Genomic DNA, 64,215 nt, shown 5'->3' with positions numbered 1-64,215 from the left:
ACTATATTTGTCATATACTATTTTTTCGTTGTGATGGTCAGAACTAAAACAAACTAAACTGAACGGAACAAAAATGCGTAGCCTAACGATTGAGTCACTTCGGGTTAGAATTGAGTTTTAAAAAAAATCACCTTTTGGTTGAATCAAACTCATATCTTTGAAAGTACGAGCCAGACAAAGATCGCATGCGCCACTGATTCAATTGGCAAAAGCGGTTGAATTTAGAAGTTATATACGGCACGCGTTTTTTTTCCAGCAACAGCGCGCAAGCAAGATGAATTTAGAAGTTATATATGCACTTTTTTTCATTTGTTCTTTCGAGAAAGAATAAAAGTACGCACCAGCGCACATGCGCAGTAAAAGCAACGTAAAGATTAAAAAAAGGCATGGAACAGCTGTATTTACGGCGCCGTAAATATCTAAAGTTAGCAAGAGGGTTAGGGTTAGATGGCGGTCTGATGGCGTTTAGACCTGTATCAGTTGTGGACTACCTCTGGTGTCTTCGGGGTTTGATTTTTTAACAGTGTTGCCAGATAGTGAATTTAAAAACCATGACCTTTCTTGCATATTATAGTATTAAAGTAGTGTACACACGTTTTTGTTGCCTAAGAAAGGATAAGAGTATGTCTAACAGTCTGTACAATAATAAAATTCTTGACTTCCATCAAACCCAGGAAGATCGAATTCTCACAGCATTGGCTAATTTTCGTCAAGATATCATGCAAGAAATGATGTCACTAAAACAAATGATGACAGAAGCATTAGAGAAATCGATTATTTTCTCACAATCCAAAGATTATATGCATTGTGCCAAAGGGACCTTTTCACCACAAGCCAACAATCTTAAATCTTCACAAGAGATGTCTCAGGAGGAAGTTGAGGGAAATGTTAATACAGCATCAGTGGAACAATCTTGTGTGCAAACTCATTCTTATGCAATGTCTGATGCTACTGATTCTTCAAATAAATTCCTTGAAGAGATAATCAACCTTGAAAGACAATCAGACCATGCAAGGTCATCATTTGTTTCATCATTAAGTTCTATGTCTCGCAAACAACTTGGTATAACTACTGAAATTGAATACAATAAAAACGATCATACACCCAACTTTCAAAGCAATGGCCTTGAAGATGAAATTGATGTTTCACCGATTTTTTTTCAAAATGACAATGAAGATTCCCTTCGTACTTTCCATTCCAAAAAACAAAAATTATCAGAAAATGCTTCTACTCTTGGAGCTTATATAGAAAGTGTCAAAGAATTTCGAAAAGAGTCTAAATTATCTGACAGCGACACAATTCCTGCTTGCATAATTGGACCCAGCATGAATGAAAATCAATTGACGTTTGAAAGACATGGAGCCATTCCACAGCATACCGGCTTTACAAAAAAAGAATATAGATGTAAATTTTGTGACAAATTATTTTTCAAATCTGTCGGTTTGAACAACCATATAAAGACCCACACGGGTATTAAGCCATTCATATGCACTGTGTGCAACAAAGCGTTCCTTAGGCAAGGACAACTAAAGTGCCATTTTCGAACCCACACTGGAGAGAAACCATATGCTTGCCAAGTGTGTGGAAAGCAATTCTCTTATTGGTCAAATTACAATGTTCATAAAAGAACTCATACAGGGGAGAAACCCTACAAATGTGAGCTTTGTCAAAAGTGTTTTACACAATTGAATAGCTTGAAACGCCATAAGCAAGGTGCTCATGCTAGCAACAAGATGTGATGATTTTTGTTGTCCCTGTTGTGTCTCGGTGATTTGTTTGTGACCACCTATGCATTGATTGCACATTTCCTTACGATTCACTTTACATTATCTTTCTCGTTGTAGTTTGCACAAGTTTGCTTGTTCCTTTTGGCATCCAGGCAAAATCTGTTAGTCGGATATCCATGAAACACATAAACTATTCTGCATAAGATATATAACCTGACCTCTACAGTCTACAATAAGCGATCCCAAATAGTTAATTTGCCCTAGTAAAGCTTATTTTGAAATACATAACCCATTTGGGATAACATTGTTTCAGTTTAGACATTCTCGAATATCCTTTGGCGGCTTCTCTTTATTTTGTGATTTTCCTCAAGATGTGCAGAGTTTTTGCTTGTGACTGTGACAGCAAACTGCATCATAATTAAGTGCTGTACCACGGAATGCAATTGTATGACTCAAACAACAATAATCCACATAGATGGAAATCTCACATGGTCAGCATAAGCTTCCGTGCATATGGTCGGAATGGCCCGTGTCGGTGAGTCCGATTCGGTGAGTCCGATCCCTTAACGGGAGATTTTTTCAATTTTTTTTTAATTATCGGGTACCGTAGCCTAATTATATCATTGCCGTTTTAGGGTTAGGGGTTTAGGGTTAGGAGTTAGAGGATAGAAACTCACCGAATCGGACTCACCGAATAGTAGCAGACCTGCATATGGTGCATGGGTCTGCTACTATTCGGTGAGTCCGATTCATTGAGTTATGCTTTGTGTTTTGTCATATGGAATATGGTGCAGTAGAATTCGCCTATTATAGTGACACCTGAAGAGACCTTTGAAAAAATGTCAATAGCTGAATTCTACTGTTTACCTATTACTCGAGAACTGTAATTTAAACGCGGAATGACCCGTTTCGGTAAGTCCGATCCCTTATTGGGGAATTTTTTCAATTTTTTTTTTAAATTATAGGGTTACAAATTGCTACAAATTAACAGTAGAGCTGCATAAGAAGACTGCATACATGATATTTTGTACCAATCAAAGCACACAAAGTTATTCATAACAATGTAATCCAAGGTTAAACAAACACTACAACTTTAAGTAGGTTTCTGAATATTTGCTTTTTCTGGCACTCATTGTTTAGCTTTTTAGAAAGTCCGAAAATAGACAAAGATTTCAAGTAAAACAATAAAAGTTTTTGAACTCAGCAGCGTCGGCTGCATAGCCGAGTGGTGACAGCCCTGGAACGGCAATCGAAAGGTCGCCGGTTCGACACCGCTCAAGAGTATGCGGCTGTGTCTTTGGCAGGACACTTAAAGGCATGCCTGAAGGTGGACACGAAGATTGGCTTCCTTGCCTTCCCGTCCACTTAATCTAAATCTTCAACCACCCGGTGTAAGCCTGGATACCACAAACAAAACAAAAAAAACTCAGCAGCGCGATTAGCTAATCGTTAAGCAAATTTATATTGCACACTGAACCTAAAAACAAATGAAGACCTGAATTAAAGAACTGGCTACATTAAAGTTTTTGAAAAAAAGAAAATTGAAGTTTTGAAAAACATTGCAAACTTGTTTCAATCTCATGTTCAATTTTTTCAGTCTTATCCTAATTCCTAAGGTAGGCTTAGGCTACACCTGAAACTCATGCATTCTAGTCTGCTGACTTAGTTCTTAACTCAACTGTTTCATCACAGATCATTGATTTGTGCCGTAACCGATTGGCAAGACAACTGGTGCTTGAATGTTGTTTAAAAAGCGGGGACGACTGGTCGACTGTATTTGCTTTCTAGGCTAGCCTTTGTAATTATGGTTCTCATAGCAATCAATCAGCTGTTTTGTCTTTTGTGCTGTGATTGGACAAAATAAGTCATGTGAACTTGGTAGTTATATACTGTAGTTGTAGTTAAAGCTTCTACTGGGGTGAAAATGTGACTTACTAAGGAGTTCTTAATCTCAGGTCTTCAAATTATTAACATCATCAGGTGATAAAAAATAGTTTAAGGCAGATTAGAAGTTATGGAAAGAATATCCTTATACTTAATCTAATGTACCCCTTGAAAAGTCGAAATGTACCCCTGGGGGTACATGTACCCCAGTTTGGGAACCCTTGAGTTAGAGGTTAGGAACTCACCGAATCGGACTCACCGAATAGTAGCAGACCCATTTAAACGCTACTAGTAATTATGCTAATGAATTAGATGTCAGATGAAACAACATGTTTACAACAAAAATATATCCAAATAAATACTTGTTATATCACTCTTAGTTTTATGGTATATCATAGTCGTCTTATTTAAACCGTAAAAACAAAGCTTAAACTCTGTGTATTTATTTGCTTTTGGTGTACGGTACTGTCTCTACTATTGACAGATGAGTAAACAGTATTATCTCTATTTATTTAATGGGTCAATTTTTGTTATGAAGCTTGCTCAATGCAGTCTTTTTGTTAGAGTTCTTAGATTCAAAATTGAATATGTTTTTGGCTAATTAAGTTAATTTTTTAAATTATATAGGAGCCTAATAATATCAAGTAATACTGCCATTGGTACTTTAATACTTCTTTCATATAATAATGCTGATTCTTCTTTAATATCATAATAATGCTTCTTCAATACCGGTACTGATAAAAAATCTGGAAGTTCCCTCTGTTTTGTTTTATTGCTCAGTTTTTGCAGTGATATTATAATTATATAGTACATATAATCAAAATTCAAAAGCAATGATCTATGTCCATGTTGCAATCGAATAATGTTTTCATACTTTAATAGTTTTTCCATGAAGAAACGCTGCTGACAGAGTTATTTCATGAGTTAAATTTTTGCTTAACTAAATGCTTTCTGTGATTTCTATAAATGAACAAAAGGCACTGCGAGATTTTCAAGCAATGAGGTGTCACTGTGAAAGGTGGTTCTTCATCACTTACCAAATTTACACTTTCAAAAAGTGAATTCTATTTTGATCATGAAATGTTGATTGTCAACATTGTAATAATTGATTGCTAGTGGGAACCTTTATTCTCAGAGTGAGAAAGCTTTGGGAGCTTAATTCAGTTTTGCTTACTTGTAGAGGCTTTGAATCACTGATGCAGGATGGTCACTAAGCTTGACATTGAAGTTTCCGATTGTTAAAATATTGTGTGTCTGTATAAGCTATTCCATTTACTAGATGACTTGAAAATGAATTGTTAGAATGGAAAACGCTTCTTTAAAGCATTCTTACAGTTTCTCTAAATATCAGAAAATCATGATTTCATTTTCGTGACTTACTTTTTGTAATTATATTCGACTACACGAATTGCCTTTAAATCTTCGACGTCTTTGTATTGAAGCAGCATTGTTGTGAGCATCAACTGAAGTTGTTTTGGTTGCGCATTACACTAGCTAGATTGAACGGTTGAATTTGCTTTCAATACTCACTACTGCCTCCCATGTGCATACCACATACAGGTATTGGAATTAGATATCCCTCAATATGGATGATTTACTGCTGTATTTTATATCATGTTTTATGCTATTTTTTTGCAATTTCTTTACATTTTGTTGTGCTGTTCATTCGTTTTTTTTTATTGCATTGTATGATTTTTTCATGTTATTTTTATTATATATTTATTATATTATTACCACTTACCAGTCAAACTGAAGTGCCCAGTAAATTCTTCATATGTTTGCATAAATTGGAGTTTGTTCACCTCAAACAATATTTGTTAGTGTCCTTTTTGTTGAAAGGGATTTGTTATCAATAAATATTTGATGACCTTCCTGGATAGTTTTAAGATTTTTTTTTGACAGTAGTCGCAATATTTTCAGTGACTGAGTTATTTATCTCATAATATGATTAGTTTTTGGGTGTGAGCGCCTCACGGCAAGTATTATTGCAATTTTATTGCAGACAAAACTTTGTCAATTGTAGTAACTATATAAAATCGACAAAACAACCAAACCAGACAGTATGATCAATTAATGATTAAGATAAAGAGCTTGCTGATAATATTTGAAGTAGCCTGATTCGTAAAAACAGTCAGAATTCATCAAAGACGTTATCAAACTGTTGCCGGAGCTATTGTAGTAACCATTTTTATGTTGTTTTCTTTCAGGTTCCTGTTAGGTTTATATTTAAGAAAATTTTCTTCATAGTAAACTGCAAAAGGCATTTAAAATTATTTAAGTTTTCTTGTGAGATTTTAAGTTCATGGAACAGATGAAAAACTTTTGTAGAGCTATGTAGGACTTTTTTTTGGCACACGAGTGGTGCAAGAATGATCAGCCATAGACACATATTTTATCCATGAGGCTGTGCTCATCATTATTGTAGGACTAATTTTAATGTCACAGACTCTTTTCTGCTGTCGTTGCCTGTCAATTGAGTTCTCTAGTTTACTCTGATCAAGCTTTGTGCTGACTACCGGGTAGGTTGGGGTCCACGTTTTTTAGGCGCAGACAGTTGGGCACCGGTCAAATAGGCGCGCACACTGTGGCGTCAGGATATTTAGGTGCGGAGCACTGTGGCGCACGTTCATTTAGGTGCTATTCCTAGAAGAGTCTGCAGATAGTATCAGCTCAGCTTTGGCAAAACCTAGTCGAGGTTTTGACGGAAAACTAAGTAACTTTTTACTCAAGCCTACCACCCGCTTCAATATAAGCTATGGTATATTTTTTACTGATGTTTAGTGTACATAGATATTATTTGACTTAGCTAAAAGTGAACTCAGTTATGTTCGAAAAGTTGAATAATTTATTGGTAAAGCTGTCGCCGATGCAAACCTAGACTAACAGCAAATGAATGCTGAACACGCGCATTTATAAAACAATAAATTTTCTGTTCAACATAACATTTTGTGTGAAAAGCATTGCCGGTTTAAGCAGCTTCACCCACGGAAGCCATGACATATTTTTCTGTTCAATACAACATTTTGTATGAAAAGCATTGCCGGGTAAAGCAACTTCACTGACTAAATGCACGCGCAGTAGGGTGTACGGTTTCTAAACTTTTTTTCAAATTTTCCAACGAAACCAATTTTTTTGTCGGGAAATAAGTAGTTATGACCACATGTGAAATATTTTTTCTCAACTCCATGGTTTCGAGGTCCCAACTGCCACTTTTCTACATTTAAACAAACCTTATCTACAGTGTGTCATAAAAAAATAAACGCATCTCTTGATTTTCATTAACTGATATATTTTTTTGCTTCAGCTTCAAAAGCACCAAACCCAATATGTTAGCAAGTGCAACAATAACTTCTGTCCATTTTTTATTATTACAAGGACATGAGTACTGAGCACACAAAAAAGTAGATACATTTTTGGTACACACTGTATGAAACCATCAACACTACTACAATGTCCAATGTACTCCTTTGATGCTTGTCTACACCAAAATTTTGAAATATCAGTCAGAAAACAAACATTTTAAGCCATCAAACATTCATGCAATAGCTCGGGAGCTGCAAATTTTTAAAAAATTGCTCCAGCGCCGGCTCCATTAAGTATGTTTATTGTTTCTGGCATTTACCACAGTAGGACACAACGGTTTAGTAACCCATTCAAATAGCTTTATTTCATGAACCAATCAACATAGTTACAAAAACTAAACTGAAATGGAAAGCTGAGATGTTAACAATTCTGAAAAACAACATGCCTACAATGTAATACTACATCCACAATAGTAATACAGCAGTTCATAAAACAGGCTCCAGATGGCCACCGTTGCGCTGGAGGCATATTTGAGCACGGCGAGCAAAGTTGTCAATGACCCGAACACAATCTTCCTTTGGGATGGCCCTGATCTTTTGGGTGATGGCTTGTTTTAGTTCAGGGATGGTCTGAGGATTATCCTGGTACACATTGTCCTTCAGATAGCCCCACAGATAGAAGTCAGGGGGGTTGAGGTCCGGGGAATGGGGGACCACTCAGGGTCTCTGCGGCGGCTGATTAGGCGGTCTGGGAACTTCTCATCCAACCACGCCAGGGTGACATTAGCAGTGTGGGGGGTGGCACCATCTTGCTGGGGGGTGGCAACCATTGCTCTGCTCTTAGGAACGGGCTTCTTCCTCTGGCTCTGTTTCTACGCCCCAGAGCGGTCCAGAACTGCTGGAGGACCACAAGGTAACGCTCCTTGTTGACGGTGACTGCGTTCTCATTTTCATCTTCGAACCAGATTGGGCCAATGATGCCATGTTTTGAAATTGCAACCCAGGCAGTGCATCTGACTGAGTGCAGGGGCCTCTGTAGCACTTCATCAGGAGGAGAGGTGCCCCAGAACACATTGTTTTTACTGTTGACATACCCATACAGGGTCAAATGAGCCTCGTCAGAGAACCAGAGGTTGTCAAGGTAGTCAGGGTCCTCTCCGACGATGTCCATGAACCACTGGCACATGGTAACTCGCTTAGCCTTGTCTGCATCAGTAAGTTTATGCTTTATCTGAATCCTGTATGGATAGAGTTTCAAATCTTCCTCCAGAATCCTCTGTACAGAGGACCGTGTCAGACCAAGCATTTGGGCCCGTTTACGGATCGATTTCTTTGGACTTCTCCCAACGGAGACCCTAACTGCAGCAATGTTCTCTGGAGTCCTAGCTGTCTTTTTTCTCCCATTTTTTGGTGTTGTAGGCATTGTCTGGTTGTTGTGAAGTGATCCAGTAGCTTGAAACTTTTTGACCCAATAAAAAACGAGTGGTTTTGATGGAAATTTGTTGAAGTCATACTTTTGCCTGAATTTTGACTGCACTTTTTTGTACGATTTTGACTCCAAATACAAAGTCACACAGAAAATTTTCTCTTCCTTGGTGTACTTCATCCTTGCAGATTAAGTATGTTTTCTGACTGATATTTCAAAATTTTGGTGTAGACAAGCATCAAAGGAGTACATTGGACATTGTAGTAGTGTTGATGGTTTCATACAGTGTGTACCAAAAATGTATCTACCTTTTTGTGTGCTCAGTACTCATGTCCTTGTAATAATAAAAAATGGACAGAAGTTATTGTTGCACTTGCTAACATATTGGGTTTGGTGCCTTTGAAGCTGAAGCAAAAAAATATATCAGTTAATGAAAATCAAGAGATGCGTTTATTTTTTTGTAACACACTGTAGATAAGGTTTGTTTAAATATAGAAAAGTGGCAGTTGGGACCTCGAAACCATGGAGTTGAGAAAAAATATTTCACATGTGGTCATAACTACTTATTTCCCGACAAAAAACAATGGTTTCACTATAGGTTGTAAAAAACCGTACACCCTAACGCGCAGTCGCGCATTAACGAAACAACAACATGTTTTACTGTTCAATATAACATTTTGTGTGAAAAGCATTGCCCTACCTGCCAAGCTGATACAATCTGCAGACTTTACTAGGAATAGCACCTAAATGAACGGGCGCCACAGTGCTCCGCACCTAAATATCCTGACGCCACAGTGTGCGCGCCTATTTGACCGGCGCCTAACTGTCTGCGCCTAAAAGGCTTGCTCCCGTAGGTTGCTCCTTCCACATAACGCCAGAAGGACTTCAAGTAATGAAACCAGTATAAGCCAAGTGTTAATTGAATTATTATTTGAATAATTATTATTTGAAAGTTGGCATTATTTAGTGGGGAATATTTACCAGGGTTGATTTCTACCAGAAAGATATTTAATTGTTTAATTGGAGTATTAATTTTTCTTGGTACAATTCATCACTTTCAATTGTTAATTGCTGGGTAGTTGTTAATCAATAAATAATTACTTTGGTAACTTCTTGACTCCTACACAGCATCGAGGTCAATAATATTTGCAACCACTGTCATATTCTGTGTTTGTCAAGAGAATAGTTTGCTGTTAGTTGTCAACAACACAAATCAATCAGCCAACCTAGAACACTTTGGGGTACTGCATGGCATAAAACGGGACGCTGGAAAAAATTACAAACTGAGCATCTAGTTTATCAAAGGCCGCATAGGCTTTGATACTGTACTAGTAGTAGTTTGCTATGTAGCTGTTTGTGAGAATGCTGCTTTGTAAACAATTGAAAAATAATTGTTTTTCCAAAATATCGTTTTAACAACCAGTTGTTTCTGCTTTAACAGTTCCACGCAGTTGTAGACTTCTCAATTAAGAAGCTAACCACGTTCTTGTTTGTCATTGATTTCCAGTATATTCGTGTTTCTTTAGAGCTGATCATTAGTTTGTTCTTGATAATCTTGCAGCATGGCTGACAATATGCGTTGTGGCAAGATACTTGCCCTTAACGAGACACAAGAAGATCGAATACTTGAGGCGTTGGCCAAATTTCGTCAAGATATTATGGAGGAAATGAAGTCTCTCAGACAAATGATGAAAGAAACATTCGATAAGTCACTTATTTCATTACAATCTAAAGATTCTGTACCGAGTGATGAAACAGACCCAAGACCGTTGTGTAAAGATGAGGAGGAAGATGTAGTGCCAAGCTTGCAAGAGACTTTCAACAACATCACAGGAATTCTTGCTTCGTGCGATCGTTCCTCATGGAGTTTGTCTTCAAAGCAGGAAGAACTATTTTTTGGTGGAAACACGTCTACATCACTCTCCACCAGCAGTGATTGCGTCAGAGAGGATATTTCGCATTGTTCAGATGATCATGTGAGCGATGACGTCATCGGTAAAGTTTCTAAAGATGTTTCTTTAAAGGGTGCAAGGTCCCGTGTGTTCACATCACCACTCAATGATCCTATTCCAAACATCTGGTCTCCTCTTCCTAACAGAGCCACCAACATTTCGTTAAATGATCGATCTAAACTCTATGCATATCAGCAAACTTGCCCAAGAAAGGTCGGTTTAGTTTCACTGACTCCTTCCATGATGAGCGAGCCAGGCAATGATCCACAAAGTTTGGATAACTTGAAATCAACATCTCGAAAAATAATGAATTACAAATGCAAGACTTGTGGAAAGTCGTTCACACGAAGGTCAAACCTGAATGACCACATCCGAACTCACACAGGATACAAACCGTTCAAATGCACGGTGTGCGACAAATCCTTTATCACGCATACCTCATTAAAGAACCATACACGAACGCACACCGGTGAAAAGCCGTACAGTTGCCTGGATTGTGGAAAGACTTTTGCTGTGTGGTCAAACTTTCGGGTGCATGTGAGAATCCACACTGGAGAGAGGCCGTATACGTGCGAGTTGTGTAATAAGTCGTTCACATATTTGAATTCCTACAAACGACACATGCGTCGATTGCATACCGAACTCGTAGCAACGTAGCTCAATTGGATAGTCTTCATAGCTCGATGTATTGCTACTCAACACTCTCGCTGCATCAGGGTGAAATGTGTTTCCAATTCAATCAAGATATAAGTCGTCGTAGTTCAATGTACCGTATTTCTGTTGTAATTTTATATAAATATTGTGAAGATGGCTTGTTTAAGGTTATTTTACTATATGTCGTGTTTAAGTTTATCTAATTGAATGACGAAGATGACCAGTCATTGCATGACACGACTTGTTGCTAGCATGATGAAGCGTTGACGTTCTACTTTCAATCACTGTGGTTGTGTATGTGTGGTAGTTAAATTGCCTATCGTCCCGTGTATTAGATGTGTTGTGTATATGTTTGATATTGTTAGATGTCTATTGTTGTCGATTCTTGCTACACTCGGTTGCCGAGCTGCATCATCTTGTGTTTCAACTGAATGAAGAAAATACGTTTTTATGTTGCTGTTAATGATTTGCACAACCTTCAAGGACATGGAACACGGCTAGAATTTCCATTGGACTTCAGACCTGGTCTGTAACAGATGTAGTGTTGTACTTCGTTAGTCCTTTTGAAATGTTTTTATTGATCATATTTTCACTTCACTAATGCGTCGTATCTTCGATTCCGCTCTTACAGCAATCAGTTACAAGCAGTTGGTTGGCCGATTAGTGAAAGCACTGGTACGGAACTCAAAAATTTTCTGTAAGTCTTCATCAAGTTTTCGTGAGATGACTCTTTCCTCTAAGTTCTTAAAGTTTTTGTGAAAACATTTTGATTTAATTTCATATGTTGTTGATTTCTTGACAATTGCATTATCCATGCTGCGTCGTCTGCCAATTGTAAGTTGTTGTAATCCATATGTAGAATTTGACCAATCAAAAACGCTCGAAATTGTCAAGGTATTATACGCAAAGAAGTTTTTTCTGAATACTGAAAGTTTTTTCTGTTGTGCGCTAACTGCAGTAAATCATTCGTTCGTTTTTGAATACAAGTTCTAAAAAGCACTTGCTGACTGAACCAAAACAGCATTGTTTCGTTTCGGCAAGTAGGCCTATTTGTTTTTTGTTGCTCACATCACTTGTGTTGCCCTGCGGTTTACAATTTACATTTGTGGTAATACGCGGCCTGCAGTGCTTTACTAATTTTTTTTTCTTTTTCTTTATTTCATTTTTTTTAAAGGGGAAGCACTGTTCGGTTCCACTCAGCTAAAGTTTGTTTGTTTTATCTTTATCCTGCATTGCGGGAAAGTGGACTTGAGCGCTTTGCATCGATGTACGCCTTCCGACGTACACCTGACCCACGCTGCAGCCGACGGCAATGTCTGTTTCCGGTTGTCGACTCTACTTATGACTTAAATTTGTCACTACCCAATACCCATTACTCGAAATCGATCACTGGGTAGAAGCAATTGTCGTAAAGTTTCTTGCCCAGAGAAACAACAGCAAGTGCGGGTGGCTGGAGTCGAACATGCTGGCTCTCGACTGCGAGCCTAACGCGCTAACCACTAGGCCACTAGTGCTTTACTATTCTCCTACCGGTGCGAGACTGCTCCAACAGTGCCATTTGGCGGTTTAAACTTTAGTAGCGCAGAACGCTTATACCCTCCTCAAAACAGCAGGGGGAGTGGGTTTAGGTACTTCCCCGATATCGTTCGCAACCGGCAATCACTTGGTGTCGGGAAGTAAACCCGCCACCATGTGGCTGAGCGAATTATGTCCGGACAACGAAGATGAATCGTTTAAATACCCGGCAGTTGATCGCGAGTCAAGACGCTGTCGACGTGAGTTTTGGGAAGGAGGCGAAATTGCTCAAAAAACAAACAGCTGCGGTAGCTTGGTTTAAATCTTAATCTTTGGAATGAGAAAACCTCTGATAGGTTATTCCTGGCTGTTTCGCTTGCTTGTAGAGGCTTTGAACCACTGACGCAGATTCGGATACCAGAGATTGACAGTGAATTTCCGGTTGTTGAACTGTTTGTGGATTATTCTATCCACTAGGAGCCGCTAGTAGTCCTTGAAATGCGCTGCTTGAGCACACACCCCGAGTCGAACCAGTGCCGCGTGCTGTTGAAGCCGGTAGGCACTTTAACAAGCAGATTTCTAATAATCCACGCGCGTATCCAATCCAACCACGAACCAATGAGATGCTACGTTACCTGTACGTTATCTGCTATTGTGACCATTCCTGCATTCAGCCAGAGAATTAATAATTACTTTGAACTTTGTTTGGTAATTACAGAAGAAAAAAGAGCTATAGCAGAGGTGGGAATCAAACCCACGTCAATGTAATGACTACTATCGCCCTAACCCAATGCGCCAAGCCAACCGATGGCAAAGCGATGATTTAATTTAGCTAGAATTTGCGTTTTTCCTTTATTCTTCCCAAACGCAATCTTGATGACGTTATGAAAAGCGTAGCTTCTGATTGGTTCGTGCTGGATTGGATATCTGCATGTTAAAGTGCCTACCGTTGAAGCCAGGTGCTTGACCAACTGAGCCATCGAGGCGCACTCTCCTCTAAGGAACTGCTGGAAGAAGACATCCCAAAGTAGGCTAAATAGTTGAGCATCGTTTATTTTCGCTTTTCAATCAAATTATAAAAGTGCAGTACAAATGGTGGCCACTTAAACAGAACAATTCCAAGTAAGACACCGCCAACCAATCAGAACATGTTTAAGGGGCTACCGTCCAATTATGACCCTTCCAGCATTCAGCCAATTATTATTTTAATAATTTATTACAGTTAATAATTATTTTAAACTTTGTTTGGTAATTACAAAAGAAAAAAGAGTTATGGTTTGGGTGGGAATCGAACACACGTCATCGAAATGCTTGCCACCTCCGTCTTTCTAGCTGCGTGTGAAAGACTCACCGTCACATGATTAGCATTAGATGGGACATCATCATGGCCGTTGAGAGGATAATATGTACTTAGTACCAATAAGATTTTCGATCCCCATATCAAGACTCTTAGAAAGACGCACTACGTAGGCTATATCCAAACAATACGCTGTGGCTTTTTCTAGTTTTCGGGCCCCTTGAAAAGGTCACTGGCCCCCAAAATCATCCCTGGTCCAAAAGTAGGCTACCCACTGGAGTGGACCCCCTGTCAACGGTCCGAGATATCGTGTCCGAATAGCCTATTTTCGTATTCACTTACGGTACCTCGATCATTTGATTTGTCGCCTACCTGGGTAGTTTATGATCGAGTGTCTTGTTCCCTCTTCGACCAGCTTCATTTCTGTAAATGGGCCATGAAATGTTTTTCTTTCAACCTCATGCTTTTGGTGACGCACTCGTCGTACCCTGATGGACTCTTATGGATTGTTGTGGACATTGTTGCATTCCGTTTGATATTCCAGGTCTATGATTCTTTAAGCATTAACATGCAACCATCGACCATCCATGCAACCATCGACCATCTATATGCAACCATTCAGCCTGGTGATGCAGCAAGGTCCCCTGGTTAACAACTTTTGCCATGCCCCTAAATAAAAGATAGCCTACATAAAGTAATAACCCACTTTCAAAATAGATGTTGATGAACCCGAATTATCTCGATGTTTTGCGTGACTGGTGTTTTGATAGACTGCGTTTCATGACGCCATTGGGCTTCAATTGCCCATCGTTGGACACTAATTTTTATTTTTAGTCTCATTTTGCTGCCGGCGACAAAATCCCTCTTGCGCATCAAGTTTCCATTGCCCGAGCTTTGTGCAGACCAAGCCTCGGGGCAGGTGGTGGCGACTAAACCTCAATTTAAGTCGCACCTGCAAAGTGGCAAGGCAGTTTGGTGGCTGACAGGTTAGCGATTATATGTTCTAGTAGGTTTAGGTTCGATTCCTGGTCGGATCATATCAAAGATTTAACAAACTGCATAGACTGTGTTTTTCTAGGGTGAGTCAAGACAATAGTCTTTTGTTTGTTTGTTTGTTTGTTTATTGGCCGCTGCGAAAAATATGTACAATAAATCAAAACACAATGTACAGTAAAACTGTTGAAAAGTTTACAATAAAAAAACGAGTAAAAAATGATGATAGCATCACAGCAGCGGGAGGCTGCGAAGTGACCGTTCAAGGTCTTCAAGTCAAGCAGCCACCCTTAACTCATCAATGATAATTATAATTGAATAATTGAGACAAAGAGATAATAATACATAAATAACGGTGAAGCTGTCCAAGAAGATAAGAAATCAAAAAACTGATTAGTAGGTTAATTTAGCATTTGTTTAATATGAGTCAATAATTTTCTTTTTGTGCATTCTTTTAGTCGGAGTTGACTTGTAAATTAAATGCAACAAACCAGTAGAAACTTCGACGCATGTTTAGTTGAACCACCGACTTTGTATCTAAAAACACAAAATGAAAAAGTGAGTCGGCCGACTTTCCTGGTCGCTTTTCGATAAAGACTCGCAAAGAACAGCTCTCCATTCAGCAGCATCTAGTGGATGGTGTAATTCACAGACGACCACACTTCTAAAAATTGGAAACTTTACTCTGTTTTACAATGTGGGTGGGGAAGTAACTGTTTTGAACCATAAACATACATACCTAACCCAGCAACAACACTGCATTTAACATTAGGCTACTGTATAAAAACAATAAGACAACGTTTTCGGGTAGCCATACAGCCCTTTTTAAGCCTATAAGAATCTTTTTTTATTAAATAGCCTACAAAAGAATCATACAGTATCACAGCAAAAATATGGTCAAATCTAGACATTTGAGAAACTGCTTAACTAGCTCACACAAACTGATAACTGAAAATTACGCAGCACAACGGGTCAAGTATTTGAGAGGTTAAATTAATTAATTGTTCAGAAAAGGACTCAAGCAGATTACGCAAGATGGATAGAAGCACAGCCCGAGATAGTGGCAGAAACAAAGCAAAAATACAAGAAGCACAACACGTGACAATTCTAGCAAGAACTGAGATAGGCTCCGCCAGCAAATAATTGCTTGTTGAGCCCTGGGTTGAAAGATTTGACGATTCGACCCAGGGCTCAAACTGTAAAATATGAAGTTGAATCAAGGTTATCTCTCGTTGATTAGAATGAACGTTAGGAGGGCTTTCCCCAGAACTCAACGACCTTATACCCCGCGAGCAAAATACGTTCTTTTACATTGATTCAACGCCTCCAGATGTATCATTGTAAAAGGAACGGATAGTGCCAGGGGTTGGTCACGTGTACAGAATATAACGTCATATTTACGATGCGGAACGTTGAAACAACACAAAGTAGCCTATCATCTTTTGGTTGCTGTATTTAAAAATACCCGAAACTTTTGGAAAGTATCCAAAAGGAAGAAGTAATGAAGTGATTAATCAAACACAAGTCAAATTGTATTCGCATCTTTTCGGATTAAATCGAGATATACGTTACAATTTCGTCAAACTAGTGATAAAAAGTGATTAGTGATAAAGAGTGATAGCGATTTAAAGAACTGAAACTGGAAAATATTCTCAATTATTGATAACAACGTTTTCATCAAAATTTTCCGAAATCTTTTTAGCAAAATTAGAAACAGATTTTCACCGTTTCTGATCTTAATTGTTGTTTGCAATGACGTCACAAATCGAATTATTATGTCGCTGGCGGTCATCAATCATTGTGTTTGACAGATTGACAGGCAGAAGTTGCAGCGCTGAGAAAAATCATGAAATAACATTTTTTCTGCCGCTCAGAAATGACCAATATATTTGGCCGAATATATTCATGAATGTCCAGATATTCTTTGCAGCTTCGTGCAATGGCGAGGTATTTGCGAGCAAGGGCTTGTATAAGTTTAATAGAACGGAATACTGGAGCGTTTGGGTATATATGAAGATTATTATCGTTTCTAGCAGTACCAGTAGTCGCAACGTTCATCTGGTAAATGCGACACGATGCGAGAAACATTAGTGATGCAATCAACTGAATAAAGCAACCTCTAACTTATCATTACTAACTATTGCAAGAGAAATTCAATAGAACATATGATTGTCAAGATGTAAAGCGCTCTCCATCGCAACAAGAATCGGCTCACTTCCCGATTGTTATGTGAGATAATAAAGTTTTCTACTGATCGATTTTTGGATTAAAAATAACTCAGTCACAAAATAATTTGGAAAGTATTTATACTTTTGCGATGCTACCAACTCACTAAATAACCAGCTGATGTTTGTCACCACCACCAATGGACACGGGTTCGATTCTAGGTTGGGTCAAACTGCAACGTTTACATATTGTTGCACGTCTTACTGAAAATGTAAATTTTCCATCCTGACGATTCTCAATATGTTGCTATTGAAGTGAGAAATATAGTGCTGACCGGATAATTCGGAATTTCTTGGGGGGATAAGCAACTAATAAACACTTTATCAATTTTTTTTTCAATATCTCAAGTAGGCCTAGTTGCAAATTTATGTTTAAATCCGAGTTCGCCTTTTGTGACAATTTATTTTTTTATCGGCTGCTTGAGTCCAACCGTCTACAATTTTTTACAATTATTGAACCATAGGCATACGAAGCCGAGTAACGTGATCAAGTTGAACATCTTCAAGTTTATTACATATAGAAACACAACACTACGCAACAAATTAAGTATCGAACGTTTTCGACATCACAAGATGTCCTCTTCAGGAATAATATACATACAACCTAGCTACATCTGAATAAAATACAATGGTTAACTAAATCTATATAAACAGGAAAAAACAAAAACTGCACAGTACTTCTGACTAGCTCAAACTCAACGATATATGCTCTGCGAGAATCAAAGGTAACTGCATCAAAAGGTGTTAAACAGATCACATGATATGGTAGAAAGGCAAGGTGCGAAAAAACTAATTTTTACAATTAGATTTACAATTTTTTATTGAATTGTTTCATTATCCAGGAAAAGCTGTTCCATCATGGAAAAGACAATTTTTATTTTTCTACTTTCTTGTTTCTTACAACCGGTAGTCCAAGGTCACGTGGGCTTGACGTTTCCACCCGCTCGAACCTTCGCAATAGACTATCTGACGTCATATGACGAAGCACCATGTGGAATGCCACGAACTGAAGGTGAAATCAGTTTCAATTTCTTATCAAGTGATTTTACAAATCTTTATCGCCGAACTGAGAAAGCTTCTTGCAGAACTTAATCCTGGCAGTTTTGCATACTTGTAGAGGCTTTGAGCCACCGACCCCGGCCTAATCGCCGAGTTTGACAGAGTGGAGTTTCCGATTGTGGAAGGGTCGCTGTCTGTAAATTATTTCATCAACTCGTCACCAACGCACCTTCACTACCACTGAGCCATGTTCATGAACAAACTTGACCTTTATGGAATGAAGTGTTTTTCAATAGCCTAAATATTTTCACAGTGAAGTTGTAAGGTAATACCGACAGAAGTGTCGCAATTGATCATTTTAGCCAATTTTCCCAGTTCTTTTGAATTGTTTTCGGTTTGTCGAGAATCAGTAACGTGAGCAGAAAATTGTCATAAATAGTTGATTCACTTTTTAAACCAGGCTTCTTTATTGTAACAATAGCGAACAGACTTTACACAACAGGAAAGATAATAGGCTGATAAATGATAGGTCACAAAATGTTGACCAATTATTAATTGCACTGATGATTAATCGTGGCTATAGCACTGCCAAGGAAATCCAACGAGTATTTTTTTTAAAGTTTATAATGTTGTTGGTTGGTGAGCATACATGCAATGTAGCCTAAGTTTCAAATGCAATGAAAATGTAGTATAAGCGGAGCTTTATTTTATCCGCGCAGTGCGAACAACGTATAATATTTAACAACGTACTGTATATACAACAAATATTATTTTATGACGATTTCAATGTTGCAAAGTTCAGAGGTTAAGCATTTTATATTTGTTTCGAGCGCATAACGACCCCGAATTGTTAAGATTTCGAAAGGAAAGACCAAATGATTTTGAGTTGAAATGAAATCTCACAAGCAGCTTTAAAAGTTAAATTCTCATCGTCACTATACCAAGTTGGTCTGGTTACAATTAAAGCGAGGGGCCCAATACACGATGCAACTTGTAGGGTAGTTACTGAAAACTAAGTTTAGTAATTTCATAAATTAATTGAACGTCCACCGGTGGTTAGTTAGCATCGACAGTTGCTCAGTCTTACCTCAAACAAATCTAATAAACAACAAACTCATAGATCAAAAGGGAAAATACGTAGAAATATTGATGCCAGTCAGGGCAAGCTACGTCATCGTTTCACATTCAGATAAACAAGTTTTCGGCCAAAAACACGCCTCCTTCATATTACTTCACACAACAATAATAAAACGTTTTGAAAAGTTCAATGCGTCAACTATCAAGCCCAATGGGAGTTTTGGGCCCAAAACTTTGCCCTTGCTTTCGCCGCCATAGAGAATTGCTGTGTGCAAACCAATGTCTACAAACCTCCTCTTTGGGATAATTCTCAACAGGGTCTTCTGTATTTCCGCTTCGCGTTGATTAATTACTATCACATCCTTCAATTATGACGTTTGCGTCTGTGTTCGCCATCATTAGCTCTAACGTCCTTGCTTGCCACCAAGTCTGGCCAAGACGTGAAAGTTAAAATGTCTTTGCTTCTAATCTGAACTACATGCAAAGAAACACTGAGAAACTGCTTCAGAACTCCCCTAAGCAACTTAATACATGTTTGTCTAGGGAATTATCTACTGTTACGATCATGCATGGTAATTGGCCAGTTTTCTTAAAGCAAAAGCAACCCAACCGTCCCTGTTCGCATCCCCACTGACAGTAAGCAGCGTATGGGCTCTACCGAAAAAGTGAAAGCGAAATCTCACCTGTTATGACGGAATAGTTCTATATTGGATACATTCAAGCTACATGGGCAAACAATAACGTAACTGGCTACGTTTCAACACAAAAAATTTAGAACATCCCACCTAAAGAGAGGCTTAGTGGCCCAGGCCGCTTAACACTAATAGCTGTTTATTGAACCAAAAGTTCTTCATGAAAAATTTGATTTGAGACAAAAAATAAAACATGAAAAATAAAATATTTCGAAATGCTATTGCTTCAAAAAGGATAGTTCATGCTCTGAGAATGATTTTTGCTGAAATCTTAACCATTGACTTGATTGACAGGAGCCCCAGCGACCACTTTTATAGAAGGGACGTCATTCACCGCCACGTGGCAACTGTCATATCCACATGCGGTGAGTCGATTGGCATAGCAACTATGATTGGTTATGTGTTTTTTTGTATCCAGGCTTACGCCCTGTGGTTAAAAATTTATATTGTGGACAGGAAGGCAAGGAAGCCAATGTTTGTGCCCACTTTCAGGAATGCCTTGAAGATCGTTCATCGATCGTTCATTTCTCACATTTCGTTCGATCTCCAATAACTTTCTTGTCTCTAGTGGTGAAACATTTGTAGGTTTTTCCATGCTGCAGTATTTTTCCATGCTGCTGTATTTTTCCGTGCTTGGACATCCTTTCGTCGTGCTCATGTCATGAAAATCTAGAAGACACCTTGAGCCAGGACATGCAAACCATCTCAGCTTATCTCCAGAACTGGCGACTGAAACTCAGCGAAACCAAAACTGTGGCGGCAGCTTTCCACCTACACAATCGGGAAGCTGATCGTGAGCTACATGTCCACAACAACGGAAAACCTCTGTCCTTCTGTCCCGAGCCAAGGTACCTTGGGGTGACACTAGACAGATCGCTCACATACCGCCACCATTTGGTGTCACTGCGCAAGAAACTGACATCTCGCGCTGCATTACTGAAGCGCCTGGCAGGCTCTAGCTGGGGGGCGAGGGCTGACACTTTGCGAATAGCAGCCTTAGCCTTTGTCTACTCTTCAGCAGAGTACTGTGCACCTGTCTGGTGCCGCAGTGCTCACCGCCACAACATCGACACTGCCATAAACAGCGCCCTGCGCACAGTGACCGGATGCCTGCGTCCCACACCATTGGACAATCTCCCCATTCTCGCTGGCATCCAACCTGCTGAGCTTTGTCGCGAAGAAGCCACTCTGTCCCTCGGTCGACGGGCACTGGAGCCTAATCATCTTCTCCACCACAAGGTCTCTGCCTTCCCAAACGGGCACCCCCGCCGACTGAAATCAAGACACCCATTCGTGCCAGCCGCTCGGCTTCTGATCAACGAAGCTGATGAACAAGACATCTCTGCGGCTACTTGGGCGGACCATAAATGGAATTCTGAATGGAGGTCAAGCACCACCAGACTCCATTCATTCATCCCCGACGCCGACACACGCCCAATCGGCCTGACACTACAGAGACAGGCGTGGGTGCGCCTCAACCGTCTCCGTACGGGCGTCGGCCTTTTCCGCTCAACCATGCACCAATGGGGAATGGCTTCTTCCTCCTCCTGTGAATGTGGTGCCGAGGAACAGACCGCAGACCACATCATCAATGACTGTACCATCTTCAAGCCACCTAACGGAGTGGAAGGTCTGCGCGTCATGGATGATGAAACTAAAGACTGGCTGCTCTCTAGCAGCCTTCCAGTGTAGTCCGGGAACATCGTGAATCTGGGGTGGTAAAAGGATAGACCCTCGGCCAGTGGCGTAGCCAGGAAAAAAATTTGGGGGGGGGGCCAAATATTTGATGAATTGAAGAGAACGACAAAGTGTTGGATTTAAGACATCGCCACCTGATGTGCAGTGGCGTATCCTGGGGGCTTGAGCAAGGGGAAGCAATGAAACTGGTGGGGGTTAGAGCGTGCCGAAGGCACGCGTATTCTAGGGGGTCCGGGGGCATGCTCCCCCGGAAAATTTTTTGCAAAATTACACTTAAATAATGGATTATAGCGCTTTCTGGAAACACTTTTAGGGTAATATTTGTATGAAATTTATTAGCAGATAAACAGCTATTAACTTATTAAAGGTAGCTCTTACACACGAACGGGCAAAATCTGCGGCTAAAATTAGAGAACACCAAAAACTCAGCTACACAAAAACCCAACAGAGTAAGCCATTCTGAAATTGCTTCCACAAATTAGTTAAAAGAAACGTAAATCGAGTAAATTTTGCGCGATTTAGGATTTGCAAAATTTATTGGTGTCTTGCTGTGTGTCTAAAACAAGCCCGTGGGGTGTTAATAGCCAGACGTCTTGGAAAACGTTATAAATTTCTACAAATTTTATTATATTTTCAACAAAGGGCTCAACTTCGGAATCCAAACTTTGAAAATTTGGGGGGGGGCCATGGCCCCGTTCGCCCCCCCCTGGCTACGCCTATGCCCTCGGCCCCAGAAGCTCAGACGACGACGATGTCTTTCTTTCTTGCTCTTCAAGTTCGGTTGTTTTCATTTCTAACCATCACAGCAAAGCACTGTCCTACATGTCAACATATCAATTGACTAGCATAGAAACAAGCGTAGTAGGCTACGCCTGCTTAATATTACTGATTTCTCTTTTGTGTGTTTATCAGCACCCTCTGGCGATCACGCAAAGGGTGAAGCATGCTGTAATGTTATTTTGTTAGTAGTGAATCAATCTACTTGAATTAGCTCTGCTTTGCATTGCGCTTGCCACTGAGCACTCTTGTGGTGTTAGTATCATGTATTGTAGCCTACTATCAAATGACTATTTAAATTAGAAGAAGGGGGAAGTGATATAACGAGAACTTTCAGACTTGCTTGAGACCGCAATGAATTGTTACGTTAAATAAGTTTGGCAAGGTGGTAACATCTTCATCATAATTTAGGATAAGAAGCAAACAAAAAAAAGTTATTAAAAAATTTAGGCTATCGGATATTTTTAAGATTTGAATGAATAGACACTTGCTATGAAGATCGGCCATGGTGCGTTATCAAGAGTGCTGATGGTCGTGAGGGGAACACGGGTTGATGCGTTTAACTCATCGCAAAGCAAAAGCGGCTGTATTAAACTCATCGAGTCCAGACCACTCAACATGGCAAAGTCTATCAAGTATTCTTAGCCTACATAGTTTGTTTTACTCAAACATTTGAGTTTGAGATTTACCTTTCAGTTTCTTCTCTTTTAAAATTTCAAGGTGCTGCTCTATCTCGAGCACGCTTTAACGTCCCTGTTATGCTTTTATCTACACTCCTACTATGTTACAGAACATCTTCTTCTTCTTCGTCGTGTGTCACATGTTTGTAGCCCTGAGCCTCATGCAAACTCTTGCTCTATCGTTGAACTTGCTTAAATCCTGTGCAGAGCATCTTGCTTTTAGGGCAGAACATTTGAAGAGATGCGTAGTTTGCTCCTGTCCACATTTACTACTTTTGCTTCCCAAGGAACAAACCCAGTGTCGCCCAGTGAATACAGCAAATTTTTCGCATTGATAGTTGGAACCAAAAATGAAACTGAACTGAAGTTTACCAATTGTAGTTTGTTTTTCGGATTGTAGTTTTGCTTGAATCATCTCTTGTAGAGACTACATGAGCCTAGCATCAATTACTAAATGAAATTTGAAGTTTTAAATTAAGTTATAATTGAAGTATTGTGACCACAATTATTGCAATAACCAAAATCAAGTCAAGCTGCCACCGATGTTTGCTTCCCGGTCTCACACGGAGAAGTTCTGCCACATTTTCCCAGTCTTGTTTTTCGATACTGATAGCATTCCTCAAGATGACTCTCAGTTACAATTGATTCCAGGGAGGAAGTAAATTAGAACTTCTCAAAGAAGATGGCCGTGGAAACTACCGGACCTTTGCTGTCCTTAGCACAGGAGGAATGTACAAGTTCCGAAATGACACGACGTAAGTTTATTATTGATGCATCGGTTGAAAATCTTGATCCGATTAAGCTGAGAGTTCTGCTTTCAATTTGAATCATTTTGGAATGCAGCTCTTATAGAAGTAGCAGCTTTACCTTGTTTTTATGTAAGACCCGGTCAACCCGTTTTACTTTTTCGTTGTTGCATCACAGTTCCTTTACAAACACAACATAAACTATGCAAGCAACATTGAAACTTTAATGTCCATTATCTAAAAGAAACAGGGTTTATCCACAAGGGGCCTGCAAATAATTGCGCTCCCAAATTTAACTTGCTCTGCCCTAAAAATAACACTTGTTTATCATGAAGTAAAAACTGCTCCAATTTTTTTTGGCCTGATAAAATAAATCAGACAAATAGCTTGGAGCAATTTTTTCTGTCAAAGAACATTTTTTCTGTTTTCCTAAGATTTCCTTTTCAAAGTAGACTCTGTATGAAGTCATAATAAAAACGCTTGCTGAACCTCTGTCATGATTTTGTTTCTATAATTATTTACATTAATTTGATGAAAACTTACGATTGCTTTTATCGACCCAGGATCCAAGAAATGGTTGTGACGTTACCAAAAGGCGTCGTTTGTGACGAATGCACATTTCGCTTGCTCCGCGAAGGAGCGGAATACGGAAGCAGCTACTTCTTCCTCAGTTGCGCTGACATCACAATTGTGGAGCGGCCGGACGGGAGCACTGAACTTGTTACAACCCCTGCACCAACCCCTGCACCAACCCAAACAACAGGAGGCTCTCCTCGTTTTCAGTGGATCAGGGATTGGATTGCAGACATCCAGGACGATCCCACCATGCAGGATACTTTGCAATCCCTGATAGATTACTTGAGAGATGTGGACCCCTTGCCAATTACTGCAGTGGCAGCCCCTGAGCAGAGACCTTATCCTTACATGTTCGGCCACACTCAGGGGACGACAGATGAGTATGAGGCATGCTTTGAAGGAAAGTGCCTGAACGGGGGCACTTGTGAAGAAACAGGAGGTTGTCAGTGCCATCGTCTCTTCACTGGAAACAGATGCCAGTACAAAGGTAAGAAATGTTTTTTCTACCTAAATCTCCCCGTCCATAAGAAGTACTTGTTGATTGTTTGCTAATTTATCTTTGACAATTTTTTGTCTGTCATAAAGTTGTAATAATAATAATGATAATAGTTCAAAAATTCACATAGAAAACAAACCTTTGGGGAAATAGTTGGTGTAACGTAACACGTTGGCCTATCGCGGTTGGTGATAACTCTCTCGACTGGGGCACCTTAACAGCGAAAAATGAAACGTATTCGTGAGCGAGGTTAACAATTTTGTGTTTATTGCTTCACAATCTCAGATGAATGCTGGACGAGTGAGGATTGTTCTTTCAACGGGGAATGCATCGACACCAGGAGCACGAGCTTTCCAAAACTTCAGTGTTACTGTCGACCCGGCTGGTTCGGTGTGGAATGTGAAAAAGGTGAGGCCAACTCTGGTCTCATTAGTAGGCTACATCTGCAGGTACAGAACCACCAAGTTCATTTGATGGACGTTTTCATGTGATATTCTACACACAGAGGTCGCGATTTCACCCAACTGACCCGTATGTCACCCAATTGTCCCTCTCCATCCAACCGACCCCTACTCCACCTTACTCTACCTAACCGTACCTTACTTCTCCTATCCGTCTCCAACTCCATCCAACTGTCTCCTACTCCACCTAAACGTCCTTTACCCCAACTAACCGTCCCCTATTCCTCAACTGTCTTCTGATCCTACTCCACGCAAACGTTTCCTGCTACACTCAATCATCTTCTACACCCAAATGCCTTTCAACCAAGATCACTAATCTACACAACGGCGCCTTACTTTGCTTTCCTAATTTCTTCACAAAAACATTTCTCAGTGTATCAAGATTAATGATGAATGTTTTGGTTGATTTCCAGAGTCGGTGCTTACAGAGGTTTTGGATGATTTTGCCAGCAATCAAAATTACGCCAGTGAAGTTATCTACCCTGGAATCGCCTTTCTTTATTGGAGGTACCTGGATGGAATGAGTGAGGTAGAAATGGCGATCCGAGTCAAAACCAGGAGCTGGGTAGGGGTCGGATGGAGACCAGTAGACACAAGAACCAGTTGCAAAAATTATGATCCTGTCCTCTCAGTGGAAGCAAAGCTCTCCGCTATGCAAGAGGAGCTTATCAGGAGACAGGCCAACTACACAACCACAGAAGTGAGTTGGAAACAATTGAGCCAATAGAATCAGCTGTCCCAATTAGATAGAGTGGTTGTTTGAGAAAACAATCTTTGATGCTAAAAATGAGCAGAATACTCTCTCTAACCTTCTTAATATTTTGGTGTATTAAACTTATTCTTTATCATCCTCTTGGATGGATGCTGTGATAGGGATGCGGTGATAGGATGCTCCTTTGGAATCGTTTTGTTATAATTATGTTATTTAACCTACGCTTTGTAGTCTTTCACCCCAATCTAATCACAAAAATTTGACTTCATTCTCTCCTCAGCCCAACCCGAGCGTAGATCCCGAAGCAGCGATAGAGGAGGAACTTGGAAGCAACATTGAGAGGAGCTGCCAGAACCGGCGGAGGCAGAAAAGACAAACAGGTCCTCGTGTCTACCGCGCGATGGACTGCGCTGACATGGTTGTTGGAGCAGTTAAAGGTCAGTAGGCTAAAGGGTCAAAGGTAAAGTGTTTACATTGGAAACAGTGGGCGGGATGGTTCTATGATTCAAATAAGAACTAATCATGAACAATTGTTCGATTTTTCATATTCTAGTGGTTTTTATTCAGGCAACCTCCACAGAATGAGGGACATGTTTACTCCGGACTGCAGCAGACCAGAAGCGGATCAATTCTTTGGCGGAACAGACGGACTCACTGCTGCTGTTGGGAAGCAAGAGGGCGAATACACGACTTTATTCTTCCGGAAGAAGGCGACCAGTGAGTCACAATGGATTTTGTTGAGTTACTCAAAAAAATCTGAAATAAAATACAAAAGATTTCAATTGAAAGTAAAAAGCCAGTCTCAAAAATTAATTGTGCCACATTTAATAAAGTTATCAATGTTGAACAAATGATAAGTGTGCATTGTTGCTTACATGGTTCGATGTACCAACTAAAAAGTTGGTGAACATCCTTGAGACGGTGAATGGTAGCCAAAGACTGAAACTCACTCAGCCTTGGTTAGCAGTGACGATCGGTGAGGGAAAGCAAGGGAAGCAGTGCTTACCTGAGCGAAAACTATGCAAAATTTAATGACTGAATTCTAGGTTTAACTTCTTATTATTTTTATCATGTCTATTTTAACTTGAAAATTACTGTATTCGTGACTAAAATTACTCGTAACGCTTGTGAGTAGTCTAAGTCCTCACCAAACCGCATGTCTTGCCTATAAATGCCAATTAACGCAAATGCTCCTGTCAGAAACAACCCCTGAGGCTTCAGGGAAGCAACTATCAAAGTTGCTTTCCCCAGGTTCAAAAATGTCAAAAACCGCCTTCGTTTTATCCAATCTTCACCTGTTTTGCAAAACGTCACGAGCTGCTTAGCCAATCAGATGTGTTATGGTTAGAGTTGCTTTCCCAGTGACGTCAATGCGTACATTCGCTAGACTAACTCGTCAGAATGGTCTCTCGTCACGGTACACAGCACAGCATCATAATGCCGAAAAGATTGTTGCTGTTTTTTGATGTCTCCTCGCCATGTACTTTAGCCTACTAGCTTTCATAGTCATGCCTTTTCCCTTTTTACAGAGTTGATATAACGTTACTTCGCCAATGAACGTTCAGGTGCGGATGCAATATTTTGTTCGTTAAGCTTCTATACGCAGGAGGCAAACTTATCCGGCTTTTTGTACAAATTGCTTGCGGTTGTAATAGTTAGGCCTAAGTGTTAGTTTTTGTAGTGTAGGCCTAACTGAATATCTGAAAATGAACATTCATGACGAATTAAATATTTAGACAACTATTATTCCATGTCTAACACAGGATTTTGGTCCTGCAACGTTAAAATTAAGATTGTTCATGACTTCTAAACATTAAATGGATGTATGATCACGACATAGGGGAAGCAAAATTTGACAGATTTTTATTTTTGATTTGTTTTGGAAATGCTTTCAGAGCGCACCAAATTGGAAGTGTTTTTCAAAAATTTCTGGGGGAGGCCTCCCAGACCCCCCGCTGGGAGTGTTGCTTTCGGCAACACGCCTTCGGGCTTCGCCCGACGGTTACGCCCTTCGTGCCTACTACCTTGCTGCAGCATTTTTCCAAGTTGCTTTCCCAACGGTTTAAGCCACCGAACGTCACTGTTGGCTAGTGGAAGATCCAGAAGGGGTGAGCCCTCTCCTCTAAAACACAACAAACTAGCTTTTGTTTCTAGGCAACCACTACACTGACCACACGGTGGAGCCAAACGTGCAGATGTTGGCTATGTTCGCTAGAGGGCAGGAGATTCACCGCAACACCCGAAGTGCTTGGGCTAGAAATTGCAAGACAGGCAACCCAAGGTGGGTTCACATGGAATAGAAACAAGCTTGCAAGATGACTTCATCTAGAACCCAACCAGTTCAATGATATAATAATGGAAAGATTGTTACGTGAATCAATCTATACTTTCTTCACAAGGTAGATTTAAACGATCTGTCTTAGCCTGATGCTGCGAGTTTGCTGTGGCAATAGTAAGTTGCGCAAGCTTTTGGAACACAGTTCCCTAGTCATGTGCTATCATCATAGCACATGACTAGAGAACTGTGTTCCAAAAGCTTGCGCAACTTACTATTGCCACAGCAAACTCGCAGCATCAGGCTAAGACAGATCGTTTTAATCTACCTTGTGAAGTAAGCTACGATCATGCTGCTAAAAGCGAAACTCAATCAATTGCACAATCTATACTTTGCTTAGAAACAGCCGGAATACACAACAACAAACTGTACGTCACAACAAACTGCACACATTTTTGAAGTTATGTTAGGAAACATTAAGACTAAATTATAACGTGCTGAAGAAGACTATGACAAACGCATCCTCCATTCATCCTGAACCTGCGGAGGAAACCAGGAGCTATTCTGAAATTGTCAATGCCGGAATTGAGCTCATGGATAGGCATTATCTCAATTAACGTGAGAAAGATTCACTTCTTAGATCCTGTGGTTGTTTTTCCTCTTTAAATGGAGATGTCATTTTGTCTTCTGAATATCTCCTAAATATATAGCTTGCATCATTCGTTGCTACCAAAGGTGTGCACGGTAGTGACATGAACGCTAGCATGTGATGTCACAATCGGTGACGCTTTGAATTGTTTTAGGTTCTTTCGACACGACGAGCTCAAGTACCACGGATACAGCCGCGGGAACAAAGGATCTAAGTCAATGAGGTTCAGAAGTAAGTTGGATCAGATTTTTGAATGAACTTTACAAAATATCAAATGTTTCCCAACTTATCTTCCTCCATAACGAGCAGCTGCACTCTTCGACAATGCATTGTGAAGTGACAGTGACCCATTCAATCAGTCGGAATAAAATCCGACCCCGATTCAAGAAGATATTGTGCACCCCCACCCGATTGTGCACCCCCAGGAATTATATTTTACACTTTTAAAAACAATTTTAGGTACTTCTTCTGAAAACCTGTATTTACGCGCAAAGTTTGCATCAAATGGTTTGTGATGTGTAGGCATCTGCGCTATAGACGCGATACTATGCAACGTCACAAAACACTTCTGTGTCCAACGACATGATCATTGTGGCCTGATATTACGTCACATCCGATTTACATATTGTCAATTGCTGAAGTGCAATAAAAATACTGGGAACACCTACCGCAAGGTTTTATAAAAATTTCAAATTTTAAGGGCGAAATTATTTTTCTTTAGATTCAGGTCCTGTTACCACGACCACCGCTGCCCCAACCCAATGTACAACCACTGCAGGAGAGTTACAAACGTCAGATGGGAAAGCAACAGTTTCTTGGACCCTAGAAAATGATTTCATCACGTTTCTGATACAGGTGAATTTTTATACAACAATGTTGCTAATTTGCTCGACAAAGTTTAACTTGATAATTTGATTAGAAAATTAATAGATTTTAGAAACTTCCGAAAGATTAACTTTCAACACAAGTATATCTTGACACTACGGGATGCGAAACTCGAAATCTGCCCGTCCAACTGAAGAGCTAACCATGCTGTCTACATTGTATTGCACAATGCCGTGTTATTGCATGAGAATGTGTTTTGCACTGGATGTTTTCACTTGATCGTTTCATTAAAGTCGTATTTGTTATGTTTTTTTTTACAAAAGTATTAATATTTCATTATTATATATATATTAGTATTAATATTGCTTATTACATAATAAAGTTACATGGAGAACGGACATAATAAGAAAAACAACGACTATTGCCATATTGCGCATTAACTTGGCTGGCATGTACACAAAACAAAAATAATGCACATCAATATCATTGGACGATTAGATATTATAACTACAAACTGTAACCACAATCAAGTGATGACATAAATTCAAATATTCGCAATCTTGCGTGAACCACCACTCGTAAGCTTGTGAACTGTTCGAGCCATCTTCGCGGGTTCCTCGCGCCTGGTAGTGTTCAAACGTTTATTCTATAAAAATGTTCACCTTCTTGTCGCTTCTACCTTTTTCTCGACTTTTGCTATGTTGACGTGTATTGTTTTTGATATGATGGTCAGAAATGAAAAAAACAACTGAACTGAACCTTACCGAACCCATGCTCTGCTTTTGTTCCAGCAGAGACGTCATTAGTATTGCAGGCTGATGAAGCTTGTCCCATAGGCCACTATAACTTTGAATTGATTGTCAAAACTTCGTGTTGTTTTGCCAAAAATGAACTAAAACGTTTGAACACTACCAGGCGCGAGGAACTTGCCAAGATGGCTCGAACAGTTCACAAGCTTACGAGTGGTGGTTCACGCAAGATTGCGAATATTTGAATTTATGTCATCACTTGATTGTGGTTACAGTTTGTATTTATAATATCTAATTGTCCAATGTACTGATATGCATTATTTTTGTTTTGTGTATATGTTAGCTAAGATAATGCACAATACGGCAATGGCCGTTGTTTTTCTTATTTTGTCAGTTCTCCATGTAACTTTATTATGTAATAGGCAATGAACTTATGAAATATAATATTAATACTTTTGTCAAAAACATAACAAATACCACTTTAATGAAACGATCAAGTGAAAACATCCAGTGCAAAACACATTCTCATGCAGTCACACGGCATTGTGCAATACAATGTAGACAGCATGGTTAGCCCTTCAGTTGGACGGGCAGATTTCGAGTTTCGCATTCCGTAATGTCAAGATATCCCTGTTTCAACATTTCTCGGGTATGAATCATATATTCCGCGTTCCACACTTTAAACTCTGTGGTGAGTCTCCTTAACCTTACATGGACAAAGCATAATGAACTACAATTAAATCCAGGTTTTTAACGAAGTTGAGTATTTATTGTTTAATCAACGTTGCTGAATGTTCAATTGATGTCATTGTTCGGTCCATGTTGATGCCGAAGGTTTCCGGTTCGAATCTTGACTTGGCTGGTGACTGTTGAATCGTAACTGATTCTATGGTTTCTAGAACAAATGGTAACAGTCATGGAAGTGCGTTAAAGGCGTGTAAACTAAAGATGTTTACGTGACATTCTTAAAACTTTCAAAACGAATTGCATCAAATGGCCACCAGCGGCGATACAGCGGCTATTGCAGACTTCACAATTGGGCGTATTGCGTCATAGCTCAACTTCATTGTTTAGGCGACACAAAACGCTGGGGAGTACGTTTCACTGGGAATCAGCACAAACCAGTTGATGCCCATGACGGACATCTACGTCATCTTCTTCGATAGCAACGGAGTGCTCCAAGTGACGGACAGGTGACGGCTTTTTAAGGAAGAATCTAAAAGAATATGAGGAATTTGTTTGAGCCGTGACAATCTCTGATAGGGATGTTTTTTCTTCCCCATTATAAGCTCATCAATCGAGGGTCAAAGAAAGGGGGAATTAGCTTGTTTTGTCGGTTGTGCAGGCAAAAGTAATGTAGGGTGAGTAGGGAAGAGTGGGGTAGGATGATTATTGATTACCTCATAGGCCTACTATTTTTTGTTTAAAAAATAATTTAGCCAACTAAGCTTACTACTGCCGCTTAGCGATTGCCTAACGCGTGCTGCTTTAAATGTGAAGTTTTAGCTGAATACGATATGTGAACATAAAATTATACTAAAAAAAAATGAATTTGCACCCCAAACAAAAAATAAAAAGTGTAAAATTTTAGGTTTAATTTCTTATTAAAAGTGCAAAGAAATGAAAAGGGCTACAACAAATAAAGAAATGGCACCTTTATTTTTGTTTTAAGCCTATTAATTTTTAGTTTTGAATTGAGGATGCGTTAATGGAAAACAAACGTGTAGGTGGGTCTAAATAATCCACATGATCATCTTCCTCCATCAATGTTCAGGGCATCAGTTCGTTGTTAGAAAGTTGAAAGGTGCGCAAGCCACTATGCGTTTGCATTTTTCGTAAACACTGACTCAATGTGCTGCTTATGACTAATATCCACTATCCAGTTGCAATTATTGAACTAAGCCTCCACTTGAGTTTTCCAATGAAAACCATGTTGATAGCCTACTCCAAGCAAAGATGGAAAAAGTAAAAACGAAATTTAAGTGGAAGTTTTTCCACAAAGATGTCAATGGCAGGGAAAGTTTTATTCACCCGCTAATTTGTCGCATTCGCTATCATTGAATGGACTGTAGGACCTACAGTGTAGGTCTCACCCATGCTTAAAAGTAGGCAGGAAACAAAATATAAACCAAACACTAGAAATAATAATTTTTTTAACTATAAGCAAATCTTATTTTAATCAAATATCAAACCGAGGGAAACTCACAAATTGCACAAAGACAAGGTCAAGATTAATATTGAAAAAAACTTCCAAGAATAACACCGATGCATATAAATGGGTCGCCGCTCGAGCCGTTCGATAAACTTATTATCATTTCAGTGGATTGTCGACAATTGCCCGAGAAGTTACCAAAGGCTTTTATGCTTTAGTAGGCTACTAGAGAGTAGCTAAATTTATTCTAAGATATGCAAGTTTTATACTTTATTTCGTGGGCAAAGATGGTTTCCCCACTGATGTGATGGTTTGTTCCTCACTTGCAGAAAAAAGAAAATAGTACTCTCATTTGTGAGTGAATAAAATAGCAGAACGTGGTGAGAGTTAAAACGCACCCATCGTTGTTTCACCAGGGGTAGCCTATGAAATCAGGGGTAGCCCTATGAAATGGGTGGTGGGGCCGGTAGTGAAGCAGCTGGGCCTACTTGTCTTTGGTTTTTATTTTGTTTTCCATTTACAATTTACGCTTTACGATTACGATTTACGCTTTTCCATTTACGATTTACGATTTTGTTTTCCATTTACGCTTCATTAATTTTCTTCATTTGTCAGTTTCACTAACTACAAATATTTTTATGTGTTTTACCTTCTTCATACCATCCATCAAATAACTAATTTGAAAGTTTTCTCAATAGTTTCCCAACGCAGTCCTTGCATTGTAATTTGCAACAACGGACTTACTCTTGCAATTAAGTCATGCTTTGTTTTATTGTTGCATGCGTCTATGCAACGAAAAGTCAATTGGTGATTTCCTCGTCACGATGCTCAACCTGTGAACTCGCGAGCAAGACAATGAGTCACATACGTCACAATGGAGTCGCTAGGTTCCTTGGAAGACTGTGACTAAGTTTCTGCTTGTGTCGCTTCCTCAGGTATTCTTCTGCAAGAGTGCGCCCAGAAGAGGATGCAATGCAGGACATTGGAAATGTTTCCGGGAGTTACAGAGATGGAATGCTTTTTGCACAGGTCAGTTCCCAAACTTCTATAGAAAATCGTCAAGACAGATATTTTGGAATTTATGATGATTTGCAGTTCTTTAGAAATTAATAAGAAGATAATAAATAATACAATCACAGAATAAACACAAAAGCAAGTAGCACAATCACCTTGATCTGTTCTTATTATTCCAAATGGTTTCTACAATTAGACCATTTTGTTAAGTAGCCTAGTAAATGCTCAACACTGAACACCGAATCCAAAATCACTAAAAAATTACCCAAAGCTTTTCTTTTTGCAAACTCTTTCAAATTGACATGGGGGTCCTAATCGGTCCTCGAACTCAGTTTGGGAATCGCTTGGTTGGTGGAATGGAGAGTTTGTTGGGGTTCAACTTTTACCAAACATGCCTATTCTACAAATATCGTTAAGGTTAAAAACGTGATAAAACACTTTCTACAGCACCACTGGTGCGGTTAAGCAAAGAAGGCTAAGTCGGTTATATTTGGAATATTCATTGCATGTAAACTAATTTTTAAGATTGCCGAAACATAATCTTGTTCGATGAAGTCAACCGTGGCTCGGATGCTATGTTGACGATGACCTGGTTGACGTCGAATCCTGCATTGTTAAGCAGCTTTATCGATATTTGCAGTTCACCAGACCTAGATTGTCACAAAACAATGATGATATCGGCTTTGATAGCTGTCGCTATCTACTCTTCGCCAGTGGAAGGGTTGTTGAGGATCAAATTACTTATCACGATTTCCGACAAGTTCTTGGAGAGGTGAGATGTGCAGAAAATTCTATGATCACTTAGAATTTTCTGTCACCAGCCCGCTCATCTTTATCATCATCTTCCTCATCATCACCATTATGGTCATCAGTATCATTATGCTCATGCCCATCATCATCACCATCATGCTCATCATCATCATCATTACCGCTCATTATTCTCATCATCACTTACATTCTTATCATTACTATAATACTCATCATCATCTTCATGCGCAACACAATCATGTTCATCATCACCACGTCTACGTGTATGCAATTACTACCTAAAAATTACCTTTAAATGTCGAAATGTAAATGCGAACTTTGTTTCTTTAGGCCTGCATTTCCTCTTGCTCCAGCAGCTGAGGGTGTCATGCGAAGAAGCAGAATGGACGTTCAAGATCTTTTACTCCCTATGGACTCAATGGAAAAATCGTTTTGTGAATAGTTTCAATAAATTACGCATCGTAATGAGATAACTGAAATATAACTGACTGCATTAATACTTATGGAACACTTCAAATGGTAGGCGAGGTCCAAACATTCTTCATTAACTAGTGATGGTCCTTGGCACGAGAGCGTATTTTTAATCTGTAAGTCGCTGCAGCAGATGGAGTGTTTTGACCAGTAGACACTGTGAACATGAGACAATTTTCTCTATGAACCAGCTGATTGCAGCATTGTGTTTGATAAATGCAGAAGAAAAAATAATAGTAATGGCAGGAGTGGGAATCGAACCCACGCCATCGAAATGCCTACTTCCCTAGCCGTAACCCTCTAGGCCACTCTGGCTACAGTACAACAAAACGTTTATTTAATTTACTTTCTAAAGTGCAAGAGTTACATGACTGCGACCAGCTGATTTAAATTATGCCTTCCGGCTAGTTAAGAAACCTCATCTGCTGTAGCGATCTGCACATTACAAATACGCATACGGGTATAGTTATCAAGATTTCGTGACCTTACAATTGATAAGCTATTCACAAATCAGATGCCATGGCGACCAACGTATGTATCGTTCTCCTTTCCTTTTGATCAAATCAGTGATACGAAGATTCCTTTCTTCGTGGAGGCTGGTGGCTGCGACGATTCCTTTCTTCCTGCTTGCATCACCTCTCAATCCAAAAATTTGGAGAAGAGTGTTAATCGCTACGATCCCTTGGCCTCACCAGCCACCAGAGGACCCACGGAGCTATCGTTCGATATCTCTCCTATGTGTTTTTTTTAAATCCTCTAAAATCTGATCTATGCCGCGTCAATCCAATCATCGAGCCACTCCTCTCAAAAGAGCGAGCTGGCGGAAAATCCATTGTAGATTCTCACACTCTTGACCAAAGACATCGAGGACTGCTTTGAGGTAAAAAACAAGACCGCGCTGTCTGTAGATCTCACAGCTGCCTCTGACACCGTATGGCACCGCGGCCTTACGTTAAGCTATTTTCGCCTGCTTTTAGACCGACGCATGGTCCATATGATCACGAAATTTGTCAGAAATCGAAGCTTCACCCTCACCTCCGGCAACTCACGGCGAAGCAGACTGAGACGCCTGAAAAATGGTATTCCACAGGGATAAGTCCTGGCTTCACTTCACCTGCCAACCACGGTCTCCGCTAAATACGTTTACGCGGACGACCAGGCAATTCTCCACTCCACAAAGTCGTGGGAAAGCCTAGAAGACACCCTAAGCCAAGACATAAAAGCCCCCTCAGCTTAGCTCCAAAAATGGCGACTGAAATAGACAAAACTGTGGCAGGAGCTTTCTATCTACATAACCGGGAAGCTGATCATGAGCTGAATGTCTTGAACAACAGAAAATCACTGTCCTTTTGTCCCAAACCAAAATAGGCTACCTCCGGGTGACATTAAACAGATCGCTCACGTACCGCCACTATTTGGTGTCACTGCGTAAGAAACTCTCATCGCGCGCTGCGCTTCTTAAGCGCTTGGCAGGCTCTATAGCATGGGAGCGAGGACTGACACTTTGCGTAAAGCAGCTCTCGCCCTTATCTACTCCTCAGCAGAGTACTGTGCACCTGTTTGGTGCCGCAGTGCTCATTGCCACAACATCGACACCGATGCCATCAACATCGTTCTGGGCACAGCGACCGAGTGCCTACGTCCCACACCATAGGGCAATCCCGCTGACCCCTGTCTCTCGGATAGCAGGCATTGAAGTCCAACCATCTCCGCTTCAAGATCTCTGCTCCCCCAAAAGAGCACCCCGGTCAATTGAAATTAAGACACTCATTTGTATCATCCGCTCAACACATGATCAAGGAAACTGATGGACTAAACATCGCGGCTAATTGAGCGGACCATAAATGGAATTCTCAATGGAAGTCAAACACCATCAGACGCTATTCGTTCATCTCCGATGCCGACACCCGTCCCACCGGCCTGACACTACAAAGACAGGCATGGGTGCGCCTCAAACGTCTCCGTACGGACGTCGGGTTTTTCCGCTGAACCATGCACAAATGGAGAATGGCCTCTTCCTGTGAATGTGGTGCCGAGGAACAGACCGCACCATCAACGATTGCACCATCTTCAAGCCACCTAACGGAGTGGAAGGTCTGCGCGTCATGGATGATGGAACCAAAGACTGGCTGCTCTCTAGTAGCCTTCCAGTGTAGTCCGGGAACATCATGAATCTGAGGTGGCAAAAGAATAGACTCTCGGCGCAGAGGCTCACACGATGACGGGTGATACGAAACCGCTTGTTTAGAGAATACAGTGTTGCCAAATGTTTATTAAGTCGACAGACTATATCTTAGTTGATTATTTGGTCAATGGCGCAGTTCGGTTGCGCAAAAAATATCAACAGGATCTCAACTGGCGAAGTTTAATTCGATTAATCACGTAAAAGAGCGGTAATTCTAATACAAAGACACAAACCAGGAAATTGCTCTTTGCTGAAACAAGCGTTCACATAGCAGGCTTAAAGGTGAGCTCAAAGATTGGCTTTCTTGCCTTTTCATCCACTTAACTTATATATTCAACAACCAGGCATCGTAAGCCCTGGATGCGACTCAAAGATCATTTTCAATTCAGATTTACATCAAAGTGAAATGGAACTTAAATTAGCCAATGGAAGAATATACAAAGAATTTGGGAAGGTTACAAGAAGGAGGAACAGATTCGTGTTGGATTTGATGGTTGGGGAAGTAAAAGGATAAAGATGCTTCGAATCAAAATTATTAAACTTTAACTTCTCTAGTCGATTAAAATCTCTCTAGTGAATTGGAATATTGCGACCATATCTCTACTGTTGGTTCAGCGTCGCTAGTTTCAGCAATTCGAACAAGAAAGACTTTTTAAACTCATTATTGTAATAGTGTTTATAAATTTATTTACATGGAAACTTCGTCCAACAAAGCGAAAGAATGCAAGTTTGCTAAATATTCAAAACATTTGAGAGAAGTGTAATGGCTGGCCTCAAAGTGTTGCCAGATACAGTATATAAAACCTCATGGGTTTTTTTGAGATTGTACTGTAAGTTTCATAATATGATTACTATAGCTTAATTTGGTTACCACTAAGTACTATTGTATTAATTAGTTCTTAAGTAGTCGCTAGCAATTGATTTTGTCTGGTTTTCGAAAAAAATGGGTTGATTTTACAGGCAAGCATTGATAGCTATACTGTTTAGTTTGAAGCAATATTTGGTCGATAAATCTCATCACTATCTGGCAACACTTTAACCCTGTATCCATCCCAGATATGCATGCATTGGTCTCAGCGATTTACAAAACAGGCATTGTCAGCACAGGCGAGTATATTATTACCATGAAACGCTCCTGAAACATCTCCTATGCTGAGTGACAACCAGGAATGGGATTCAAAACCACTTTTTATAAGAGCCCTTGTTGTGACGTACCAGTACTTACTTGTACCGATCCTAAACTCCAAGCAATGGAGCAGCTGTGCTGTCATAGGTAAAAACGTTTCAGAGAGCATTTATTGTGCTTATTGATTGTCACACAAAAGGCCGCGGGGATTGTTTAATCTTATTTAGCGCGCTTCGAAAGTTTGTTTGTCGAGGACAACCTTGCAGGAACATGAAGTTTTACTGCTCGGGCGAGCGAAAGAAGCAACAGAAAGATGTTACAATTCTTGAAATTCTTTGCAAAGTTTAAGACACCACTCGACGTCTAATTCAATACATGACACTAGTCCGGTAATAGTCGCGACAAAACAACACGATTTCGCTCGTGTTTGATGCTTGTAGTTCAAGCAATCGATTCCGGTGTGAATACCGGATAGTGATTAATTCCGGATATTTAATATTCGATTTTCACTCCGGATTCTTGTATGACAGTACGATCCTGGTACCCGTTCGGATTGAGAAGGTAGAACTTCCACAAGTCGGCGCACATTTGCTCATTTGTTCGTTCCGCCCTCCAATCGAGGTCTCTTTCCGCTTTTGTTGCGTCACAATATATTGCTGGCACGTCACCAGGCCGCCTGTCACAGACGCGAATTTTAATTGGTCGCTGACAGACTTGCTCAAACGAACGCACCATCTCTCGTGTAGATGTTCCTATACCACTTCCTATGTTGTACCTTTCAATCGGGTTTTTCATATCCTGTAAAATAATCACAAGAAATTAAAGGACCGTTTACACCAGGAGTGACAATGCAACCCAATCTATGACCTGATGAAACATACGTCACAACATTCAACGATAAATGATCAAGTGTGTTCTAATGTCTCTCAATCTCTGTTTCGGTATCTCCATGTTGTTGAGAATGAAAAGTTATACGAGGATCCTTTATTTAGGATGCAATCGAACGATCAACATAACAAGTAAACGAAATCAGGTTCTGAAACTTGGACAAGTTATCGATAAAGCTTTCGTCATCGTAAACGCGGCTTTCTATGATACTGCGACATACGACTGATATTCATTAAAAGAATAAGTTCAAATAGCCGGAAAATTTTACTGGCCGCTTTGCAAAATGGCAATGTTTTTATGTTTAAACAACGTTATTTTCCGTTACCATCCACCTGATACTTTGCAATGGTCTTGGCATGAGCTGCAGCGACATCCATGACGTGAATGTAATCTCTAATGGGGCTGCCGTCCTCGGTTTCATAATTGTCGCCGAACAGCTCAAGCTCCGGGCATTTACTAACCGCGACCTATGGGCAATATGTTGTGGTTAGTCCGACAGCGATTAACCGCAAAATGGTGGACTTTTGATAGATTTAAGTATTTGTAGTAACTTTATTGGGAAGGAGCGATCTTCTTGGCCTCAACAGAACAGCAAGCATCGTGTTTTACCATACCGGTGTAGCCTCCACGCTAGCCATCAAAACTTGTCCCGTTTATAGACTTTTCCTTTTCAAGTCTACCGTTGTCAATTCTTGCTACACTCGACTGCCGGAAAACACATGCAGTAACTGTGGTATTTATTTTCGATAAATTTAGTACTATATTTGTCTAAACCAGTGATTATCAAAAGCTTTGATTCATTGCCTTCTAGTCAGTTTAAAAACATATTTACGCCACTATAGACTATTCCACTAAATCAATATAAGATCGCATGATTTGCGGTTCAAAGCGATGCAAAGGCTTGGTAACCTTTGCAAAGGTTTGAGAGATTTGTCATAATCTTAATAAGGTAATGCATGGAGAACGATTATAGCATCGAATACACTTGCTTAGTGGTTCATTGTTTTCGCCCTCCAATCGCTCATTGTCAAGTTTTCCGTCAATTGAAAAATCGCCCCTAAGGGGCAATATGGTTCAAACCACAATGTATAGAAAGCATCGTTTCGGCGAATAGTAGCAATTTAAGTTCATCACTTCAATCACAAATTAATTTTTTTACCTGAGCGAGCTTTGGCATCAAGTTCTTTGGTTCTCCTCTCGGGTCTTCCCCAATCATTCCACTCTCGTGCGCCCCCACGGGATTAAAGTAGCGCATGACGACAATCCGCCAATAGTCAGGTTCTCCTGTGGCCATGTCGTCCAATAGGCACTCAATGAAGTATTTGCACTTGGCGTAAGGGCAGTGGCACTTTCCTACAGGATCAATTTCTTTAACTGGAAGATTTTCTGTTCCCGGAGCACCGTACACGGTACAAGAACTACTGAAAAGGAAGTTCCTTACCTCGTGTTCCCTCATGCTCTTTAGTAGGTTTATAGTTCCTAACAAAAAAGCAAAATAACATATTTCATTGATAGCACAGACAAATATTTTGCTGGAAAATTTGCAGTTCTTAACATTTTGGCCAATTCTTCAAACGTACAATATTGTCATCATTGTATGTTGCAAGTGAAAGAGGGCTTAGAAACAAAATCTTTTAAAATTCTTGTTTTTCCTCAACAAGTAGTATTTTTAATTTATGAGCAGCAACAGAATATTTTTTGACCTTATTTTCTGTGGGAAGTAGATCAGTTTTCTCATTAATACTTTTTAAGCTCCCAACACAACCGTCGGTCGGTCAGGTCAATAAAGAAGATTGAAATCAATATGTAACAAGGTAATATAGTCATGCTATATATTTAAGCTTCTTTGTATTTCAAGTTGTACACTAACAGCAATTAACGCTTAAGAAATTGTAAATATGAGACAGTGTACAGTACATGTCTTTTCGGTTGTGAAGCAGTGAATGATATGATACATACATCGATCTCACGTGTAAAGATGTTGTATTAACGTTATTTACTGACCATTTATGTTTTTGTAGTATAGAATGGGGAGGTGTGTACTCTCTCCAACAGCTTTCTTGCCGGTGAAGTCGAAAACAATATCGATGTTGTAAGTGTCAAACACCGCGTCTACCTGCTCCTTGTCGCAGAGGTCGGCTGCAATGAAACGTATATTTATTGGAAGAAAAGTTGTGAAAAAAAGTTGATATTTTTGCCATAAAGGTTGATCTGACGCATCGTTTGATAGAAGTAGAAATAATCACTCTCCGCAATCAGGTAAACGCTCCAGAAAGATGCAACCAAGTTACAGTTACTTGTTCTACAGCAACAAGTGACCAGAGTTGTATGAAGGAAGCGTGACCATGATATTCGGCCTCAGATTGAAATGCAATGAGTTGCGATGGACGAAACCACTTTAGACGCAGAAAAACTCAACTAATTTATCTTCAAGAGCAAGAGCTTTTTCAATTTAATCTATTTTTTTTTCATTTTTTGAAAAACACTTTTTTGAAATTATAAAACGATTTCTGTTTGATAAACACAGACCCTTAAAACTTATTCACAAACCCAGAGAGGTTTACGCACCCCTGGTTTAAGAATCTGTTCTTTGCACAGTTGTGAAGCTACCAGGATTATACTTCTAAGAAGATTTTTTCAATTGGAACAAACGACACTTCAATTACTGATAAATAGGAATCATCATCATTATCATTTGTGATTGTTATCGACATCTTCTAAGGATTAAATGCAAAAATAGAAGATCTTTTAAACGGCCGATTAAGTTGATCTTCTGATTAGTAGACTGAGAATCATTTTGTGCAAAGTCGATCGGTGAATCAGTAATCTGTGTTTCTAAACAACTTAATTTGTAAATGATCGATTCTTTGTGCATCCAACCCTTGCTGCGGACATACCAGAGTGAACGTACTGGAGCTTCCTTTATTTGAACATAAGTTATTAGAATTTACATATAAATTAATTATTTCTAAACGTATTGAACATATTAGAATGGAAAATTAGTTTGTTTTTTTTAATTTAAGACAAGAAAACAATACAAGTCGAAATTATGTTGTGGACCTTTGTGGAAATGGAGACATTCTTTTCCTGTGATCTGTTTTGCTCTCCACAGGGAAGGAGGAAGATCTTTTGTGTCGTCAGGATTCTCTTGAGAGTTTGATAAATTGTCGATGACGACGACCCTGAATGAGTTATTCAAGTAATTCAGTGGATGCAAGGGTGGCGCAATGAAAATGCCTTCTTGAAATTTAAGAGTGATCAAGTTAGCCGAGTGGTGAGAACGTCTGCGCGACGTTCGAAAGGACACCGGTTCGATACCCCTGAAGAGCACGCGTCTCGGAAAGACACTTCATGGCATGCCGAAATAATATGAGCAGATAACTTAATGGTTACATGTTACTTCCAGTTGTCTGCCGTATAGCAACTGTGGTGGCAGTGTGGCATCCGAGGAAGGTGATAACTCATCACGTCTGGAGGAGTTTGCAGAAAGAATATTCAAATGGTGTTGCAGTGGTCGCAAAATGAAACATAAATATTGATATCAGCTTAAATAAAAAATCATTTTCGCATTCGATATCTCTATTTGTAATTATTTTTATCTCTTTTGTAACTAGGACTATCTCTATTTTATAATTTCAATTTCATTTCAGTTAAACTTTTTTCTACAATGACTAGGCTGCTTTAATTTTTCTTCTACAAAACTTTTTTTCACTCGAATATTTTAGTCATTTCGGCCAAAGTTTGTCACATTGATGAGTACCACCAGTAGGCTGCTTTGGTCGTGAAGCAATATCGTCCAGACAGGCCGGATTTAGGGGGGCAGAGGGGGCAGGTGCCCCGGGCCCCTCGACTTCTAAAAGGCCCCCCTATGTGGGAAAATGTGATTTTGTGTTAATTTTTTTTGTTTCAGCTTTTGACGTTTCTGCAAAATGCTGTGCAGTGCTGGATTAATGCTACTGTAGACGTAAAGGTGGTTTTTCACGCCGTAAGCGCGAAAAATGCACGGGGGGCCCCCGATCTAAAAGTGCTCCGGGCCCCCCATCAGCTAAATCCGGCCCTGCGTCCAAACTTACCTGTGACCGGCGTTCAATAATTCCACGACTGTGTGGGAGCCAATATATCCTGCACCCCCGGCCACCAGAATGGTCTTTCCCGAAGTGTTCATATCAACGATGTTTTAAAAACTAATATATGTTAAGCTGAATAGTTATAAGCAAATCATTGCATCAATAATTTTTCATTGTTATTTTTCAGCATCCGATCAATCAATTCGCCTGTAACAACTGGTGCCATTCTGTAACATTTGCGCGGCAGATTTTGGAAAATCTGTAACCAACAAATAGACCGCAAATTCCAGGATAAATTCTTAAGCCTTCCTGTAGAAAAGTGAAAGATTGACACAGACCACACAAACTAATTTAAAGTTTTTCCATCCAAGAAATGAATGAAGCACTGCTCATATGGGCTACATTTTCTTAAAACAGTGAATAGTCTGTTCTTGGATTGGACCTGATCTACGCGTGATTTATGCAAAAAACTTTGGAAAGGAAATTGTAATTATTACTCTTACTGCATGTCTAACCAACAGACTTCAAAACTTTATCAAAACGGCATGTGGCCTAATTGGTTGTCCCTGAACCAAATAAGCCGATGATCAACCTAAAAAGAGTTATCGCTCTATCTCTCTATTACATGTGCCATTCAAGTTAGTGAGCGCCTATTGCACCGACAAATAGAACCAGATTTGACTCCATAAAGAACAGGTGCATGAGGGGAAGACTAATGTCTTCTTTACCATCTTCGAGACCTTTGGTATGTTGACGCTTATGATTTTGCTGGGATGATCAATAACATAAACAACTGGACTGAAGTAGGCTTGACTATGTCGTTAGCTCGTTACTAAAACTGGGCCTAAACACAAGGCTTGAAACATCACCAATTTATTGAAATAATTTTGTAGCCATAAAAATATTTTAACTCATTTTCAGTACCAAAACAAAATGTTTAGGCTAAATCTAATTTCTGCTGAAATATGTTCTAGAGTTGTGGATTGTGCGCAATAATAATACGTCTAATAGATTAGGCTATATTTTGCTTCAACAGAAGCAAGGAAACTCTGTCGAATAAATACAACCAAATTTTTCAATGTTATCTTCTATATTTACTTGCATCTCCGCTACCCAGCAGCACTACTCCCCAGAAATTCACGCACACCCGGAAAAAATTGTTTCCTAACCCAAAGAAATTTTGTTGTCCTCAGTAATCTACTGTATAACTTGACCAGCCACACGAAGCTGTTTTAATATTCAGAGCGACAATATGAACAATATTGGTTGGATATTCTGATACACTGCACGCTGGAATCAAGCATGCCTAAGTTTTGAAACTCAAAAAAATCAAACAAGTTAAAGTTTCCTTTTTGTAATGCTAGTGGGCTAATCAGACCTGTTGAAACGTGTTTGTCTGCGGACAGTAGCCATGGTGACTTTTATGAACTTGTGTTCTCCCTCCAGTAAAAAATTGCTACAGAAAACTTTCCAACTTTTGCGTATAGGCTACTTTCATATTTTGTCTTACTATGTGAAGTAAGAAATATTGTAGTAGAAAGTCAGCAGCCCCACTTGATAAGTCTGGTGGCAGCTAACTGGATTACCAAATTGTCTTTCGCCGCTCCTGACTGTTCAGATTGAATTGTCCAAAATTAAGCGTTTCTCTATGTTTGTGCATTATAGATTAGGTTTTGAATCTTTATCCTCGGACTGACAAAGCCTTTGATAGGCTTTTCCTAGCAGTTTAACATAGCCTACTTATGAGTAGGCCTACTTAGGCTTTGAACCACTGACGCAGGGCCTGGTTACCGAGATTTTCAGAGAGAAGTTTCAGATTGTTGTTGCCGGAGAATTATTCCATCCACTTAGTGCCGCTGAATGAAGAGCAGTCTTGAAATGCGTTGCTCAAGCGCACACCTCAAGAGTCGAACCAGCGCCGCTTGTTCTTGCGTCAAGTGCTTAGCCATTGAGCAAACAGGGCAGACACAAGCAGCATGTTATTGTGATGTAAGCTTATTGTGTACTATTCTATTGTGTTATAGAATCTGGTTGGTAAATGACGTTTTGCTGTATCTCTCTCACTCCCTACTGGCGTTACATGTGGTCTGTGACATTTGTCAATTACAACAGAACTGCACGAAGATCACGTGATTGACTCTCAGTAAGTTGTTCTGTTGGCCTCAGCTACAGTCTCCATCTTAACTTACCCCGGCGACGTGCCTCTTCTGACCCTAGAATGGAACTAACACAAAGAGTTTTACCTCTAATCAAAATTCTTAGGATTTCTACAGAAGTTGATTTATTTCCAGCTGTTCTATTTATTATGTGACTTTCTGTGACAATGACTCAGTTGCATCCAGCTTCAACTGTTTCCATCAGTCTGACATTGTTATTGTTTCATCGCGCATTTAACATTACACCTTGCTTATAAACACACAATTGAGTAGATCAACTGCTCCTTTTCACTAAAATTTCGATATTTTCTCGATGTGATGTCATTACTGCGACGTGTCACATCGTTGTTGAGTTCGTTTCTGAAACATCGCTTGGCCCGTAAACAATATGCAATACGCGAGACTCGCCCCGGGCTGTGAAAGAAACTTCTTGACCACAAAGCGATGTCTTTACGTCATGAAAGCTCATGGTTGCAACGCAGAACCAACCGAACGAGTATGAATGGTGTACTTGCAGTGACATGTGCAAGATGTTCTTGAAGGGCAATTATTTCCACTTTTTGTTCTTTTTGTTGAAGGGCAATTATTTCCACCCAACTACCGTATCTTGGCTACACTAGGAGGCATTGCCAATCTAAGCTACTACAAGTCAAACGAGAGAAGAAGAAGAAGCTTTAATGAAATGATGTTATTTGAATGCCGTAGCAATACCTTCATTAATTGATGTGTACATTGAGTTACGAGCGACTCTTGGAACAATTCTTATAACCTGTTTTCATATATTGATATTATTACTTTAAATATAAATTTAAAAAAAATTGCAAAAATGCAAAAAGTGGCTTAACTAACCCGACCTTCCCCTAAAATGTACCAGAAAGATGATGTTGATTTGAATGCATGTAGGCTTGCAGTTCTATCAAGGCTTTGTCAGTCCGAGGATAAAGTTTCAAAACCAAACCAATATAGGCTTACAGCGCAGTTGGTCTAAAGGCTATACAAAGAATCTCGTCTGAGGAACAATGTTGCGAACATGTCCGGGGACGGCACCAAGCGTAATTCTGGAATACAGAAACTTAAGTTAAATCAAGCAAGTTGATGACGTCATGACGTGTCAGTTTGTCCGACGCTGGTATATCGTAATTACATACAGAAACTTAAGTCAAATGATACTTTGGCTTAAGGTTTTGTAATGTTACTTGCGTTTCGTTTTTGTGCAAGTTGAGAAATATGTCAATAACAAGTCCAAAGTAGACAGGAACGAATGTACACGTGATCACAGCCAACTTGTTATTGAAGGAAGTGTTCTGCGTTTCTTGAACCAGTTAAGGTTTGTTCGTTTTAAACATCCACCGAAAGAGGAACCGATACTTTGATTGAAGTGAAATTGCTATTCACGATCAATAATTATGTTCTAGATTAAGGAATCTATAGGCCTAAGGCGTCCTCTTGCATGCGACACCGATTGTGTCTCTGCCTCACTTGACACGTTTGCAATCACAACTAATGATGAGAGTATGGGATAATCGAAAAACTCACATAGCATCAAAATATTATTATTGTTTTTATTTTCATCAGACCAATAGGTCATTATTTGCAGTGATGGGCATTATCGGCGATAATTATCGGCGATAAATTTTTATCGCTTATCGTTATCGCTCAATTATTTTTTCAGTTATCGTTTATCGTTATCGCCAAAGGCAATATTTGATTATCGTCAATAATTAATCGCCGATAAATTTTATTTTGGATCAACACACAAGTGGAAAGATCATGAAAAGTAATATTTTTACTAGCCACCTAGTTAATGAAACTAAAATTAAAACCAGGTCTTCTTCAGTGCCTGAAGTGTGTGTGCACCATTCGTTATCTGGGGAGGGGACACACCCCCTGCAGCGACGGCCCTGACAACGCAATAATTTTTAGAGTTGCATATTGCAATGCAATGAAATGCATGCAACAAGTCTCTTGTTGTTTTGCTGCAATCGGCAATCGCGAGTGAATTTTACAATTAAAATGTAAGCACACAGTTGGCACAACTTCCTTTGAAGCGAAGCGAAAGAAATTGGCAAGTGGTTTTTGAAAGTGTCGCAATACGAGGCCGCTTTTACATCGGAAACATGGTCTTTCGCGCCACCTCACGATCAACTATTTTATTCTTGTGTTTTATTTTTTCGTTGGAAGTGTTAGTTTTTAGTAATTGTCGTAAAAAAATAAAATCTTTCTAGTCAAAACACGAAACTTACTGTTTTAAGCGCATTAAATCTTTAGATGAGTAGATTAACTAAAATTGCAAGAACTTGCCTTGAGACGTGCGGTTACGTCACAACTCAGATTAAAAGACAAAATTCACACACAATAGCAACACAAGATCGGTTATAGACTGTAAGATCGATTTTTTTCTAGCTTGGCGATATAACTTTAATCCTAAATAATAACCGAATGCATAGTGCCATTTAACTTAAAAAGTTAACCCATTTGTGCCGAAAGTGAAAGTAGGCTACTTAAAAAAAATTTTCGGAGAATTTAAATATTGCATAATTATGACTTAAAAAAGATATCACAATTATTTTTTTCCTAATTGTGTTCGTACTTTTGAGAAAAAAGCCGTCCTATATATAAGACGCTAGGCTAATCCGTTATCAAATTTCACAAGTTTCTTGTGCGTAATGCTTAAGCGTTATTATATTTTACTTATCGCTCAAAGTGATAAATGGGAAATGTTTTGTTCATGTCTTGTCATGTCATTATTGTCATCGAGCATTTTATTAAAATGAAAGTTAAAAAAATATGAAGATGAAAATTAGCAAAGTAACACAACATCACTGAAACAAGTCATTGCTGAATATGATATTGCTTTAAGCATTTAACATGCAGACCGACATCACATTTTTTGCATCTTGTAGTAGTTTTTGCATGACAATAGGCGGATCGAGTTGCGTGGTAAAATTATGCTAAATATAGTATAACCTTTCTCATTTACTGTAGCCTACCTATGCGACATAGCCTACCTCAATCAAATATTTTTATTTCCACTAATACAGTGCCTACATTGTAATTCTTATCTCAACAACTCAGCGTTCTGCCATTGCTTTAATGATGGTGTTCACAAAAAAAACAAAAAAAAAATTATCTGAAATTATCAGTAAATTACGATAATTATGTTATTGTTCTTAAACAAACACGACTAATTTGACAAGCTTGATGGATTTCACAGTATGCACATTTTTACTACGAATAACGCGATTACTGATAAATTTTCAAGCATTTTGCGTTTTTGGGAATTTTTTCAATTATTGCTGACTTTGCTGTAAACAGCCCTTTAAGCAGAAAGCAAAATACAAAGTTTGAAATTTTTTATGGTATTTTCATTTGATTTAATTATTTTGCCTACTGCACGTAAGCGGCAGTGTAACTCAATTGATAAAAGCATCCAACTGGTATCTGAAGGTATAATTATAAGCACGGCGGTTACCTCAGTGGTTTGATTCTGGATCAAGAGGTTGAAGATTCGATACCCACTGCCGCTATTGCGATTCTATTTATGCATAACTTACAAAAAGTTTTGTCCCTTTACAGTATATTATGTTCGATTTTTCGGCATGTTGATGAAAACAGTTCGTGCTGCATGGGATGGGGCAGCTCTAATCAAGAAAAAAAAAAATTATCGTTATCGGACATTATCGGCGATAATTTATCGTTTATCGTTATCGCTTAACTTTTTTTGATTTATCGTTTATCGTTATCGCTTTAGGCATTTTTCGTTTATCGATTATCGTTATCGCTTAACTGAAAAATGAGTTATCGCGCCCAACACTGCATATTTGTAGCTACTTTACTGCCAAAATTCGACTCTCGGGGTGTGCGCTTGAGCAGCGCATTCTAAGGACTGCTCTAGTTTTTCAACTTTTTTTTTTATTTGCTACTGCTTCCCCAAGGCAACAAAAACCTTTTATATCATTAGGAGACAGCAAAAAGTGAATAATCACAGAAAATGTTAGTCAAACACTAACAGTAGATGTAATCAAAATGTGACAAATCAGGCCGCATCTCCAGGTGGCCATGTGCTACCGAAGCTTGGGAATCAATAGCTTAAATTATGCAAGTCCTTATTTGCTGCTTTCCGTATGCCATATAATTTCACTCGTACATTTATGTAGGCTATTGTAACTTCCTCTTTGACAGCAGTGACTCCCTGCTGCTAAAAACTGAAAACACAACATGTGTGTGTAATCACAAATCCAGTTATAGTGCAACAAAGAAAAAACTTTCTGTGCCCATAAAGGTCAAAATGGCTCTTCTCAGTACTGTAAGGTATTATATTCACGCAGTGGCGTAGCCAAAGGGGGGGGGGGGTTTGGGGGTTACAACCCCCCCTTTGGCACGCGTGTGACGTCACGATATTGAGAATGATGCTTTCAGTCTAATAAAAAATTGCCTAGTTTTAAACAAAATTGCATTAAAAGAGCGAGTTTTGCCAATACCAAACATTTAAACGTCTCAGCCAGGAATTAGCAACAAGAAAACACAGAGACTTAGCTTTATTTCCAAAAAATGCCGAAGAAAACATGATCTTATCCTTTTACCATGCTACCAGACAGCACCATTTTACAGGAATATTAGTAACCACATTTTTGTTGAAAATGCTCTCTGAATGCACCAAATTCAAAGTAATTTTTCAAAATTTTTTGGGGGAAGCCCCCCAGACCACCCGCCGCTGGGTGGTCAAAACCCCCCCCTTTCAAAATTCCTGGCTACGCTACTGTATTCACGGCCGTGGAGTCAAAATCGTGAAGTCGGAGTCATGGAGTCCGAGTTGACACAAAACGATGAACAATAAAAAAGCGCGAACCTGCTTTTAGATATTACTTCAATTTTAAAAAGCTTGCACTGTGATAAATAATAACAAAATTCTATAAGCAACGCTACAACTTTAACGCACTACGTTTCATAAAGCTATTGATCACTTGTTGTGCCATCTCGCTCTTAATTGTGAAATTGTGACAACACCTCGCTCTCATAGTTGACAATGGCAAGGGCCCCACGCTCTTATAGTTGAACACGACGACGAATGGCAATGACAATCCTAGAAGACAAACAACAGAATTTCTCCCTTGATGACGATTGAAAGATAATTTTGTCAACACCGTAGATGTCTTCTTTTGGTACCTTTACCCTGAATAAGTGTGTGCTTTTAGGTTTTGTTTCCTGTAGAGTAGACTATGTGTAAAGTAGCCTATTAGGTTTTGAGTGCCGGCAGCTTACTTTTAGTTTTTGTTCGAATTAAGCCGTTTCATAAATATCAGAAATGAATGTTTTGCACTGTTTATCATTTTAGCTGTAAAGGGTCGCCAAAAATTTTAGTAGATTAGAAGAGATCGCGAGCCAAAAAGTTTGGGAAGCCCTGATATAGACTGATGCCAAGATTTAAGTGAGCATTATCTTTTTTTGCATAATCTTTAATTTTCTAGCTTTTAAAGTTTCTCTAAATGTTCAAAGTTCGTCAGCTATTTTTGTATTTTCTTTAATATTTTCTTGAAGAAAAGTTTCCACATTAAAAGGTTTATTCGTTTTTCCTTTGCCGACTTCATTGACGTGTGTTAATATGTCACAATCGATGACATTATCACACGAACATGTTGCATCCTTGTCAGAAAGGATGACGTCGCATTTGTCTTTCATCCTTGCAGCCATTCTTGCATCTTCTTTGCATTTGCTGTAAAACATTGCTGGGCCTTAGGAAACTTTCTTGTCAACTCCTTTTCGCAGTTCTTTCTTTTCATATCACTAACTATAATTCATATATATCACTACAAACAATTAAATCAAGAAAATTGAAATATTTTGGCCACATGATTCGCAATAATTCTATTCAAAAACAACTACTAGAAGGAAAAATGAACGGAAAACGAAATAGGGGCAGACCACCAAGAATTTGGACTAATGATATTGAAGACTGTTCAGGACTTGATTACAAAACTGCAGTAGAAAAATCTCACAACAGAGAAACTTGGCGCCTCATTGCCTCCAACCCTCGACGAGAGGAAGGAACTTAATGATGATGATGATGAACTATAATTAGTCATATGATTATCATGTTCTTCTAACGTTCTTGTCCGTTATTTAAAATTATAGAGCTTCGGTAGAGAGTTTGTCTTGTTGAACCATAGGCATACGAAGCCGAGCAACGTGATCAACTTTAACATCTTCAAGTTTATTACATTTATATAAACATAAAACTACGCAACAAATTAAGTATCGAACGTTTTCGCCATCACAAGATTTCCTCTTCAGGAATAACATATATACATATGACATACATTTAAAATTATTATTACATTAACATGATATAATTGCGTGGTTTTATTACTTTGGTACAACTTGAAGGAGCACTGTGCTTTTAGTCTGGGAGCCTACGACAGAAGATTTCACCCCATAAGGTACAAAAGGTTTGACCCCTTCAAGTTACTGGGGTCAACCATGTCACTCACAAAAAGTATGGAAGATTGACCGCACCGGGTGGATCTGGACCCTAGAGCCCCTTAAAAAGCCCAAAAAGGGGGTTAATTTCACCCCATAAGGTACATGGACCAAACTTGGTGAATACGAAGTTCTACGTCAGGACATCACAAAAATATCAAATCTAACAATATTTTCGAGTGGAAAGGTGATGTAAGACCCCCCCGAAAGTGACCCCCCAGGGGGTTTATTTCACCCCATAAGGTACATGGACCAAAGTTGGTCAAAACGAAGTCTTATGTCAGGACATCACAAAAATATCAAATCTAACAATATTTCCGGGTGAAAAGGTGATGTAAGATGCCTTCAAAGTGACTTCCCTTAATGTGACCCCCCGAAAGGTTTATTTCACCCCATAAAGTACATGGACCAAACTTGGTCAAAACGAAGTCTTATGTCAGGACATCACAAAAATATCAAATCTAACAATATTTTCGGGTGAAAAGGGGATGTAAGATGACTTCAAAGTGACTTCCCTTAATGTGACCCCCTCGGAAGGTGTATTTCACCTCATAAAGTACATGGACCAAACTTGGTCAAAACGAAGTCTTATGTCAGGACATCACAAAAATATCAAATCTAACAATAGTTTTGGGAGGAAAGATGATGTAAGACTCCCCCAAAGTGGCCCCCAGGGGGTTAATTGCACCCCATAAGGTAGGCTACATGGACTAAAGTAGGTTAAATCGAAGTCTTATTTCACGGCATAACAAAAATATCAAATCTAACAATATTTTCGGGTGGAAAGGTGATGTAAGATGTCATCAAAGTAATCACCAGAGGGTTTATTTCACCATAGAGTACATGGACCAAACGTGGTCAAAACGAAGTCTTATACGACACCACAAAATATCAAATCTAACAATACTCTCAGTTGGGAAGATGATAAAAGACTTACCCAAAAGTGAGGTTATTATCAAATACAAAATTGCACGCAATCTTCTCCCTTTTTCAAATGTTGTTTGTATGACATGCATACGACAAGACTACACTGCAGCAACTAACTATTTCACACCAATTACAGGTTTTGACAGAAACTTATTTTGAATGTTTTATAAAAATAATCTTTCAAAAGTTCACACATTTTCGTCTAAAAGAGTGTTACCTGCAAAAACAGGACAACTTGCACAAGTCTTCCGAATCCTTGTGAGGGCAGACGATGTCACCAGGACAAGTTGGGCAATTATCCTCTCGATGTTTTACCATCTTTCGACAATTCGATTCCAGCTCCAAGTTACTAGATCGACATTGACTGAAACGTTGTAAAAATAAGGTTTTCACTTTTAAAGATAAATTTATGTGGTTATTGTGAGTAGGTTATAGTAGTAGGTAGCCTAATGTAACCTGCTATTACTACAGTGGTATACGCTAGAAGAGTTTTTTTGGTCCACTATTTATTGAGCTTGATATCAACTTTTTGAGCCCTTTCCAAAAAAAAAATTTTCATGTACTTCATTGGCCTGTTAAGCTTACGATCGTTAGACACACGATTTGAAATATTCAGTAAGATCACATCTTCCACATCTCTAATTGTCTTCTACTACCAGTTAGTTTTCACACGCTTAGTTTTCAATGTTTTCGGCCAGTACAAAACAAGAGCTGAATGCATTTGGCAACACTGCTACGAAACACCAAACAAATACAATATCAAACCTCTAGCTGAAGAGCTGCCAGAAAAAGTAGCCCAATAGGCAATAGAGACAGTTCGGGAACTCATACAAACAAAGATAAATAAACGAATGAAGTAATCTGACGCTGATGCATTCGCTTTTAGGTTGGTAATCTTTTCTATAGATCAGGGGTGGGGAACCTGCGGCCCGCGTGACTGTTCCACGTGGCCCAAGTCAAAATGTCTTTACCCAAAATATATTGCAACAACAGCTCAAAAAAGTCAAATTGAATCTAACAAAGAGTCGGCTTCGCTCCAGACTGACTTATAAAAACGTGGAGATGCAGTTAAGATTTGCAACATCTTCCATGTCAGCAGACATCACACGACTCACCAAAAGTAAAAACTTTCAGCCATCCCATTAGCTCTGAAAGTGAAATAAATCATTATCTACTTTGCTGCATTTTTTTATCTGTAAATAAAATTTCGAAATTTATAACGGCCCGCCTGTGCTTTTTCTCATTTTATGTGGCCCGCAACACTAGAAAGGTTCCTCACCCCTGCTATAGATCTACTGGAGCATTCAATTAGGCCTATTTCTAACTACGCACAGCGTTAGTAAACCATCTTTTCTGGGAACTGTTTATTTAATTCTCACATTATGTAGCTCAATAAGTTTTAAAATTGCGCTAAATAAAATATTTGCAAATACTAAACTTGAAAGCACTGACTCGCAAAAGCACTGCAGTTTGCACTTTGTTTCCTTTAACTTCTCCATGGTAACAGGCTCCGCCCTTCCGCTTTGTATTGCAGGTTTCAGTTTCATGTTCATCTCATCAAGTTCAGGGCTGCCATTTTGTGACTTCGCCTCTTGGAGAAGTCGCTTTGCCGTTTCGCTGACGTTCAAATTTTCTTTGTGTAACTATAGCACCAAACACAGAACATTAGGAACTCTTAAGTCAATTGTTTTCACTTTTCATCATTTTCGTTTCAAATCACATTATAGGCCTCGATACTGCATTTGGTGGAGCTAAAAACAACCGTAAAATCGAGAAACACTGGTTCGAATCTTGGGATGACCGCTTGATTTAGGTATTTCAAGTCACAACTCTCCATTCAGCAGAACATAATGGATAAAAATAGATGGAATAACTCACAGACAACATCATTTCAAGCAAAAACTTTAATTTCAGCGTCCTGGGATGCGTCAAAGCCTCTACAAGTAAGCATGACTGCCACGATTAAACTCCCAAGGAGGTTTTTTCAGCACGAGGATAAAGATTCTTTACTAAATCAAGACACTTCTCTAATGTCTGCTTACTTTCTCACCTTTCTAAGTGCTGTAATTCATTTTGCCATGCACTCCAGTCATGGTAAGACTTTACCAACGTACAGAAGTATATGCAGGCTTTCGGAATGTACTCAGTATGAGATAAGTTATTCATTTGGTGGTATAATCATTAACTAACTACGGTATATTATGTAAAGTATTGCGGAGTATTGTGGAGTATTTGAGTATTTTTTCATGTGGAATATTTGAAACTAAAGTCTACAAAACAAAAATGAAGGGTGAGGGCAAAAATTTAAATCACACATTATTTAATTATATAGAATAATATTATAAACAGACATAACTCAGCAATAGCACTACATTTAATATTATAAAAACAAAAAATAATAAGCGAACGTTTTCGGTTAGTCCTACACAGGTTTTTTTTTAAGGTTTGGTTTGGGTGACCGCTAAGTAGTTTTAAGAGACCGCAAGTGTTTCATTTAAATACCAAAAAATAGCCATATTTGCTTAAGACATAGCGAGAAACAACCATTACTTTTCTACTGTAGTTGCAAGTCCAAATTTTGGGAAACCGCTGGAGAAATTTGGGGGACTGTTTCGGTCCCCCAAAACACCTTAAAAAAAACACTGGTCCTACAGCCCTTTTCAGGCCTAAAGATTTTTTTTTTATCAAGACGTTTATTGAACAACGCATAAAAGATGAGCTGCATGACAAATATCAAAAATCTAATCAGAAAATAGCTGGTTGGGAAAACATGGATTTAAATCTTCTGCAACGGCTAAACCAGAGTGATTATAAAACTTTGGAAGTCACAAGCTATGGTGGAATATCTACACCGAAAAAATGCCATTAAAGCTTTCAATAAATTAATAAAATACAAAGATAACAATGATTGACATTACTTTGTTGAAAACTTCTAGATCTTCATCACTCGGACACGTGGAGTCTTCGCATGAACAATCTTCTGGAGGAGATTTGGATTTCTGGCAATCCTTTTGTAGATGCGGAGGTAATTTGCTTGAGCATTTTCTGCAAAAAATTGAATAAAAAAAATTAATTTATTACACAAAATAAATATTTTGAAAACGTTTTCAAACTCTTATGTATAAAATTCATTTCAGATTGAATCTTGAACTTAATTTTTGAATTGAATCTTGAATTAAATTGAATCCCAATTTGTTTTTTTTTCAACATTTTTGACCTCACGCTAAATTTCGGGTTTAAACTTCATAGAAAAAAAAGTATCATTGAAGCGTGGTTCTGACAAGCCTGCATTTGCAACACAAATTGGAAATAACTTTTAACATTTGGCAAAACTTGATGTCGACTTCCTCACTTGCAAAGACAAGGAATGATGCAATGAGATCGTGCTTTCATCTTCCGGAACTTGTGCATGGCCTCCGCAACTTCCGCATCATCTTCCGGCTTCACTTCTTCACACTTGACATCTTCCAGATCACCACATTGACATCCGTGAGGCACTCCGTCGTGTAAGACACATCTCTTGCTGCCAGAAGGTAGCCTCGACTTGCATTTTCTGCAACATTAGAAGCATACTTTGTAGCTAAGACTTGAGAATAAATGCTGTTGACGGTGACCAGCAGGATATGATAAAGAACAAGGGAAAACAGTCGATTTTGGAAAAATAAACGTAAAATTATTCTTCTGATTATATTTTTTATTCGAAATATGACATTTGATGAACGCTTCGGTCGTCAGTGTCGTCTTGAAATTAAACTTATCTGGTCTTTGTAGAAACAAGACGTGGCCATGGTCTTGCTTTCTGCATTTTCCAACAAAACAACATCAATATTTGTTAGGGGCAGTGCCGGTCTTAGGGTATTTCGGGCCCTCTGCGGAATGTGCTTTGCGGGCCCCAATGACAATGATCCAATTCAGTAGCGTAGCTAAGTGTTTTGAAAGGGGTGGGGGTTTGACGGCCGGCGGGCAAAGCCTGACGGCGTGTTCTCCAAAGGCAACACCCAGCGGTGTGGGGTCTGGGGGTTCTCCCCCAGAAAATTTTGAAAAATTACTTTGAATTTGATGCATTCTGAGCGCATGTTCAACAAAAATTTGGGTATGAATATTATCTGTAAAATGGTGTTGTCCGGTGGCATAGCAAAAGGATAAGATTATGTTTTCTCTGGCATTTTTCGGAAATAAAGCTGAGTCTCAATGTTTTCTTGTTGCTAATTCCTAAAGCCGCAACTGACTTTAAGGTTAACGGTACTTCCTTGTAAATCGAATTGAATTTTTTCCATTGGAAATGACAAAAATTACTGCATTTCCTCAGTAAATTGCGGGCCTCCTAATTTGCGGGCCCTGTGCGATCGCACGGTTTGCACACCCAAAAGACCGGCACTGGTTAGGGGTAGTAGCTTTAAGTAGTAGGCTATCTATAGTTTTTGGCTACAAGTAGACAGTTGGCTGCAACTACTACATTAGGCCAGCACTTTTTAACAGGTGTGCCTCGGCACACTGGTAAGCAGGGCCGGATTTACCAATAGGCTTGGCAGGCTGAAGCCTAGGGCCTCAACGTCCAGGGGCCTCGAAATTTGGTTTCGAAGTTTGTAATTCTTTTAAAAACTTGACAAGTTTAAACTCTACTTAAAGTATGTATATATCAAGCTTTGCTTTTCAGAGTAGAAAATTCTATACACAACTGGTTTCAACCACGTTGTAAACAGTCATTATTACGACGTTTGTATCATAATAAAGGCAATTATTACACGCATTCTGCTGGAAGCTTCTATGTTAACGCATCGTAGTCTTCTCTGCAAAAAACAGTATCGGTAGTTGATATCAGGGCTGCCACTCCTATGGGTTTTCCACTAGATCTAGTAGTTTTTGAAATAATTTAGTGGTCTAGTGGTTTTCTTGGGGAATCTAGTGTTTTTTTTTTTAATTTTGATAGTGACAGCATCAACTTTCCTTCTGTTGTTAACGAAGAAGATTTAGATCAGTGGTTCTCAACCTTTTTGTTTTGGTGGACCCTTTTGACACCTTCAAAGCGGACGTGGACCCTTAAAAAAATTTTAACTGAAATTTAGATATATTGCTTCTCTTATAATGGAATCAAATGTTTCATAAGTTTCGAAACGACACACTTAAAAGAATTTGCTGAACTCGCGACGCACTTATGACGAATGAGAGCATTGACGAAATTATGTTATGAGCTTTATGTTGGCACACAGCATAAAAAATCAGTAATTTATATTATGTTGATTTGATGTTTTTCTATAAATCTTATCAAAAATCAATAGAATTTTGCAACCGTTACACATAATTTCTCTCTTTTTTTCCTTTCTGATCAATATTAATTCGTTATAATCTTTGTCATTGCAAAACTGTGAGTGGTGATAGACTGCTGACTAACGTTTGCATTTCTAAGTTAAGCATTGATCAATAGACTGCAGTCTAAAAAGAATTAAGTTGAACTTAGCCTTATTAAAAAATTAATTCATTTGTATGATATTTTTTTTAGTTAGGAAACCAAACCTTTGTGCAATATCTTTTGAAATTTCAAACGACACACCAGTTCTTTGGTAGGCCTACAGTTTGAAAATCACGATAATACACAAATAAAGCACAACCATCCAATTTTTAAATTTCGTAATTTATCAATCATGCTGCAAACTCGAAAACTTTCACGGACCCCCTGAAATCGCTTCGCGGACCCCCGGTTGAGAACCACTGATTTAGATGATTTGAAAGAAGAATAGAGAGCTTTGCCTCAGGCGTGCAATGCTCTCCATGATAGTGATGACCTTAGCCCACCAGAGTTTTGGCTAAAACTGATCTATTTCCTTGTCTCGTGGAGACCTTTATGAAATTATGTGCAAGGAAAAATTTAACACTGCCTTTCGTAATGTAGAGGCAATATTAAGACTGTTTCTAAGCTTAATAGTCACTAACTGCTCAGGAGAGAGTTCTTTCTCAAGGCACAAAATCGTCAAAAATAAACTGAGATAGACAATGTCTCAAGAAAGGTTGTCCGCACTGAGCATTCTGTGCATTGAGAGTGACAAACAAACAGACAAATTTTGATGAACTTATGCATGATTTTGCTTTGACGAAGGCTAGAAAAAAAATTTGGTAGCCTAGTCTTACTCTATTTTATGGCTGTAACTATTTCTTATGTCCTGTTGTCCTCGTAAATAAACTTTACAATTATTGTAACCCATGATCGTGGAAAATGAAAAGAACGAAGAGTTTAATGCACTCATATTTTTAACATTAAGCAATGACATGTGGTGTTGTTTAGAGAGAAATCCTGAGCTTAAAAATAGAGAGGGGCCTCACAAATGGAATAGCCTAGGGCCTCTCATGGTCTAAATCCGGCCCTGCTGGTAAGCCACGGAAGATCGCTAAGTGCGCAGCAGAAAAAATGAAAAACAATTCAAAAACAAATCTGTATTATTTTCAGAGTTAAAGATAAAAGTATTTGTTATCTCAATGGAATGGTGTGATATTTTGTTAGTAAGAGCCAATTTTTTTTTCTACAAGGTTGTGCTGTGAGTTTTTATAATTTGAAATTTACTTACTAAAATAAAAAAGGGAGTTGCTTGTTTAGTAATAAATATGAACCTATTCAGACATCATACACATGTATTGGATATTGTTGTGACGACACTCACGAACAATAGCAACTTGACGAACACTTCGCTTGTTGCCATTGGTTACAGAATTTCTGTGTGCACTTGTCCAGCTCACATTGGAAATCTTGGCCAATCCCTGGATGTCTGTAACACTTCTCTTCGTCTTTCTCGCAACAAACACAAGCACAGTAAGCTGCTTTCTGCGTTTCAAAAGAATGGATGTCAGTTCAAAAGAATGGATGTCAGTTCAAAAGAATGGATGTCAATTTAACTTGTTTCGACGATGTGCAGATGAAAATTTGGTTTAGTAAAATACACAGTTATTGAGTTTCGAGGCTTTTTTGTTTCTGTGATAAAATAATCAAAATAATGGAAAACAATAACAAAATGGGAACAAAATTAATGGTAATGGTAGAACAATTAAATTAATGTTTTTGGGTATTGGTGTAATGGTAGGCTATGTAATAATAACACTACTGATGGTGTAACAAAGTTATGCGACTTTATTATTATCTGCTATTGTGATAACACTACATAATTTCAACTGCCAATCAACTTAACTCGTCAAAGGAAACTGTCAATCAAAGTAAACAGTCAATCAATATCAATTGTCAATCAGTTGACAATCATATTGAGGCGTCAATCAATTTAAAGGTCTTGTGGCATTTCACTCACCGTCATACCAGATGGAGGTGTGACTGTTTGGCCGTTGCAAAGTAATTGCAAGAAACAACAAAAGAAAATCAGTAAAAATAATAAACAATGCTCCATGCTGCGAAGCGAAGAATCTCTGAAACATCGACAGCAAGTTCATCCAACAGGCTCATGAGTTTTCAAAGACGCCAAGTAAGCGACTGGTCTAGACAACACGTCAACAACAGCGGAAACTACAATCTGTCAAACTCAATGATCAGACCTATGTCGGTGGCTTAAGAAGCTTCTAGAAGCCTCTACAAGCTTCGGATACTGCTAGGATCTGTCAACCTCTTTGACCGGCAATCGCAAGGCTCTTGGAGATCGAGCAAACAGCATCTCACTCATAACTTACTATCGTTGTTATTTTATCTAAAATTTGTAAAGTATCAGATATTAAGATTGAACGTTGTCTGCTCAAATAACGAACATACTTTTGTTCTGACAACTTAGCGAAGTTTAAAAATGAAAGATATTATGACGGTGCTTTATCTTTCGCCTTGCACACCCTGCTTTGGTTTTGGCTACGAAATAATCAAACCTTTTGTCGCTTCTACTTTAGAGTAGATCTATCTCTGCAACGTTTTACATGTATGGCATGTGTGCTTTTCATTTGATGGTGGGAGATGAACAAACTGAACTGATCCTAGTAGGCTATAATATATTTTCGCCACATAACCTGAGCTAAGAGTTTGCAAGAAACAGACCTTTTCACCGATAAGTTTAAACTTTGTCAAACATCTCACATTGCCACATGTTTCAACTGTGAAACGACAAGGTAAAACATCAAAAACTAACCCAGCAAACCCATCAGCAAAGGATACAGTCACTATCAGATGCATCCGCCTACAATAAATTTGGTACCAGGGCAGATCAACCTCAATAACGCGGATGACGTTTTACTAGAGACAATTGTTGAATGACAGCCTCGGGGCATTGTAAAACAGATGTGGCACGTCACTGGGCGACATATGTTCACAGCCGCTACTAGTTTAAGACAGTTTCATCCCTTGTCATTTCGTCTTCAATAAATAAAATGGTAGTATCAAATACCACGGCTGGTTTTCGGAGGATGTCACCACTCCAGGTGAACCGCTCGTTTGTTGTAAACATGTTTGGTTGAGTTTTGAGCGTCTGAGTTTCACTTTCACGTTTCAATGAACTTGCAGGAGGACAGTGTAAACTGTAAAAGTGATTGTCTTCACTCCCCAACGGTGGTTGAGCGAAAAAAAAAGCTTCAGAGAATAAACGAAACAACCAATACGTGCGGTGTGTGTGAAGTTGATAAAGGAAGCGAATTGAACAAATTAAACCTTGTTTTGGTGACTTTTCGTGCAATTTTAGGCCCAATAATGCATTCGGTTAAGTATTAAATATTTGTTCATTGTCGACCGCCGAAGGATTGCATTAAATTATTTCTTGAAGGTTTGCATAGTGCTTTGCAGTCTGAGAACATCTGTCAGGTGGTCTCACCTTCCTCTGTAGTGTCTAATGTACATTTTATTTCACACATTACACACCGAAATAGATCAATATTTAATTGTTGACTAGCTCAGTAAGCAATGTGTTTACTTCGAACACTGGATAATTTTCTACGTTTTTGAGAGACACGTAAAGAATTTGTAGCCTTTAATGCAGGTCTGAACCTCTGCGTTCCCTGTGTCGTTGACTTAGTTAAACTTGTAAATAAGTAAGAAAGCAAATTTGTAAAATACAGACAAAATTACATGTTTTATCCCGATTTTTTAGAGAGACACGTGACCAAGTTGCTCCCTGGATTCGCAGGTATCTAGTTGAGTCAAGTCAACTGCACCAGCTGCTTCACTTCATTATAAAAGCTAGTTATTGTGGCAGTTGTGTGGATAGCTGTGTTTCACTTTGAGCTGTCTAGGATATGTGATGTTCTTTTTCGTGTCGAATACGCAAATATTTTGTCCATTTTGTTTCGCTTTACGCATGTGCATTTCGAAACATTTGCATTGATTTTGTGCTGGTATTGGCGAAAGCACCAATATTATGACATGATGATGATTATGTGCCTGATCTGATACAGACGTTGGCGATCATGGTCTTCCAAACTTCTCTGTCATTTGCCATTCGTATAAAATCGTTCGTTTTAACTGTTGTGTTTGTGGCCCATTGATTCAAGCTGTTTAAATAAGTTAATCTTTGTCGACCTCTGCTTCTTTTTCCCTGTATCATCCCCAATAGAGCTAATTTTTCCAAATCTCCATGTCTGTGAATATGACCTACAAATTGCATCTGACGCCTTCTAACTGTTGTTATTAATCTCCTTTCTGCATTTGCCAATTTCATAACTTCGTCATTACTCTTCTTTTCAGTCCAAGATATCCTCAACATCCTTCTGAGAAACTACATCTCAGCAGCCTCTAGTCTTTTCTTCATATCTTTACTTATTGTCCAGCATTCACATCCGTAGGTTAGAATTGATTCTACATATGCTTTTAAAACTTTAATTTTGGTCTTTATTGTCATGTTGCGATTCCTGAAGACTGTGCTCATTTTATTGAAAGTATCCTTTGCTATGGCGATTCTCTTTTTAATTTCAGTGTCACTTTTGCCATCGGAAGTTATAATGTGTCCAAAATATTTAAATTTTTCAACTTGTTTCACTGTAACACCATTGAGTGTTAGGTTGCAATTTGGATAAGTTTTCTTTTTTGATACCGTCATGCATTCTGTTTTTCTTGAATTTAACTCTAAACCCATTGCTTTACTGTTATTGACAACAGAATTTAATAAGTCCTGTAAATTGTTTGCAGATTCTGCTATCAAGACTGTATCATCAGCGTATCTCAAGTTTGTTATATTTTGTCCTCCAACCTTTACTCCATTCATATTTTCGATGTCTCTCAAAATCATCTCACTGTAAACGTTGAAAAGGTCTGGAGATAGGACACATCCTTGTCTGACGCCACGTTGTATCGGTTTGAATTCGCTAAGATCGTTATTTATACGTATTGCAGCCGTTTGTTCCCAATAGAGGTTTCGTATGACTCTGAGGTCTTTACCGTCGATATCTAAAGAATGCAGTATATGGAATAATTTGGCATGTTGAACCTTATCAAAAGCTTTAGAAAAGTCTATGAAACATAGATAAAGATCCTTGTTTTTTTCTATACATCTCTCTGTTAACATTTTTAATGTAAAAATTCCATTTCTGGTCCCTTTGTCTGGGACAAATCCAAACTGTGCTGTTGAAATTTCCGGTTTTAGTTTTGGTCTCAATCTCATCATCACGATTCGAAGTAGGATCTTTGTTAAGTGACTCATAAGGCTAATTGTTCTGTGGAGTGAGCATTCTGTTGCTCCGGTTTTCTTTGGTAAAGTTATGAATATGGACCGTACCATATCACTAGGGATGTTTCCGGTGTCATAAATATGATTTAAGATCACAGTGGTTAGGTCTAAACCCCACTCATCTAAAGCTTCGAGAATTTCAACTGAGATATTATCTGGTCCAACTGCTCTTCCATGTTTTGTTTTGTTCATAGCGATTCTTACTTCTTCTTTCATAATAGCAGGACCTTCCATGCTATTATGACATAGGGAACATAAAAAAAATGTTTTTTTTACAAAACATTTTGAAACACAGACTCCAAGGAATTGATGCAAAAAACAAAAAAATTCCTTTTTCGAAGAAAATAAGTTGTACCTTTACATAAAAACTTGATGTGATAGACAAAAACTGATGCCAGATTTTGAAACAACGCTCCAAATTAGCTAAAATCAATTGTCAAATTCAATTCAACCAAAATAGTGTTGACCAGTACAATCTGTCTATCAGGGGCTCCGGACACTTCCTGAGAGTGGGGGGGGGGTAATTTAAGCAGGGGCGGGAACGATGTTTTGACATCGACAGGGGCTTATTGGATTATCGCATCACATATAGGCTACTTCTGGAATCTGCTAGGTCGCTCCCCAGACCCCGTTTGCATTACTGAAAGCTTCAGTTTCTTATACAGCGTCTTAGGCTGCATGTTTCGCGCCGAAAGCGCAACATTTTTGCCTTTCAGCACGATTTAAAATCAAAAAATTCTTTCAACGAATCTGAAATCACGAGCAAAAGCTTTTTAACATTTACCACATTTTTTGAGGTTTTGAGACAACTTTGACTGAAAGAGGGGACGTACGCAAAATCCCTCTCTGAAGGCTATTCTTCCTTGGCTCAAGTCCTCCAAATTTTTCACTTCAGACCAGTGGCGTAGCTAAATGGGGGGGGGAGGGCGGGGGCGGACCGCCCCGGGCGGCACGTTTAGGGGCGGTACT

At 39.0% G+C, this 64,215-nt stretch overlaps 4 protein-coding genes across 4 annotated transcripts; 2 read left to right on the top strand and 2 right to left on the bottom strand.

Annotated features, from left to right (window-relative positions):
* Positions 1-9,750: 9,750 nt before the first annotated feature.
* On the top strand, positions 9,751-12,547 carry LOC145772186 (uncharacterized). Its single transcript, XM_082584034.1, has one exon. The coding sequence runs from the start codon at positions 9,902-9,904 to the stop codon at positions 10,946-10,948; it is 1,047 nt and encodes a 348-aa protein (XP_082440160.1). The 5' UTR covers positions 9,751-9,901; the 3' UTR covers positions 10,949-12,547.
* A 2,192-nt stretch (positions 12,548-14,739) lies between these two features.
* Positions 14,740-34,820, top strand: LOC145772666 (uncharacterized). Its single transcript, XM_082584536.1, has 16 exons — positions 14,740-14,836; positions 17,818-17,987; positions 20,038-20,108; positions 23,550-23,653; positions 24,208-24,707; positions 25,002-25,124; positions 25,591-25,877; positions 26,170-26,326; positions 26,457-26,606; positions 28,044-28,170; positions 28,968-29,044; positions 29,535-29,668; positions 31,462-31,580; positions 33,475-33,568; positions 34,194-34,325; positions 34,652-34,820. Exons 2-16 carry the CDS (start codon positions 17,834-17,836, stop codon positions 34,679-34,681), a joined length of 2,259 nt encoding a protein of 752 aa, XP_082440662.1. The 5' UTR covers positions 14,740-14,836; positions 17,818-17,833; the 3' UTR covers positions 34,682-34,820.
* Positions 34,821-37,253: 2,433 nt separating this feature from the next.
* LOC145772111 (UDP-glucose 4-epimerase-like) lies at positions 37,254-43,231 on the bottom strand. The gene is made up of 6 exons (XM_082583947.1): positions 43,065-43,231; positions 42,052-42,173; positions 40,996-41,130; positions 40,151-40,470; positions 39,324-39,458; positions 37,254-38,901 (listed from the first exon to the last, which is right to left on the bottom strand). The coding sequence occupies exons 1-6, from the start codon at positions 43,154-43,156 to the stop codon at positions 38,596-38,598; spliced, it is 1,110 nt and encodes a 369-aa protein (XP_082440073.1). The 5' UTR covers positions 43,157-43,231; the 3' UTR covers positions 37,254-38,595.
* Positions 43,232-50,626: 7,395 nt separating this feature from the next.
* LOC145772827 (uncharacterized) lies at positions 50,627-60,017 on the bottom strand. The gene is made up of 7 exons (XM_082584710.1): positions 59,908-60,017; positions 59,272-59,432; positions 55,971-56,171; positions 55,537-55,663; positions 54,071-54,261; positions 52,836-52,982; positions 50,627-50,927 (listed from the first exon to the last, which is right to left on the bottom strand). The coding sequence occupies exons 1-7, from the start codon at positions 60,001-60,003 to the stop codon at positions 50,705-50,707; spliced, it is 1,146 nt and encodes a 381-aa protein (XP_082440836.1). The 5' UTR covers positions 60,004-60,017; the 3' UTR covers positions 50,627-50,704.
* Positions 60,018-64,215: the final 4,198 nt, after the last annotated feature.

Source organism: Aplidium turbinatum, chromosome 6 (genome assembly GCF_918807975.1).
Source record: "Aplidium turbinatum chromosome 6, kaAplTurb1.1, whole genome shotgun sequence".
NCBI classification, from domain to species: Eukaryota; Metazoa; Chordata; class Ascidiacea; order Aplousobranchia; family Polyclinidae; genus Aplidium; species Aplidium turbinatum.
The sequence above is the reverse complement of the archived record's forward strand: the minus strand, read 5'-3'. Positions and strand labels throughout refer to the sequence as shown.

Bases quoted from the DNA above. Each gene is read 5' to 3' on its own strand.
- LOC145772186 (XM_082584034.1), top strand. From the start codon at position 9,902: ATGGCTGACAATATGCGTTGTGGCAAGATACTTGCCCTTAACGAGACA.
- LOC145772666 (XM_082584536.1), top strand. From the start codon at position 17,834: ATGGAAAAGACAATTTTTATTTTTCTACTTTCTTGTTTCTTACAACCG. The intron at 23,654-24,207 runs GTAAGTTTATTA...TTATCGACCCAG, and splicing joins AAGTTCCGAAATGACACGAC to GATCCAAGAAATGGTTGTGA. The intron at 31,581-33,474 runs GTGACGGCTTTT...TCGCTTCCTCAG, and splicing joins GTGCTCCAAGTGACGGACAG to GTATTCTTCTGCAAGAGTGC.
- LOC145772111 (XM_082583947.1), bottom strand. From the start codon at position 43,156: ATGAACACTTCGGGAAAGACCATTCTGGTGGCCGGGGGTGCAGGATAT. The intron at 41,131-42,051 runs GTCCACAACATA...GTTTCATTGCAG, and splicing joins ATGTCTCCATTTCCACAAAG to CCGACCTCTGCGACAAGGAG. The intron at 38,902-39,323 runs GTGGATGGTAAC...ATTATTTTACAG, and splicing joins AGACCATTGCAAAGTATCAG to GATATGAAAAACCCGATTGA.
- LOC145772827 (XM_082584710.1), bottom strand. From the start codon at position 60,003: ATGGAGCATTGTTTATTATTTTTACTGATTTTCTTTTGTTGTTTCTTG. The intron at 55,664-55,970 runs GTGAGGAAGTCG...AATTTTTTGCAG, and splicing joins ATCATTCCTTGTCTTTGCAA to AAAATGCTCAAGCAAATTAC. The intron at 54,262-55,536 runs GTAATGTCAATC...TTGGTGCTATAG, and splicing joins ATCTAGAAGTTTTCAACAAA to TTACACAAAGAAAATTTGAA.